Source organism: Aedes albopictus, chromosome 1 (genome assembly GCF_035046485.1).
Source record: "Aedes albopictus strain Foshan chromosome 1, AalbF5, whole genome shotgun sequence".
In the NCBI taxonomy this organism is placed as follows: Eukaryota; Metazoa; Arthropoda; class Insecta; order Diptera; family Culicidae; genus Aedes; species Aedes albopictus.
This window is the reverse complement of record NC_085136.1, coordinates 302,546,357-302,618,445: the sequence shown is the minus strand read 5'-3', so window position 1 is coordinate 302,618,445 and position 72,089 is coordinate 302,546,357. Positions and strand designations below refer to the sequence as shown.

At 41.7% G+C, this 72,089-nt stretch overlaps 1 protein-coding gene across 2 annotated transcripts; it reads left to right on the top strand.

The window, feature by feature from the left end:
- The first annotated feature begins 40,401 nt into the window (after window positions 1-40,401).
- LOC115253904 (glutamyl aminopeptidase) lies at window positions 40,402-71,689 on the top strand. 2 transcript variants are annotated; one of them, XM_029874353.2, is made up of 6 exons: window positions 40,402-40,594; window positions 64,008-65,289; window positions 69,137-70,267; window positions 70,335-70,758; window positions 70,830-70,906; window positions 70,971-71,689. In XM_029874353.2, the coding sequence occupies exons 2-6, from the start codon at window positions 64,370-64,372 to the stop codon at window positions 71,635-71,637; spliced, it is 3,219 nt and encodes a 1,072-aa protein (XP_029730213.2). In that variant the 5' UTR covers window positions 40,402-40,594; window positions 64,008-64,369; the 3' UTR covers window positions 71,638-71,689. The 2 variants fall into 2 exon arrangements, with proteins under 2 accessions (XP_029730213.2, XP_062703037.1); XM_062847053.1 differs by having other exon boundaries at window positions 40,402-40,820.
- The last annotated feature ends 400 nt before the right edge of the window (window positions 71,690-72,089 follow it).

Sequence of the window (72,089 nt, the reverse complement as noted above, 5' to 3'; positions counted from 1 at the left end):
CAACTGAATGATATGGCCAAGACTCAGGCAATTTTGCCGACAAAAAACCCGTCATGACAAAGAGAATAAACTGACGAAAATATTCAGTCTTTCTATATCAAATACTCACAACATTTCTTTCGGTGCCTACTGAATCGGTTGAATTGCTTAAACGCTACTTGTGACAACCGGTTCGAAAAACGCCTTTCGTTAGGCTACAGAAAATTGTATCGCAACATGCTTGACTCAATGCCTATACGATCGCGATATTTATGAACATCAGAGACGGTACCGCGGCAATGCCATGTGATAACTGATGGTCGTTATAATGTGGATTGATATGGTTTACTGGCGTTCCTGATAACTTCTAAATTACATAAATGTTTCGAAAGCCTTTCCACGATAATCTCCCATCTTATCGAAAAGTGACGATTTCGAAAATCAAACGATGTGTAATACCTATGCCGATGCAATTATCCACTAGCACACCGAAGCAACGACACACCGCGTTGTGGCCTCCGTTTATCAGCCTAGAAGCTAAGCTCGTAGCTTAAGTGGATTCTAAAACAGAAACCAACAGCGCACTCAAGGGCCGGTTGTCGGTCTTTGATTGAGATATTACTGTTCGGGCTTGTAAAAGTGCTGAATTATCTTCCCAACACCACCACCGGCTGGCCGGTCCGTCTATCCCGTCTATCCTGAGCGCGTGTGACGTTGCGCCCTATCAGCTTCAATTACGATTGTTCTCCATAAGCAATCTTCCGCTGCGCGCTGCTCTAGGTTTTGATAATGAATTATTTTGCACCAAATTGGGGAATATTGTCCGAAATAATCGGCCAGTTTAGTGGCGCGTCGCGAATCGAACGGATCGGTTTTTTGTCATTTAAGCAATTTATCGGGAACAATTTGGATGACAGTGGGTGATAAGTAATAAGTGCAGGAGAGTGAATCTAGAAGACCATCAGAATGGTGATGGGAATACTGAAGACCATCGGCGGTAGGTTGGATTACGATTGGATTAAGTTTTCAATCACGGGAATACCACAGGGTTTCAAGTGTCTGCGAAAGTTTCTGAAGAGGTGTAAAATAGGAAAAAAATAGTCAGTTCAGTTTAGTTCATCGTTGAGTGCCCATCATTGGTATCATGTAAACTAAGGCCAGGTGGTTTTACGAAGCAGTCAAATTATTTGTCATACAGATATAGTAGCATTTATATTGATTATCTCTGATAGTTGTAAAATCATTAAGATTATTGGTATGTATACAATAATGTGAATCATTTTTCTGAAACAAAATTTTAACCACACTTTAAGAATTTTCTCGAAGAATAATGTGTTATATTTATTTTTGTTTGAAAACAAGACTTGCTTTTCTTACTTAGACTGTGCCTTGCTTTACAATTTGAGAATAGTTTCTAAGCCTAAAGAGTTGACATATGTACTGTGAAACCTAGTAACTCCTCCAGCTGCCACCTCGCTCGCTGCGCACCACTTCTTCGGGTATCGGTCGTATTGCTCTCGAGAACCATTTTAGTCGGGTTACTATCCGACATATTGCCTGATGACTGCGAGATTTGAAGGGACTCGAGAGTCTCCCTGATACTCCATCCATCGTCGCCTTGATCAATCGTATCAGTTTATCCAGGAATCCGTATTCGTGCACAATCTGCCAAAGCTGATGTGTGGACACGTTGTATTCGCGGCATTTCTGCAACACCTGGCGGATGGCGAACATCTGATCCGTTGTAGCGCGTTCACCCACGAATTCAGCCTGATATTGTCCCACGAACTCGCTTGCAATCGGTGATAGACGGTGGCATAAAATTTGAGAGAGTATCTTGTATGCAACTTGTCGCCCTTTTTGTACTGAACCTAATGCTGCAGCCTCACGTGCAGCCTAGATAAGATATCCCTTCAGCCAAGCTGCTCTTGCGTTCGTATGGCCACTGCACTGTTAACTGCTGCGAGCAGTCTTGCTTGAGCCACTTCTACGCTCCGAACCCCACAGCCTTTCGATGTTAAGCAGCGGCATTCAACTTCTACGCGCGGTTATAACCGTGTAAAGTTTTAGGCGCATGCATACCATGACTAGATAATGATCCGAATTTATATTTGCACTGCAGTATGTGAGTGTCGAGTCGCTCCAGATTACGTGCAGTTTCGGATGTTTATATACTCTACAGTGAGGACATTGTTTATATCCGTGAATTTATTGTCGATAAGAACGTGGTCGATTTCGTGGCTTTTTGGATATCGTTGCGGGAGAAAAAAATGCATCCTCTGCTCCGTCCTCAGGTCCATCAAGCTCGAGTTTCGTCCCCTCTTCAATAAAGAAACTTGGAATTACCATTATTTCTTTTCTGCGTAGATTTGTAGACGCTCTAGCAATCCCCGGAAGTATCTCGATCTTCAGCTCGTACAAATCGCAAATGGAGGTACTACAGTAGACGTTCGATAACTGCAACATGTTTACGTTTCACTTAGCGAACGAAAATCCGATAACTGCAACGCCTGACACTGTCAATAAGCCATCAATTGACGTAAAATGAGCGAAAAATTCATCCGACTGTTCATTGGGGCTAACATGGTGCACCATTTTGACGTTTGGCGGTGCGATAACTGCAAATTTGTTGCATTTAACGGACTTGCAGTTAAAAAACGTTGCAGTCAAACCGTTTGCGCCGACCGAACGTCTACTGTATGCCGATGCAATCAATTGTCCATCCTTTTTCAACGTTGCTACCTGTTTTCCGAACGAGACTTCTACGCCTGCTTTGGTTAGCTTGCTTACCGATATGAGCTTTTCCATTAGAATAATTAACTACAAAGGTCAAATTTCGCGACCGTTCGTGTGACTAACATCTACTTTGCCACGCCCTAACAGCGTCGGTAGCGGTAGTAGAAGTGTCAAATAAATTAACAATAAAAAAAACAACAGTTTCTCTACAAGATGTCAGTGTCCATATTGTAGAGAAAACAATCAATTATTATAATTAAGGTCATTAGTATAACTAAACAGGAAAAGTGACTACAGCGCCAGTTCTAGTGCTTTTCTCTAAATCCTTCAACAACCTTTACGTCTTATGCTTGCAGAGCCACTCCTTGCTTACTCATCTCTTCGACGACTCCAGCTTGATACGCGAGCAATGATTGACCTTCCTTGGCAACGTAGGCAACTACAGGCTTAACACTTACCCCTGAACTTCATGTCGTCTTTGTTCACAACAAACGCCACCGGTTTCTCCTGTTGATCTGGTATCGTTCTATACGCTTCGATTCCTCACTCAACAACCTGGATTTCATCAAGATGTTACAATGCCGTAACCAGAGGGTCAAATGATTCCAGCAACGTGAGCATGAATGCCGAACACACATGATCTTCTTCCTTGCCTTCTTCGAGCTTTGAACCAGCCATACGGAGTTGACGCACCAAATCTTTAAACCGCAACAGATGACCTTGATCCGATTCACCGGGTTTCAACTGAAGTCTTGCAATCTGCTTCCTGATGGGCGTTCGCCTTCCCGCCGACTTTTTCATAAAAGCGTCTTCTACACTCTTCCACATCGCCCTAGCCGGTTCCTTTCCTCTCACGCATACATACATACATTTATTTGTTCAACCTCACATTTAAGACAAGACCTAATCGCCACTTCGCCAAGCCACGCTCCACCTGGTCCACCCATCGTTCTCTCTGCGCTCGACGCCTTCTTGTGCCAACCGGGTCAGTAGCAAACACCAGCTTTGCAGCATTGTTGTGCGGCATTCTTGCAACGTGCCCTGCCCTCCATATCCTTCCGGCTTTGGCCACCTTCTGGATACTGGGTTCGCCGTAAAGTGCAGCGAGCTCGTGGTTCATCCTTCTCTGCCACATACCGTTCTCCTGCACACCACCGAAGATCGTCCTTAGCACGCGTCACTCGAAAACTCCGAGTGCTTGCAGGTCCTCCTCGAGCATGGTCCATGTCTCGTGTTCGTAGAGGACCACCGGTCTTATTAGTGTTTTGTACATGGTGCATTTGGTGTGGAGCCCGTACTAGGCCCGACTTTCAATGATGATGCGCCTCAGAATTTCACGGCTCACTTTGTTGTCAGCCGTTAGTAAGGATCCGAGGTAGACGAATTCCTCCACACACCTCGAAAGTATCCCCGTCTATCGTAACATTACTACCCAGACGGATCCGATCGTGTTCGGTTCCGCCAACCAACATGTACTTTGTTTTTGAGGCATTCACCACCAGTCCGACCTTTGCTGCTTTGCGTTTCAGGCGGGTATACAGCTCTACCACCGTTCCAAATGTTCTGGCAATAATGTCCATGTCGTCCGCAAAGCACACAAATTGACCGGATCTTGTGAAAATCGTTCCCCGGCTGTTGAGCTCGGCTTGTCGCATCACACCTTCCAGAGCGATGTTGAAGAGTAGGCATGAGAGTCCATCACCTTGTCGCAGTCTCTGGCGAGATTCGAATGAACTGGATAGTTCATCCGAAACCCTTACGCCATTTTGCACACCGTCCATCGTTACTTTAATCAGTCTAGTCAGCTTCCCAGGAAAGCCGTTTTCGTCCATAATTCTCTATAGCTCTGCGCGGTCGATAATGTCGTATGCCGCTTTGAAGTCGATGAACAGGTGATGCGTTGGGACCTGGATTTCACGGCGTACGGTAAAGATCTAGTCCGTTGTCGACCGCCGTCGATGAAGCCAGCCTGATAACTTCCCACGAACTCATTCGTTTTAGGTAAAAGACGACGGAAGATGATCTGGGATAGCACTTTGTAGGCAGCATTCAAAATAGTGATCGCCCTGAAGTTCTCACATTCCAAATGGTCGCCTTTCTTGTGAATGGGGCAGATTACCCCTTCCTTCCACTCCTCCGGTAGCTTTTCGGTTTCCCAGATCCTGACTATCAGCCGATGCAGACTAGAGTCCCTATAATTAGAGTCTGGCGGACTGTCACTTTCGACCGGAGCCAATCGAGCATGACGTCATAGTGTCCTCATCGATGAATGCTACACCGTGACGTCATGCTCGATTGGCTCCGATCGAAAGTGACAGTCCGCCAGACTCTAACTAGACTGACTCTAATGCAGACAGGTGGCCAACTTTTCTGGGCCCATCTTGATGAGTTCAGCTGCGATACCATCCTTACCAGCTGCTTTGTTGGTTTTGAGCTGGTGAATGGCATTCTCAACTTCCCTCAGCGTGGGAGTTGGTTCATTTCCGTCCTCCGCTGCACTGGCGTCGTCGTTTCCTCCGTTGCCGTGGTCTCCCGTGCCTACGTTCTTCACGCCATTCAGGTGCTGATCGAAGTGCTGCTTCCACATTTCGATTACCTCACGTCCGTCCGTCAAGAGGCCTCCGTCTTTATCCCTGCACATTTAAGCTCGCGGCACGCAGCCGTTGCGGGATGCGTTGAGCTTCTGATAGAACTTTCGTGTTTCTTGGGAACGGCACAGCAGTTCCATTTCTTCGAACTCCACTTCTTTCGGGCGGCGCTTTTTCTCCCGAAAGAGGCGGGTCTGCTGTTTCCGCTTCTGTTTGTAACGTTCCACTTCTGTCGGGTCCTTTGCTGCAGCATTACCGTCCTAGCTGCGTTCTTTTCCTCCAAAACCGTTCTGCACTCTTCGTCAAACCATTCGTTCCGTCGATTCCGTTCCACGTACCCGATGGTGCTCTCTGCTGCGTCGTTGATGACTGCTTTCACTGAACTCCAGCAGTCCTCTAGAGGGGCCTCATCGAGCTCGCCCTCGTCTGGCAACGCGGCTGCGAGATTCTGCGCGTATGCTGAGGCGACATCCGATTGCTTCAGTCGCTCTAGGTTGTACCGTGGCAGTCGCCGGTACCGTACATTGTTGATGACTGCGCCCAAAACAGTTTGACCATCACCAGATAGTGATCGGAGTCGATGTTGGCGCCACGATAGGTCCTGACGTCGATAATGTCGGAGAAGTGCCGTCCGTCAATCAGAACGTGGTCGATTTGAGATTCCGTCTGCTGTGGTGATCTCCAGGTGTAACGATAAGGGAGGCTGTGTTGGAAAAAGGTGCTACGTATAGCCATATTTTTGGAGGCGGTGAAATCAATGAGTCGTAGGCCGTTTTCGTTCGTCGGCTGGTGGGAGCTGAACTTACTAATCGTCGGTCTGAATTCCACTTCCTGGTCTACCTGAGCGTTCAAATCTCCTATGATGATCTTGACGTCGTGGCTTGGACAGCGATCGTACTCGCGTTCGAGCTGCGCGTGGAATGCGTCCTTGTCATCATCAGTGCTTCCGGAGTGTGGGCTGTGCACGTTTATTATGCTGAAGTTGAAGAATCGGCCCTTGATCCTCAACCTGCACATTCTTTCGTCGATCGGCCACCAACCGATCACGTGCCTTTGCATATCACTCATCACGATGAAAGCTGTTCCCAGATCGCGTGTATTGCCGCCGCTCTGGTAGATGGTATGATTACCTCTAAACGTTCGCACCATGGATCCTGTCCAACACACCTCCTGCAGCGCTACGATGCCGAACCCGTAGTCCGTCAGTAGATCGCTGAGTCTTCGGGTGCTCCCAATGAAGTTGAGAGATCGGCAGTCCTACGTTCCGAGTTTCCAATTGCAAGTCTTTTTTGTTCGCTGGGGTCGTTGCCGTTGGTCTCGGTTCGAATTATTCTGTTGCTGATTTTCCGTTACAATGGTTTTTTTTACGGCTGGCTCGTAGGGCCTGACACCAACCTCCTACTTTCCGGAGGACCATAGTGCACAGTTGAGCTTAGAGTCCTTCCCTGGCACTCGGACGTTGATCAGTCGCCCCTAACATGGGGAAAAGACGCTGTTGTGAGCCGCTCCTCCTGGAGAACAGACGCTCAGGTTTGCCGAAGCAAACCCCCCCTTCCCTGTCAACCTACGACCAAAGTTCCACCGGGGTTGGTTACCCGATCTTCCCTAAGGTTGCTCATAGTTTCCGGCCGGTACCGCGTGGAGGTAGGGATAGGAGTTGCTGGGCAGAGGCTAGTGGATCACAATGGGATCTCAATTGCGCAGCATACCCAGCCTTTACCGTGCCTTTTCCGGTCATATCCACCATAATTCACTACGGCAAATCAATAAAAAAAATATGCATTTTTAGTAAAAAGAACATCAGCAGCTTCAAATTTTTGGAGTGTAGAATTAGCATCTAAGTTAAAATACACAAAAATAAAAACTAAAAAAAAAATTAAATTTTCGGACGACATTGATATAACGGGATGCCGAACTGAATCTCTTCGCTGGCATCAAACTTTTTCCACCGTTTTTCACTTCAGCAAAAATAGATATTTGCACTACTAAATCACTTCTTTACTGGATTATGGTAGTTCACTGCACCTTTCAGTTATTATACAGGGGGTGGCCAAAATGTTTGGGATAGGCAATTTTTTTTTTCTCTCACAAAAAAGTTCAACATGGTGTAACTTTTCATAGAGTGCATCAAATATTCTAAAATTTTGACCGTTTGACAACCTTTTATATGTGCATCAGTGGTACAAATTTGAGCTTGATTGGTTAATCTTTCACGCAGTTTGAACCGTCCTGGTAAAACTCTATTTTTAAGACTATCAGTTTTTAAACTGTCTTATCTCGGAGACCAATGAACCGAATTGAATTAAATTTTGAGCGATTATCGACAATATAGGTAGAAATGCTTGAAAATCCATCAAAACATAGGTACATATTAAACGTTGAAAAAAGTTGATGGTTTGACATTTTTACCCATATAGAGCAAAATGAGTAAAATTTACAATACTGCACAAAAATTACTAAACATGTTCTTCCTTTAAGGTGAAATGGGAGAGCGTCCAGGTGCATTTTTGACTCGCATTTTTGAGAGCACCGATCTCGTCATCCATAAAACGCCCGAAAACGAAAATGCTACTCAATTTTTATCACGAGTGAGCAAGGCTACTCATTGCTTTTTCAGCTCAGTTTGTTGTTTAGATGGCGAGATCCGTGCTTTCGGTATTTGCAAGGCAGTTATCTTTGGTATTTGCAAGGCAGGCCATCTTTGGATTCGCTCATATATGTCCTTAACCCAAATAGGCTCAAATATATCTTATTATACAAGAGATAGACAAAATGATCGGGACAGGCAAAATTTTCACCTCTCAAAAAAATTTCAGGTAGCTGTATCTTTTCCAAAAGTGCATCGAATATTCTAAAAAATTTACTGTCAGTTGATCATTTAGTTGTGTATTAGTGTTCCAATTTTGGAAAAGATCGGGCTATTCTGCACGAAGTTATAAAGATTCAAAGAAAAAGGTATATTTATCCGATAGCCAACTTTGAGCTGTTATATCTCCGGGTTCAATGAACCGAATGAAATGAAATTTTGACCTATTATGACTTACATAATGAGGTATAAAAAACTTTTGACTTAACTTAAAATTCTTAACACGAAAGAAACTTATAACGGTTAGATTATTTTTCTAATAAAACACCAAATTATCGAAAACTTCAACATCGTTTCAAAATTTAAGATGCAAATTATAGTTCATTTAAATTCCCTCTAAATGACTTATATATAAATGTGTTTTGAAGGAAAGTAACAACATAGCCGACAATAAATTGAGAAAGTAATGGGATGCATATTAAAAATAGATCATTTTACTAAAAAATCGTGAAAAAAATAAATTTGCTATAACTTTTCCTCTTGTTAAAAATTTCAAGTTAAGTCACACGTTTTTTAGAGGTGTTGTTCGGGGTGACATTGGGCCTAGGGGGTAACATTGGTCCATCGATCCCACGGATTCAATATAAGTCAGAGAATCCAACGGTGGATGCAAAGTATCTTAGAAATATGTATTCTAGCAGCTAAGCACACAATATGCATTCCCTTCGTATTCTAAACGTGCGAAATAGTGGCCCAATGTCACCCCACTTTGGTCCAATGACACCCCGCACGACGGTATTATATAAGTCATGAAAAGTCAAAATTTCATTGAAATCAGTTCATTGAACTCGGAGATATAACAGCTCAAAGTTGACTATCGGATAATTTTACCTTTTTCAAGAATCTTTTTAACTTCGTGGAGAATAGCCCGATCTTTTCAAATTTGGACCACTGATACACAACTAGTTGATGAACTTACAGTAAAAATTTGAGAATATTCGATGCACTTTTCGAAAAGTTACAGCTAGTTGAACATTTTTTTAAAAGTAAAAATTTTGCCTGTCCCGATCATTTTGTCTATCCCCTGTAGATATCTTCTGAACAGAAGTAGAAAATCTTTGGAAATCAAAAATAAAATTTAATGACATTGATGTAAAAAAATACATTTTTTTCGAAAAAGATTCAAATTTGTCAATCCATCATAACTTTTTTCAACGTTTAAAATGTACCTATGTTTTGATGAATTTTCAAGCATTATTATATTGTTGATAATTGCTCAAAATTTCATTCAATTCAGTTCTCTGGTCTCCGAGATATGAGCGTTCAAAAATTGATAGTCTTAAAAATAGTGTTTTACCAGAACGGTTATAACTTTGCGAAAGATTAACCAATCGAGCTTGTACCACTGATGCACATATAATAGGTTGATAAACGGTCAAAATTTGAGAATATTTGATGCACTCTATGAAAAGTTACAGCATGTTGAACTTTTTTGTGAAAGAAAAAAAGTTGCCTATCCCAAACATTTTGGCCATCCCCTGTAGTTTCTCATAATACCCGTTAGAAAACTTGAAACTTGACGAGAAATTATAATAAATTGATCAAAAACTTTCTCAAAAACATAAAGCACAAATCATTTCGGCTCCATCGTGTTTATTGAAATCGTGTTGCCAAATTCACAGATAGAAAAAAAATACATTTGAATTTCGAACCAACTTTTCAATGCTAAAGAAAGAATGGATAATAATTGTTGTACTTCTTCACAAAATGATGTACAAATATGTTTTGCATGGTTTCCACTATTGAAAGCTATAAATTTATTTGTAATTATACTATTTTCTAGCACCTTGGAAAAATGTTAAGTCGAGTAGACCATGAACGTAAATGGCAACTCTGTTTTGTGTGCCATGTTTGGACTCCGGTCATCTTCTCCATACCAAATATACCCATATTGCATATCTCCTCCATACCTTATATACCTATATTGCATGGTTTCGGGCCTAAAACTCCATTAAAGAGTCGTAATCTTGAATTTGGAGCCACCATCTCGGAGTTTAGTCCGCCATCTTGGATATTCTGGCCGTTATTTTGGGACTCCGGACATCTTCTCTATATGACCGCCATCTTGGATATTCTGATGACCATTTTTGAGTTCCAGGCATCTTCTTCATAGCAAATATACCCATATTGCATGGTTTTAGGACCAAAATTTTCAACCGTTATCTTGGATTTTAGACCGCCATATTGGATATTCAGGTCGCCATCTTTAATATTGGGCTGATATTAGGGATTTTCTGGTCTCCAGTATAAATTTCCGCACAAAATTCGTCAACCATGCTAAAGATTACAAAAATCGGCGCGCTTGATGTGTCGCCGGTGCTGGTGCGGATCACTAAAATGGCCATAACTCCGGAACGCTTTGACCAATCCTAACCATTTTCAATAACAAATAATGCGGTAAAATTTCGGTTCGATTCGTGCTAAAATCCGTGAAATCGGTCAATGGGAAGTGCCTTAAAAGTGAGTGACCTTTTTTTGTACACAGACATACATACACACATACACACATACAGACATCATCTCAATTCGTCGAACTGAGTTGATTGGTATATGTGACTTGACCTCGGAAGGCTCGGACTTCTATCGAAAATTCGTTTTTTGAGTGAACATAAAGCCTTTCAGTACACTTTGGTGTACGAGAAAGGCAAAAAATGAAAGAAAGAGGCGATTCGGTTATTATCGAAGAAAAAAAAATGCTGTTGCCATTTGGAGATAAGCATTTAGGTAGTCAAATCTCGTTTAAGTCATTTATAACATGACAACGAGAATCAAAGGTGTTTTCATTGAAACTTAATCAAGTTAATGGCTTTACATAATTCTTCTCAGTTTTACCTATTACTGCTATCTTATCAATGTGTCTTTTAAACTGCAGACTATGTTTAGTGGCTCCATGCTTTGATATCGTGTGATTCACGAACCAAGTTATTTTGAGTTATCTTCATCCCAAGGTTCAAATGATTGACTTCTTCGATTGTTTATGCGACAGAAATCAGTTGTCATAGACTTATCAGTCTGAACATCCTCCTTCAAAGGCCATTCATCTTTTATTCTCTTTCTGTGGCTCACCCAAAACAATCACACCAAAGCCAACAAACGTCCTCGCCATCTCATCCAACCTCCCCCTTATTTGCAGATGTCATAATGGCCAACAAGGTCATCACGATCCTCAGCGTGGTCCTGTTTGCGTTCGTCATTTCCACAACCGTGCTGGCCGTGCAGAAAAATGACCTAGAGGCCGAAAATGAGGAACTTCGGGTTCAACTGGACTCGGCACCGACGGAGTTCTCCTCCACAACGACCGACACCGAGGAAACCACCTTGGAACCGCCAGCCCCGACGACCACCATATCGATGGAGACTTCACCGGCCCCTACAACTGTGACGACGGTGGCTCCGACAACTGAACCTCCTGTGGACCCGGTAAACTTTTGAAAATTTGTTTACTTATTTTCGGTGATTGAATGAGAAATGAAAAAAAAAATGCACTTTGCAATGAATAGCAGAAAATAATTCGCCAGACTGAATTTCGTTCTTTGCAATTTCAGAACTTTTACCGCTTGCCGGGTACCGTCGTTCCAGTACACTATGACTTATGGTTACATCCGAATCTGGAAGATGGCACATTTTCAGGAAAAGTTGCGATCGATGTAACCGTACTGAGCAGAACCAGACAATTTGTCCTGCATAGTAGCGGTCTCACCATTAATGGTTATCCTACATTCACGCCAGAAACAACAAGTTCTATGTTAACTGTATGCCAAATTTTATAACCGGCAATTGTAGCTCGTATTCACGTTTCCTTTTATCACCATACAGACCTACAACTTCGACTTGGAACGAGAATTCCTCACAATAACGATCAACAACAACCAAGACATACTTCCGGAAACGAATGGCACTCTGACGATAGAATTTTCCGGAACAATGTCGGGCAAAATCGTAGGATTGTACTCCAGCAGTTACCCCGGGGATAATGGCGAAACCATGTGAGTACTTATCTATTGAAAAAAAACTGTAACACCTCATACGATAGTGCACGACGTCGTCGGTCGCTGCGGTGCAAAGAATTCCAACACTTCGAATATTGCATAATTCTGGTGCAGTAGGTAGGTACCTATGTCATTAACTTATGGGGACCGTCAGTCGCCACTATCGCGATAGTAACCGCACACAGATCTAATCACACAACATTCCGAAAAGCGCCATATCATGGATTCAATCAAAAAAGCGCGCGCGCTTGGGGTAAAACATCTCATGCTCAAATGAACCACCTCGTTACGATGCAGGTAAGTGTCCATCCGCGTTCACTATAGGCTAGCAAATCACCTAGCCGGTTTGTTGAAAGGCTGACAAATCTTCTCACTTTCAATCGAGTCATCGAGTGCTAGTGAAAATGCAGTGGCATTGCTAGGGATGTGAATCTCTTTGATGACTTTTTTTTCACACGCATACAGCCCAAGCAACATTTTTTTAGTCAAATGAACTAGAAGAGGTTCTTAGAACCATCATAAAACTAGAATAAAAGGTATGGGGTTTTATGACGGTTCTTAAAAGCTCTACAAGACTAATTGATCAACAAAATCAGTGCTGAAAAATTCATTTCGTCATATTAAAATTCAATCACCTACAGCTCATTTTGGAGGCTGAACCTGAGAATATGGTATATGAAAGACTTGTGCAGCTAGACCAGTTCTGGTAGAAAGTCACGAAAAAACCGCTATTTTTCGAATATTTAACGTAAATGTCACGGGCTTTCTTTAAAAATGCCAAATGATATTCACGGTGAATATCATTTAGCATTTTTCAAAGGTGGTCCGTGACATTTACCTTAAATATTCGAAAAATAGTGGTTTTTCCGTGACTTTCTAGCAGAACTGGTCTAGCCGCACAAGTTTTTCATATACCATATTCTCAGGTTCAGCTTCTAAAATTAGCTGTAGGCGATTGAATTTAGATATGACGAAATGAAATTTTCAACACTGATCAAAATGTTATTTGGGAACATAGAATTGCCGCTGCCTATTGCCAGTTGTCAATTTTTGATCCACTCTAGCACACGTATTGGAGGTACGCTTTTTTAAGTATGAGCATGAGGCATCTGTACAGTTTGTAATTGCTACAATGCGATTGACCAAAACAATTGAAATTCCACAATGAACCAACACATGGGGCTAGGGAGTAACTAATCGTCCTCAATATTAACCTTCGCTGCCGTGTGCAGCATAGATGTTCCATATTCTATGAGAATTCCTTATAACATGGGACAACTACCCGAGCAAAGTGTGATAGCAAATTGAAAACTACTTTTGTTGTTGTGATAATGCAAACTTTGATAACTCAGGTTGTTGTCGTTTTGGTCGTTTTAACGGTTTAAATATCAAAAATGAGAGCTGAAAAATGTTCCTGTGACAGCAAATTGAAAACAATTCTTGCTATCGATGATAGCAAATTGATAACTGTTTTTGTTATCTGCGCAAGAAAAATGAAAAGTCGTTTAATGTAGAGATTTTTTGATTAATATCGAATCATAAATGAAATCATATAATTGCACTAATGATATATCCCTTGAATTACTTTACAGGGTTTACTAAAAGATTTAAAACTATTCTAACACTAAATATTTATATTGATTTAAAATAACAGCAAACCGAAAACAAAATTTGAAATCAAATTAAGTAAAGATAAACTGATATCAAAATGTGACATTAATTTGTTGCTGAATACAAATCATGTTTTCGATTTGCTGTGATTTTGTTGTTGAACTTTGCTCGGGTATGCTGCACACGGCAGCATCGATAATTCCAAACGTTGTTGAGTCTATAACGGCGCCGGTCCTTACGGTCATCGAGGAAGAGAAGGAACGTTAGTATGACTTGTACTGTAGTATGCTTTTACTAGAGATCGAGATCCCCTCTGCTTCTCCACGACTGTCACGGAAAGGTGTTTTTGTTACTTTGATAAGTGTTGTGATGCATGCTACCTCTATTTTCCTTTTATTAATACAGGAGTTTTCAGATCGTGCCCTGCGAAGCCTGGCCAAGTTTTTTAAAGCACAATTTAGCACTGATTTCGAAACCGTGCTTCAAAAAATTTTAAGTAGAACAGTTTTTGAGTTTTAGATCATTATCGAGTTTTACATTTTTTTTAAATATGGAACTTACTAAAATTCAAATATCTTGCTTTTTGTTCAACCAATTATTAAACTTTATCCATAAATTGAAAGCTGAATATATTACCTTTCAATTTTCTGTACACAGGTTTTGTGTCAGATTGATGAAGTTTAAGGGATTGGCGAGTTTAAGGGACGATCTCTTTAAATTTTAGCAAAATTTCCAAAAATATATGAAGAAATGTATTTTTTTTTCAATAAGAAAAAAATAAAAATTCTTTGTCAACGTTCCTTTGACATATCTTATGTGGGCGAGATACAATAAAAAATTCAGCTCAATCGAAGCGTTGATTACGGAGAATGAGATGTCAGAAGTGAGCGACTTTGCTCAAAAATAGAACAAAAATCGATTTCAAATCATCAACCTTGTATGTAATTTTATTCCTTCCCGGTCCCGAACTCAGGACATGATTCCACACTAAAAATGATAATCAGCTTACCGACTTTAAAAATGCTGTAAACTAGTGATATCTTATGAAATCTTGCGAGAACTCCGCAAAGCTTATTTGAGGAGAAATCTTGAGAGGAAATCTAGAAAAATAACTGACACATCTCAGAAAAAAAGGACTGGATGATCGCCCTGGAGAACATATTATGAGAATTGAAGAAGCAACTCTGAAAATCACTAAGAAAAATCATGGGAGGAGCCACGATTAGAATCTCGCGAGGAAATCCAAAAGAAACTTCCAAAATCTCCCTGGTACAGGTTTCAGCAGGAATTTCGCAAAATTCCAAAGAGAAACTGTTGTAAATCTATCCCGGAAAATCACTTAAGGAAATTTTTGAAGGAAAAAAAACACTGAAAAAATCTGGAAAGGAATTATTCATGGAAGCAAATACGTTAAAAAACCTTGGATAAACTGGGAGAACTGAATAAAGCCAGAAAAAAAACCGGAAAACCTCCAGGAAAAAGTAACATTGAGAAATTCGAGGAACAACTCGCGGGAAAAATTCTGTGAGAAACTGCGAAAGAGTTACGAGTATGAATTGCGGTAGAAATTCAAGAAGGAAATTGAGAAATAATCCAAAAAAAATATGGAGAGAATTTAAAAAAAAGGAATTTTGAAACGAATTGTTGATAAATACTGATCTTAATATGATTTATAAACTAGATCCTGACAAAATTTCATATCTGTGTAAAGGATTTCCCAGTCATATACACATTGAGAATGGTTAGCTAGTCCCAAGCACCATTCAATGGTTCTCTGTGCAACTTCGATTGTTCTAGTCAATCATGGAGTAGCAACTACGATGTGTACGATTATCTTTGCTTGCTTGCTTGTTTGTGCAAAGGATTTACCAGTCATATACTCTGTGGGTTTACTGATTATACCCCTGAATGTTTTTTTTTTCTAGTTTCTTCGTGCATGTTATTTTTTTTTAAAGAAATTTTCAGTGAAGGTTGTTTTAAAAAACTTATTAACTTATTAGCAAATTGTTCCTCAAAAACTAAGTCCAAGCTATACGGTATTCTTAACAAAGTTATTTGAAATTACAATTTCCACAACTTTGCTCAAGACACCTAGAGTAGAAGTACCAGTTTTGGCCAGTCGGGTGGTTTAGCCATAGTGCGTTATTCAGCCTGTTGTGATCTGAACCAGCAAAAATATTTTTTTACTACTAGATCCTAATACATATAATATGATGATTAAAGCTGTGAAAGCATAGAATTTCATTGAATACAGCAAGAGAAAAATATTTTCCTTCAAAAAATCTGCATCCATATTTATGTCTATTTTGATTCCTCAAATAAGAAATACACGTGATTCGTCAAAATAGAAATCAAAGTAGAGAATATGGCCAAAACTGACGCAGTGCTTCTATTTTGTCCTGTGTCACTTTTAATATAAACATTAAGTATTAGTTTTATTTCTGCGTTTTTCTTATTAAGTATAGATTGAAAGCTTTCATTGATAGCTTTCATAGGATTTTTGGATATTTTTATAAAAATGATTTCCTTTAGACTGGACAAACCGGTTCTATAAAAAAATATTTTAAAACCATATGTTATTGCTTGGGTCTACTTTACAATTTAACCATGGACATGCCACGATGGCGTGATTCAAAAAATCTTTTTTGCTCCACACCACTCATTCGGTTTGTAACCAAATTCTATGCCTTCTCTTAAAGTTTGAGCTCATTTGGTTGAAAATTGAGACTGCACAAGCCCTTCACAGTTTGTGAGAATCTGATTACGTATCGAATAAGCGGTGTTAAGCAAAAAACGATTTTTTTAACCTCGCTAATGCTAAGCGGCCAGACGTACCACAGAGAACAGACATCCAAGTCCAGTTCCGAAACTGTGTAAGGAATTTAACGGCCATTTGAAATCAGCAACACAAGTGGCAATAGCGTGGCGCTGCAATCGGTTAATTTCCCATACTAATTTAATTCACCACTTGAAATGTTTCAATTCACCACTGACTGTGGCAATATGGTGTTTGGTGGTGTTAGTGTTGTCATCGTGTATTGGTTTGCAACCTTACTCAAGTAAAGATTCAAATCCTTACACAACCTTCCGAATGAAATTTGTTCAAGCCTGGATGTCTGTTCTCTGTGGACGTACTACGCAGTATTTACTGCAAACATGATTCATGGAAATGCCTCAACTTATATATGTTACATTAAACGTCAAAATAATTCTAGAAACGACAGGGGTCGAAGGCTGCGTTGACATACCCCTACCAAACGCTTCATATTGTATGCAGTTGAATATAGATGGAAAATAAACATAATTTAAAGCACAATCGAGATTAATAGTAATGCCATCTAATGATAGAAAGATATCACCCATTTGTAGTGTAAGGCTTGATGTCCATAAGCATATCATCTTCAGGTTTTTTCATTATCAGCCATTTTCTATATTTGGTATTATCTTCATTATTGCCAGCAAAATTTCGAAATCATGCGAACAGTATTCTAAACTTCTCCATGACAATAATACCACAGAGAACAGACGTTTAAGTTCGAAGAAAAATACGTCGAAATCGTATGTAAAGGATTTATGTGAACCTCAACGCCACCAACGGAGACTGCCCCACATATAAAGTCGATTTGACCACACGATGGCAGTGTTCGTCGTTAAAATACACTAACCCACAAAGCGATACGAGCGCCAAACGGCAAAAACCGGCGAGCACTGGAAACAAAAATGACAACACGACAATGAAAGAGGTGAGATGCTAGCGCCACGCAACGGGAGGATAACCACATACTTTAAAATGACCGTTACAAAGTTTTACACAAGGCAGAAAGCAAAGATAGACGTCTGTTCTCTGTGATAATACCACCTCTTCCTAGCCAAGACTTCACGCAGGTCGGGCTCTTCTATTTCCATAATTACGATCAATCCTATCCGGAAAATTTTAAACTTGCGAAGAGAGCCACCAATTGCATCGACTAGAATTGCATGGATAAATTTCTTTCACAATATTTCCGCATCAGAAGTTTAATGGTCGGCGAATCGCCACGAGTCGAAGAATCAATAGAATATCAGGAAACCATTTTTCGATTCAGGTTTTAGTCAGTTTGGATCGAAAAAAAACGAAATTTAATTAAATATTTGTGGGTTTGACCCACAGTACGTCTGAGCCTGTTTTCTTGCTAACCGTTCATCAGGCCACAGAGATCTGTGATCAGGCTATAAAAAGCCGCGGATTGATGTGTCGCATGCACGGGTTCGATTCTCATTAACATATGACCACTTCCGTTTGAACACCCGGAACTGGTTCCGTAATACCACAGAGAACAGACGTCCAAGCTCATGTCGTGCAGTTGTGTAAAGCATTGCAACGGTTGTTTTGAAATAACTGGGAATGTGGCCATCGCGCGGCGCTGTCAAATTTCGAATCGGGGTACAAATTTGCCGTTGTTTTACCTTTTGGCGCTAGTGTCACCAAGTGTGCACCCTACTATAGTTCCACCAAGAGAATGTGTTGGTTTTACTTGGAAAACAATAATTGAATTTTTGTTCAACTTGTTTCTTATTGAAAAAGATGAAGCTAATTTTCAATGGGTTGCTCAAATTTTGTTGCTGGATTAGTGAAATAATCATAAACAGCTTGTTATTTAGGCAAATACAGCTCAGAATCTGAGTAGGAAAATTTAAAGGTGCGCTAGTGAAATATTTCTTCAGAAAGCGCCATCATGGTGTCGAAACAAGTTTTTGAGTGGGAAAGTCACCGTCGATGTCGCTACTGAGCTTGTTTTTTTCTTTACACAAGATTTTCAAGCAATTTTGTTCGAGCATGTTCGTCTGTTCTCTGTGGTAATACTACCGGTTGTCTCAAATACTCCTTTTGGGACGAACCAGCACAATTGTGTTATGTGTTGCATTAGTTTTACATATATTTCTCAACTATTTTTTCCTCAAAATATGTGATCTAATAATTTTTCATGATCGAATTATTACTTATACTCATATTTCCGAGCCTTACCTTTGATTAGAATTGTTTATAGAATACATCACAATAAGTTAAACAAATAGTGAACAATCAACCTAGAAGTTAAAAAAGTTTTATCTATCGTAATTTAATAAATATTTGTTTTATCTGGGTATGCGGAGAAAAGAAATCGATAGAAATTGAGTAGTTCTGCAAAACGGCGAAGAAAAATTATTGAAATCAATTGTAATTTCACTTGTAAGATTTGAAATATATGTTGCCTTGAGTTAAAATTATACGTCTATTTTTTTTTTTATAAATTAACACTTTGCAGTTTTTTAATACAGTCCGGATTCGCTGGTTGGGTCACGACTGCGCCCCGATTAGCGAATCGTGTTCGTTCGTTGGGGCAACTGACAACTGATCAAAATGCTCTAGACACACGCAAGTGACAAGAAATACGTCACGGAACACTCACATACTTGCGTAAACGTTCTGTATACAGGAGCTGTGATGCGACGGCGGTCAGACGTCAAACTCGTTTTGACATCTATTTTGACATTGACAGTGCTTTTTAGTTGGGTTTTGCCCCAACCAGTGAACATTCAACCATCGAGACAGCCCATCTAACGAGCTCTCAACGAACGAATCGTCACTGTAATTACAATCAATCTTCTATACCATAAAACGCCTAAAAGTAGGAAATTTTCCGCAATTTCTTATAGAACATCGACCGCTTTGAGGGCAGGCCAGCACAATTGTGCTGTTCGTCATTTGACCCCAAAAAGTGCATAGGTGGATAAAGTAGCCGAAGTAAAAAAAAATATTCTGGAAGATGTTTAGTTTATGAGAGAAAAATTGAAAAAATCTGTTTTTTATGGTCCGTTCCGAAAGAGATATGGTCTGAGACCATTTTCTATATTCTTATTTATTAGTTTATCAAAAACAGCTGCTATTTAATGTGCCGCATGTATAAGTTGGGTTCTCTTTTACAGTTCACCACTTCAGGTAGGACACCCGAAACCGGTAACACTACCAGTAGTAACTTGTGATCTGTGCCTATTTTCTTACTCTATAACTGTTCAGGTCATCAGAACCATTTTATCAAAAAACGCGCGATTTGATGTACCGCATGCATGGTTTTGGTTCAATACTACATTTAACCACTTCCGGCGTGACATCCGGAACCGTTTCCGGGATAGTACCGATTGTCCCAAACATGGTCTGAAACTAGTTTCTTGCTAACTGTTCATCATGTCCCGAATGGATGTGGCGCATGCATTAGTTTGGTTAATTTCTACATTTGACCAATTCCGGCAGGACATCCGAAACAGGTTCTAGAACACTATCAGTAGTTTTTTATGTGATCTGAGTTTATTTTTTTTTAACCATTTATTAGGTTATTGAAAAAGCACAAATTTGATGTGTCGCTTGCATCACTTTTATATTTTAACACTTCCGGCGGGACACCTGGCACTGGTGTTGGGACACAACTTGGAACCAAATATATTCTGAGATTGTTTTGTCTTATTAGCCGTTCATCAGGCTACCTAGCAAGCCATTTGAAGCGTCGCATGTATGGGTTTGGTTCTCTTTTATTTTTGTCTACATCCTGCAGGACATCGAGGATGTACACATAGGACGACACATTTGATGTGTCGCATGCATAGGTTTGGCTCACTTAGTTGAACACTTTCGGCGAGACACTTGGAACCGGTCCGGGACACTACCGGTTCAGATATGATCTGAGACTATTTTCATGCTTATCGTTCATTAGGTTATCGAAAATACCGCACATTAAGGCATGCATGGGTTTGTAGCATTTTAATATCTGATTCCTTCCTGGGGTACCGGTGCGGAACACCTAAATGGTCATAACTCCGGAACGGATGGACCGATTAAAACCATCATCAATAGGAAACAATGTGACCAGATTTTCCGTCGAATGAACCGTCGATCATTAAAATCGGTTGAGGTTTACTGCCAAAAAGTCATGTGAGTTTTTTTGTACACATACATACATACACATACATCACCCGTAACGTGGGTAGATCACCTTAGAATGGTGCGTTGCGGTGTAAGATCTACCAAATCAAATTTTGATCTTGATATTTACCGTATTTTTAAATATTCCAAGATCAAAGTTTGATGCTCTTTTCCTTGTGTTTTGTAGTATTTGTGTTTCAATGTACTGCTAATTAACATTTTATTTCAGCAGGATTCAGGTAAATGTATCGTACGATATAAATAATATTTTAAAAATATGTAACTGTGGCGAGCGTATCACTAATATGTACTTTATTTGACGTACGATGTTAATATTATTCTACACACTTAAAACAGATTTGCGGGCTCGGCAAAAACGCGCACAGCCGTCTGCTCAGTAAAACTATCAGCTGATATCCCAGCAAAAAGTGACATTTGTTAGCTGACTCTCAGCAAAACGATTGCCGAAGCTCAGCAATGAACTGTCAACATTGCTGAGATCTCAGCAAAATTGTTGTTTGCTGATTACTCGGCTGTGCAAATCTCGGCAAAAGAATGGAAAAATACTGATATCCCGGCAATCTGAATTAAGTGTGTATATTTCAGATTATCAACCGAAGAATCTAGTAATTCAACCAAATGCCAACCAGGATGAATTGGGCAGACAACTGATTTGAAGCAGTCTAACAATGGTTTGCCTGAACGTTAACCAAGCGTATCCTTTGGAGTTTACCCTTCCACTAACAACACCCAAATTCCCGTGACACCTAGGCCTGAGAGATCGTAGAGTTGTCTACATTTTTCATAGGTGTCCAAAACTAACCATCCTTTCCCATTCCTCAGCAGTCGCAAGGACGTGGCCAGGACAGTGCTCGACCATTGGAGGATTGCGTCAGTTTTGTCTAAGAGTCAGAGATTAGTCCCAAATCTTTGTGCTTTGGTTCGGACGGGAAGGAGGCAACCCTCATAACAGCGGTCTAGGACTGTACCATCTACGAATTTGTGCGACTCGCTTAATGCTAATGCTAATGCTAATGCTAATGCTACATACATACATACACATACATATACACAGACATCACCTCAATTCGTCGAACTATAGTTGATTGGTATATGTGACTCGACCCTCCGGGCGTTCTATCAAAAAGTCATTTTTCGAGTGAACATATAGCCTTTCCAGCATACTTAGTGTACGAGAAAGGTAAAAAAAAGTTCAGCTTCTTACAAGAAAAACGCATGATTTACCTATTGTTCATTCAAAACCCAACATAAATTTTATTTGCAATGTGTAAAACGTTGACAAAACCTGTCACACCCGAATTTTGCACTGTCGTTCAGGATCCTAAAGCGAACCAAAACAATATTGGTCTGAAAAAAAGATTAAAGTGACTCACTCTAATAACTACACGAATGTATTGTCAATCATTATCAGTTGACTCATGCACACCAGAACTAAGCTGAATACACGTTCTCAAAAAAGCTCATCATTATATGGTACTATTGTCCAATAATATCATTAAAGCATTACCCGATTACTGTTGATAAGCGGTAATCAATAAATTGAAATAGAGTGTGATAAAATCTTTCCGATAAAATAGATTCTAAACCCTTGCTTCGTCCATGACGGCGAGTCTCGAGCATAAACGCTATCATAAACACGCGACGGCCGCGTAACGTGTACGACCGTATCACCAAAGAAGGGGTTTACGCGCGGCGCTGGTTGTGACGGGCGACATGTCTGCAGCAAAGACGGACTGAGTCAAGTGCAGTGGTCCAGCATCAGCTGTTTGAGCATGATGACGACGATGACCAGCAGCATGTGAATGGAGTTTTGGATCAAGGTACTAACTTTGAGAGGAAATTGTGTGCAAAAATAGCCAAGCGCAGTACTAAAATAACTCCCCAAACGGGTATAAGCAAGCTTGTGAAGTAATAGGCTAGCAAGGCAGTGAAGAAACCGCCGAGGTAGAAGCTATTACGCCAAGTTTGGAGAGGCATGATGCACTCACCTAGCAGGGATATCGGAGACGGGGTCTTGGTACGTAGCACGTGATTGCATCGCGTTCCATCGGCAACGGCGGTGAATGAATAGTGATGACGATGTCTACGATGCAGTAGCAATTGAACGCCTCACTTTCATTCATCGGCGAGCAGCTTAGGATGGACGGCCCTCTCTTACTTCGCGCGCAAAGTCACGACACGACGGTAGATACTGCGATCATATACTGCGTTCCGAAATGATGTGACCGAAGATCATGTTGAGTGCCGGAATACTGCACAGATTTGATTTATAGAGGAATTCCACGGAGTCATGTCAGTCGATCCTGAGCGACCATTTCAAAAATATCTGAAACTTTGCACAGTTTTTCAATTTCATATAAATCGCCATTTTTTGATATTAAACCTTCATATTCACTCACGACTAACTTTTCAAAAGGGTGTATGCGAAAATAGTTCTAAAATATTCTAAAAGCTGTACAGCACAAACGGATTGTTCGATTGTTATAAATTTTTCAGCAAAGTTAGATAACTAAATGATGATTCCTTAGAAAATATACACTGTAAAAAATTTCTTTTTCTACTTTGAAAAAATATGATATTTGTCACAAAAACTCAAATATCTCAAAACCCTATCTTTTTACTTTTTTCAATTTTTTAGGGGAAATGACCCATTATATCAGCTATCTACCATAAAATTTTGGTGATGGTAAACTGATAAACAAAAAAGTTATGACATTTCAAACATTTCACAATTTTTACATTTAGTAACAAAAAAAAAATTTTTTCTGTGTAAATTATTTCGAGAATTATATTTTGATGCTGATTTTATTGTAAAGGCTAAAACCTGAATTAAACAAGTTGTTTTCATGATACTTTAGTTTGATTATTCGTAATTACTATAGTATCTATTTGAAACTTAGACGCGATCCAGTGTTGTGATCAAAAATATTGAGATTGTCATACTTTTTATTGTACGTGACTGGTGAAAAAATCCCTTGATAGTGTTGAAAAGCTGTTGATTATAAGAAAAATGGAATTGAATTTATTTTTAAGACAAAAGCTGTATAATAAAAGTTTTTTTTATACGCGTATACGTCTAGTTTATCCGCAAAAAAAATCCCTCTTAGAGAACAGACTTTATGATCGGAAGAATGCGAGTAACTTCAACAACAACAAATGCATAAGAGGTACATACCACAGACAAACAGACGAAACGCCTAGAACAATTTTAGTGAAAATTCATCGCCCAGTTCACACTATCACCACCTGGTGGAAATGTTTCACGAAACACTGCGTTGTGCAATATCGTCATCAGAAGGCGCTAGTGTGAAACGTCAAACGCAAAGAAAAACGATGGGCGCTCTTCTTGTTATGAAAGCCACAACCAAGATTCAAAATGATCGTTGAAGGCGTGGTCAATGAAAATTTCGCCAGTGTTACGTTTGTTTGTCTGTATACATACCTGACAATGCTCACGAAAAAAACAAAAAAATACTACCGCTATGAATATTAAAAATTGTATAGTATTTTTTTTTCTTCAGCCACCAACACCAAACAAGTAAGTTAAAATTAATAAGTGATTTTGTTTATTATAATCTAACGAACAAGATGAACAGTCGCTTTCTCAAAGGTCTTCAACTCAACGCTCTCTTGTAGACCGTTTGATGAAAAAAAATGTTCAAAAGAGTTACGAAATCTCACCGAAAGCACCATAGATAAACTGAAAGAGACTGGTTATGCCCAAATGTCCACATTGTGTACAAAATTACGCATTTGCACGTCCTGCCGTCTAGAATTTGACAAACGAGCCATCTTTATATCATCGGTAAAGCAGGGCGCAGGAAGTTCGAAAACGACAACAACTGAGAAATTGCCATCAGCGACATCTGTTTAAACAATTTAATTACGCCCCTTTTCAAAAATGCCCTGTAATATTCTTCAACATCTATACCCATTTCAATATTTTTAACGTTGCAAAACACGCTTTCAACATTCATCTTGAAGAAGAGGGAAAACACTTGTCCTCAAATGTAACAGCAAATTAATGAATAAACGACTAATGCGCGGAGGGCGTGATAAAATCGGAACATTACGGTACATAGTATATTATATTATATGTATATATAATATATAATAAAAACAACTTGTTTTACTCACGCAAGGCCATTAACAATAAAATCAGCATCAAACTTCAATTTCCGGCCGAAATAATTTACACTAAAAAAAATTATTACTAAATGTGAAAATTGTGAAATGTTTGAATTGTCATAACTTTTTTGTTTATTTTCATGGTAGATTGCTAATACAATGGACCGTTTTCTCTAAAAAATTACGTTGGTAAAAAGATAGGGTTTTGAGATATTTGAGTTTTTGTGACAAAAATGACATTTTTTAATGTTAAAAAAGATTTTTTTCACAGTGTATATTTTCTTAGGAATCGCCATTTAGTTATCTAACTTTGCTGAACAATAAAATCAGCATCAAATCGCGATTCCCGGCCGAAATAATTTACACAGAAAAATTTTTTTTACTAAATGTAAAAATTGTGAAATTTTTGAAATGTTATAACTTTTTTGTTTATTAGTTTACCATCACCAAATTTTTATGGTAGATTGCTAATACAATGGACCGTTTTCCCTAAAAAATTCAAGTTGGTAAAAAGATAGGGTTTTGAGATATTTGAGTTTTTGTGACAAAAATGATGTTTTTCAATGATAAAATAGATTTTTTTTCACAGTGTATATTTTCTTAGAAATCACCATTTAGCTATCTAACTTTGCTGAAAAATTCATAACAATCGAACAATCCGTTTTTGCTGTGCATATTTTTGAATATTTTTGAACCATTTTCACATACACCCTTTTGAAAAGTTAGTCGTGGCTCTAAATAAAAATTTGATATCGAAAAATGGCGATTTAGATGGAACTGAAAAACTGTGCAAAGTTTCAGTTCAATAGAAAATCATGAATTAAAAATTTTCCTTAATTTTGATGCTGTTGCTTGGAATCGCTCTATATTTTCTTGTAGATTAGAAGCTCTTTTTGTGTCTAATCTGTGAAGAAGATGGAAGGGGGAAAGAGGTTAAGTGTCCATGAAGAGTTCTTTAAGAAGTATTGAGAATTTAGTCAGCACTGCCTCCGATAATTCTATCAGGAATTCCTCATGGAGTTCTGGCAAAACTTAACTTAGAATTTCCTTTAGAAGTTCCTACATTGAAATACCCAGAGCTTCTTTAATAGTTTCTTTGAGATTCCTGTGGTATTTTTTCTGGACAATCCATCCAACTGTGAAATGCAGAGGTATTTTCGATCTCTATCGAATCTATACTAATAATAAACGTTAAACTAATTTTCATTTCTGACTGCTGCCATGACAGAAGAACTCAGTATTTCGTTTTCCTCATCAATCACAACGTAGGGCGAAACTGTGGGTTTTGTTCAACTTTTAGATTCAACAAAATCTACTGGAAATATGTTTTATTTTTGAATATATAGAAACTATCTAGGCTGTAATGGGCTCTGGTCAAAGTCTACGCTCCATACACATTTCAAAGGGGTTGGGGGTCTGAGATGGCCAAAAGTAAATCTACGTAGTTTATGGACAGTCGTAGCATTGGGCAAGTCTGGCTGAGACATCGATTTTTTGTGAATCGATTCGAATCGGATCTGCTGAATCGATTCACCGATTTAATCGAATGCTTAAAATCGATGTTTTCAAATCGTCGATTCGATATTATAAAATTATTACAAAATTATAAAATGATTCGTTTGCTGCATGAGTTCAAGTTCATGGCATGTTTTATTTATCTAAATAAATTCAATATCAAAATTTGAGATTGCACATCGAACATTTCGCGACTCTTATTCGAAAATTTACTATTTTGAGAAAAAAAAATGAAAATTAATATTTTTGCATCGAAACAAAAACCTTTGCTGAAAATGATTACACCAGAATCCTGAGCGACATTGTCTAGAAAAAAAAAGCAAGGCTCTCCCGGTATCCTGGTAGGAATTCTCTCTGAATCCAATTGAGGGTTTTCCCAAAAATCCTCAGAGAGATTACTCCATATCTATGAGACGGATTGTCTCAGAGACCCAAGAGGAACTCTCCCAGAATCATGTGATAGATTGTCTCAGAATCCTAAGAGAAGCTTCCACTTGGTATTCTCCCAAAAAGTTCCACAATACTAAGATGGATTATCCCAGAATCCTAAGATGAATTCTCCCAGAATCCTGAGAGGAATTCCAAGAGCGGTTCTTCCTTCTGAGATGAATTCCCCAAGAAACTTAAAAGAAATCACCCAGAATCCTGAAAAGGGTAGCTTAGAACCCTAAGAAGGATTACTCCAGAATCCTGAGAAAGGTTGCCTCAAAATACTGGGCGGGATTGCCAAAGAAACTTGAGATATATTCTCACAGATTTCTGGGAGATAGGATTACCCCAGAATACAGGGAAGAATTCCTCCAAAATCCTTTTAATTATCTCCCAGAGTTCCCCTAAAATCATGGGTAAAATCCTTTAGAATGTTGAGAATAATTCTGCCAGAATTCCGAAAAGTATTCCTTAGAATTCTACGAGTGATTCCCCCAGAATTCTTAGAGGGATCATATGAGGGGTTCTTCCAGATTCTTAAGAAAAATATGTATATCTAGAAACCTAAGAAGGATTTTTCCGAAAATCTGATAAGGATTCTGAATTCTTAAAGAAAGTGGCCTAGATTCTTGAAAAATATAGCTCCAGAATCCCAAGGAATACTCCAGAATCATGAGACAAATTCACCAGAATCTTGATAGAAATTCCCCCAGAATCCTGACGGGGATTACTCAGAAAGCCAAATATTCTGAGAATCTTGGGAAGAGTACTCGAATACTTAGTGATATTCTCCCAGAATCTTAAAAGGATCTTACGCAGAATCCTGAGAAGGATACCACTAGAATCCTGCGTTGAAGTTTACCAGAAACCTAAGAAATATTCCCCCAGAATGCTGAGAGGAATTTCGCCACAATTCTGAGAACGCTGAGAAGTCTGAGAGGAGTGCCTGAGAATGCTGAGAAATAATTTATCAGAATTCTGAGTGGGATCCTAAGTGAGGGTCTTCCAGAATACAGAGGAATCAACCCAGGTTACCAGAAATTTCTTAGAATCCTGAAAGGGATTTCACCCTTCGTAGGGAACCCTGGTAGGAAATACCCCAAAATCCAAAAATGAATTCCCTTAGAATCCAGAGATTCCCTAGAATTCTGATAGGTATTCCCATATAATATGGCTGAGAAAAATTTCTCCAGAATTTTTAAAGGGACTCTTTCATAACTTCCTTCAAAATGCTGAAAAATATCACACCAGCATCCTAAGGGACCTTATTCTAGAAAAAAAGAAAGATTCTTCCAATAGGAATTTTCCCTGAATTCTATTAGGATTTTCTTAGAATTCTGGGAGAGATTTCTCCAGTTTTCTGAGATGAATTCTCTCAGAAACTTTTAGGGTAAAAACACTAGACTTCGTCCCCCTAAAATTCTGCTCTAATCTTCGCCACTTCATACATAAAAAATGGTATTTGTATGGAGAGGGCGAAGACTAGAACAGTGGCGAAGTCTAGTGCTTTTACCCTATAGGAATTCTTCCAGAATCTTGAGGGATTTCCTCAGATTCCCGTGATATATTCTTCCTGAATCCTGTGACGGATTGCCTCAGAATCCAGAGAGAAGTTTTTCCTCGGGATTCTCCCAGAATGCTTAGATGGATATCTTCAGAACTCCCTGGCGGATTCTTGCAGAATCCTGAGATGGGTCTAGAATCCTGAGAGAAATTCTCCTGCAGTACTGAAAGACATCCCATTAAAATCCTGAAAGAAATTGCCCTAGAACCCTGAGAGGGATCCTACACATCATTAAGAGAAATTCATCTAGAATCCTGAGAGGGATTCTCAAAAAAAAGGTTTGGAATCCAGAGATAGACTGACCTAGAATCCTGAGAAGGATGCGCTAGAACCTTGAAAGGGACTCTCTAGACCATAAGGAGGATTCCTTTAGAATCATGAGAATGATTCACTTAGACTCCTGGCAGGGATTGCTCATGAAACCTGATAGACACAGGTATGCCTCGATTTAGTGGACCCTAGATTATATGTACTTCGATTTTATGTAAATTTTTTTAATGGCTAAATTCTACAGTGCATTCTAAAAAAAGGAATTTCATATTTTAAAATCGAAAAAAAATCGAATGTATAACATCGATTCGATCGATTTCGTGGGACTTCATCATCGATTCAAAAAATCGATTAATCGGAACAAAAACATCGATGTTGCGAACATCGATTCAAAATTGCCCAAAGCTAGGACAGTGACCATTTTACTTTGTATTTTAGTTCAAGTCTATAACAAACGATCAATTAGATTAAAAGGCCAAATCATTTCGAGAAGAAGTGTACCACCAGCCTGGTTCAAGTTGATGGCGTCACAGTAACGGCCGATTTCTTCACCTTGGCTTAACCGGTAAGCCAGGCTTACCCATACAGTTAAACCTGGCTTAACGCTTAAGCCAGGGTGAAGAAATCGCCCCTAAGAGTCGATGCAAAACCCCGCGTAAATGAAGGGGCTCGGAAGTAAGCTTGGCTCAGCTGCTGAATAGTTGAGGGCTGCCCCCATGCGTAATCGTAACGATGCTTGTCTCCCGCCATTCGATTGAAATCTGGACTCGGTTCCACCAAGTTGATTATCCTCTGCTGATTATACTGTGAGCGTTTGGATAAAAATAGTTGCGGTTCAATATTTTTAGCCTGTCGTTAATCAACCAAGTCAACGTCTTGACGCTCAAGTGTCGCTGCGGTTTATGGATCAACCACCACAGCGCAATCAATTTAGGTTAGTAGGCATTCACTGACGACGTTGACGACGCAGTTCAAAACAAAGCATAACTTTCAATTTGCATAAGCGGACTGTAAATCTTGTTGCGGTATGTCTTACTACGTATAGATATGTAGGATACGTGATGGCAACGAATTGGTCTTAGTGAATAAAAGTAGTAGTAGGGTATTTCTACCGGTCCGGATTATAATCACTTGTAAATTACCCAGCTACTACTATGTTACGCTCAAGTATCCATCTCAATTGGTTTGCCGGTTTGGACGCCAGGTTTATCTCAATGTTCTGTTGGTTACGACCACTACTGACAGGCAACCATTGCAACGCGCTGACGACATACTTTGTAGACAGGGGGAAAACGGACCATGTTAAGGGGTAAATGCCTATGTTGTTATTGCTACAAGTGTTACTAATTGAACTGCAAGTGCCACTCGAGTTTCAAATAAGAAGTTAGATAAGCTGCTTGAGCTGAGAGCAAAGTGTTTGGGATTTAACGATAAGTCATTTGGTTGGGCCGTTGAGATTGTAATGCTTACTTGACGGCCGTCGAGACCAACGCGTGGTTACTGAATCTTTAAACTGATATTATTGGCCATTGCAGACAAAAAAAAAACTCAGGTATGAAAATTGATTCGACTTCGCACAAAATGTAATTATCAGTGAAGCGTCTAATATTCACTTCCACGCGCTTTATTTTTTTACATTTCTGTGACATCAATTGAATCGGAGCATCGGTACTGTAGTCTCAGAGAATCAAAATGACTAAATGAGATGTGTTGGACGTTTCAACTCAACTTTAAATCTTCTTCTTCTGTTTAGAATAATGCCACAGCTGTGACAAAGCCTGCTCTCAGCTTAGTGTTCTATGAACATTTCTACAGTTATTAACCGAGACCTTCCTCTGCCAATAGGCTAATTCGGATGACCCCCAATTGTAGGGGCGCTTGGTGAGATACATAAAAAAGTCAATTTTTTGTCGTCAAATTTTACTCATTTTTTGCTATAGAAGTTGCGGAGTCACTCTTTTCATAGGGTTCTCGTTCCTGCCACCAGATGCGGAGAGATCGTTAGCTTCCGTTAGATTTGCCTATGGCCATTTTGTATGTGTATATAGCGTGGCAAGTACGAAGATACTCTATGCCGACAGGATTCTCTGCAGAATCCGGACAAGATTCTCTGCAGAATCCCTACAGGATTATCTGAAGAATCCCGACAGAATTATCTGCAGAATCCCGACAGGATTCGCCTCAGAATCTCGAGAGGATCCTCTGCAGAATCCCGAAAAGATACTCTGCAGTATCCTGAGAGGATTTTCTGCAGAAGACACTCTGCAGAATCCCGAGAGGATTCTCTTTACATACAATCCCGAGAGGATTCTCTGCACAATCCCGAGAGAATTCTCTGCATAATCCCGAGAAGATTCTCTACAGGATCCCGAGAAGATTTTCTACAAAATTCCGACAGGATTCTCTGCACAATCCCGAGAGAATTCTCTGCATAATCCCGAGAGGATTCTCTACAAAATTCCGAGAGGATTCACTGCAGAATCCCGAGAGGATTCTCTGCAGAATCCCGAGAGGATTCTCTGCAGAATCCCGAGAGGATTCTTTGCAGAATCCCGAGAGGATTCTCTGCAGAATCCCGAGAGGATTCTCTGCAGAATCCCGAGAGGATTCTCTGCAGAATCCCGAGAGGATTCTCTGCAAAATCCCGAAGAAAGGGTTATCTGCAGAATCCCGAGAGGATTCTCTGCAGAATCCCGGGAGGATTCTCTGTAGAATCCCAAGAAGATACTTTGCAGAATCCCGAGAGGATTCTCTGCAGAATCCCGAGGGGATTCTCTGCAGAATCCCGAGAGAATTCTCTGCAAAATCCCTAAAGGATTATCTGCAGAATCCCGAGAGGATTCTCTGCAGAATCCCGGGAGGATTCTCTGTAGAATCTCAAGAAGATACTTTGTAGAACCCCGGGAGAATTATCTCCAGAATACCGGGAGGATTTTCTGCAGAATCCCGAGAGGATTCTCTTGAGAATGCCGAGAGGATTCTCTGCAGAATCCCGAGAGGATCTCTGAGGTGCTCTCGTAGAGTCCGAAAGTACAACGGTCCGAGATTCGTTCACAAGTCTGCACGATTGTAGCTCCTTTTACATACCTTGATTGTAGCAATGCAGTCCGCATTCCAGGCCCGTTGCCATAGGCGAGGCCTCGTGGCTTACAATGGGAATTTTGTTGACGTAAGATCAAGCCACTACTGGTTCGAGGTACGCAAAACTACCGGTATCGTACCAGGTAGTTGGTTCCTTTCCAGGGCCCGCACGCCTCTCTCTCTCTTCTTGGCGTAACGTCCTCATTGGGACAATGCCTGCTTCTCAGCTTAGTGTTCTATGAGCACTTCCACAGTTATTAACTGAGAGCTTGCTCTGCCAATGACCATTTTGCATGCGTATATCGTGTGGCAGGCACGAAGATACTCTATGCCCAAGGAAGTCTAGCAAATTTCCTTTACAAAAAGATCCTGGACCAACCGGGAATCGAACCCGTCACCCTCAGCATGGTCATGCTGAATACCCGTGCGTTTACCGCCTCGGCTATATGGGCCCGCACGCCCTTACTATCAGAAGTACCAGTGGTTGCCTCCCATACTTCAGTAGTAGCGAAGCTACTGATGAAGTCTTGAAAGCGCTTGAGCTGATTATAAAATCCTCACTTTGGAGAGAATCTGTATGTGCTTAAATACTGAATTCTTTTCCATGAAAAACGGTATCGTCGAGACGAGACCCAGACCGCTGTGAAATACAGTGCTCAAACAACCTTGGGGTCCCAAGTAACACTTTTGTCACAGAAGAGTCACGGCAACGCAGATTTTGGTTACACAGAAGTTACTATGACTTACTTCTAGCAAGTATGTATTTCTCTAGTGTACACAGCATTTTCTTTTTTCTCACTCACTTTCGTAAACAAACACGAGAAAGAGAAAGACGAATGAGGGGGCACTTGCGGGTACCTCGCTCTTTCTTGTGTTTATCGAAGAGAATGAGCGTGAAAAAAGAAACGGCTGCGTACGCTAGTGATCACTCGCACGCGTTTATCACTCGAAAACTCACCCACTCGAATCCCACCCTTCAGGGTTGTCGGGCTAGGGAACCTGTAGGGTATCGCGCTACTTGGGCGGTGGTTTTCTTCGTCTGTTATTTTCGTCTGTTTTCCACTGTAACTCGGTCAATTTTGAACCGATTGACTTGAAATTTTGTACACGGGTAGATACTATACCTATCTCACCGCATTCCAAGAATTGTGTCAATTGGTTCAAGATTGACTGAGTTATAGTGGAAAACAGACGAATATAGAAGCCACCGCCCAAGTAGCGCGATTCCCTATATCATGTCGAAGGCATTGGATAGGTCTCATGAGATTCTATCTACACGTACTTTTCCCAAAACGATGATCAAGCCCGGAAAGGAACCTAACCGAACATTAGCCGCACCGGAATACATGTTGTTATGGGTGGATTCGTCCATACTTTTCCAGTTCTGTTGAACGGCGATAGTTAACCATCCCCTCGAATGTTTTCCCCATGAAAACAAATAAAGTTCTTTGTAGGGTATTGGTTCCCTTATTAAGCATGTGGCTCCCATTTTCATCCTACGAAAAACAAAGGATTGAAGCGCTGTTTGTTTTGTTTCTTATTTTTGTATTTTTTGTTAGGAGTGAGCACCCATGAAAACAAAAAGAACGGAATCAATCGGTGCCGTAATCGCTTGTTTTCGAATAGGATGAATATGGGAGCGTGAGATTACTGATGGCACATGTACCCTATATAACCTTCCATCGGCGTCTTATCCTTTCCCTGTTTGGGGATAGGCATAATTAACGCTTCTTTGCATTCATCAGGAATACCTGCAGTATGCCATACCCTGGTCATGGAATCAAAGAGTCGAAAAAAGGTTAATTTCCTAAAAATAGGATACCCGATATCATCATACCAGTGTCATAGCTGAGGGTCCTGTTGAGCAGTGCTGAAAATGTCATTTCTACATATCTAGAATCACCTACAGCTCTTTTTTTTTGTTTTTTTTACCCTTCTTACACCCATAAGAAGGGTATAAATATCGCTCGAAAAACCGACTTTCGATCCGAGGCCCGGAGGGCCGAGTCTCATATACCAATGAACTCAGCTCGACGAACTGAGCAAATGTCTGTATGTGTGTGTGTGTATGTGTGTATGTGCGTTACAAAAAAAAGTCACGCACGTTTCTCAGCCGTCTGTCAACCGATTTGAGTTCTCTTGGAAGCAAATGAAAGCTACTACATCCAAGTAGAACGCTATTGATTTTTTTTCGATTGGACGTTTGGTTACCGAGATATCTCTCGAAGAGTACTTATGAGTCATACATCTAAACTAAATAAGATTTTTGACCAAGTGTATCATAATAAATATTTCGGCCGTTTGTCAATCGATTTGGGTTCTCTTGGCACCAGATAAAAGCTACAGCATCCTAGTAGATCGCCCAGAAATTTTATTTCGATTGGACATTTGGTTATAGAGATATCTTTCGAAGAGTACTTAGGATTTATACTACTAAACCTTTTGAGATTTTTGACCAAGTGTATCATAATAAATATCTCAGCCGTCTGTCAACCGATTTCGGTTCTCCTGGCACCAAATGAAAGCTACAACATTCTAGTACATCCCTGTACAATTTCATTAGGATTGGACATAGGGTTACCGAGATATCTTTCAAAGAGTACTTGGGAGTAATACAGTTTAACTTTTTGAAAGATTTTTGACTAAGGGTACCATAATAAATATCTCAGCCGTCTGTCAATCGATTTGGGTTCTCTAAGCACCAAATGAAAGCTACAATATCTTTGTAAAAGGCCCTGAAATTTTATTTCGATTCGACATTTGATTACTGAGACATCTTTCGAAGAGTATTTCAAAAAATTCTTTTTTTATTATTATATTCACTTGGTATCTTGCATTAGTTTTTTACCAGTCTATGGGAACTTATTTATCAATAAATAATGCTGACCTCATACAAAGTGTATACTAGCAGGTTATTGTTTTCAACAAAATTATAAATAACAAATCATAAATACACAGGAATTCTATGAAAACTATCAATATGTTAAATGAAAGCTTTAAATTTATATATTGTGGGAAAAATGCAAGAACTGGACTGCCAAAATAACTAGCTAATGCCAAAACTGATTAACTTAGTAGATATATCATTTTTGTCCTTTCTACACCATAACCATGAATACCAAGTACCAATACCAAGAGCTAATTGATTCGACTGATTAGGAGATATTAGACAAAGTGTATCTCGCTGATTTTCTTACCCATTTGTTAATCGATTCAAGATCTTTTTGTAAGCTATTTTTTTTAAATTTCACACAAGATTCTAGAAGGTGTCCGGCATTTCTGGTAGTTTAGTCCATGGTATTTTGGAAACCAATCCACTAGATGCAGAATCCACAATATTTTCTAGAACTTTTGAAATAAATAAACTTACAAAATAAATATGTTAAATACAAATAATACAACAATAATTTTAATAAGTGTAAGAAGGGTTCTGTTCACCATAGGTGGATTAAATCGGGTTTTTTTTATTAAAGTGTATTTTAACTTAAAGCTAATTCTACACTTAAAAACCTACAGCTCCTTTCAGACGCTCCACCAGAACATATGGTATATGAGAAGCTTGTGCGGCTAGACCCGTTCCACAAGAAAGTCGCGAATCCGGTCTATGTGTATCTTCAATATTTAAGGTAAATGTCATCGACTAAATTCGAAAAATGTCAATTGATATTTATCATGAACTAGCTGTCCCCGGCAAACTTTGTCTTGCCTACTGCGTTTTTTGACGTTCAAGTCCAACTTCGTTCACATAATGATTTTGGAACCATCCCGGAAGGATTCAGGAATCGTTTGGAAGAATTATGGCACCATTCCAGAAGGATTCAGCAATTATCGCAAAAAAGACTTTGTAGCTAAGGTCTGTATCCGCAATAATCCGGACACAGAAACACGGCTGTCACTCTGCAATTGATCGATAAAATTGGCCAAAATTTTCACTGGAAACTCTTTGGTGTATGTTTATTATTTGAGCAAAATTTGATGTAAATCGGTGCTGTACTTTTTGTTGTAGTAATGTAACAGTAAACGTACGCAAATGAATGTTGTACAAGCACCTGGTTTAGCATATCAGCGCTGTAACTTTTGGAATTGGCAAAGAAAATGGTTAAAACTTTGAACACAAACCTTTCAATATACATCTACTGCATCGGCAAAATTTCCAAAAAAAAATCGATGCGCTATCAACAATTTTATAGTCAAAACACGTATTGGGACTAATTGTGGTTTTAGCCCTTTAGACAGCAATTAGTGAGCACCTCTTATTGTACTGTTGAAAGTACTATTCCAATAATCATGAAATTTTGCGGACATAATATATACATGATTAACTAACTTCTGTGAAAATTTCATTAAAATTGGCAGAGGTATTCGATAGTTATGAATAGGCATATATAGCATATGAAAAATACGGAAAATATTCGCAAATACTCACCCACATCAGCAGTGATAGCTTTCCAACTAGTTGATTAAAATTGATGAAATTTTGCAAGAAAGAGTATGAATGTATATCATAACTGCTCACGAAGCTTCATCATTATCCTATCTGTACTTTGGACTGCAGTGGAAAAGAACCATCAGTCATGCAGATGAAAATTGGTCATGATTGTACAAAATGCTTGAAAGCACCTATTTTTGTTTTTGAGCTAGAATTAAAAGTATCGCACCGATCTTCATCAAATTTTGCTCAAATAATAAACATACACCAAAAAGTTTCCAGTGAAAATTTTGGCCAATTTTATCGATCCATTGCAGAGTTACAGCCGTGTTTCTATGTCCGGATTATTGCGGATATAGACCTTATTCCAGTAGAATTCTGGAAATATCCCAGAAGGGTAGAGGAAGAAACACAAAAGTATTCTGGAGTCTTCCCAGAAAAAAAAAACATCTCAGAACGATCAAAAGGATTCAAAAACCATTTCAGAAAGATTCTGGGTCCTAGAACCATACCAGGAAGATTTTGGAACAATCCATGAATTCTTGAACTACCCCAAAGGATTCTGGAACTATCTCAGAAAAAACTAATAATCATCCCAGAAGGATTCTGGTACCATCGGCAATGGGATTCAGGATCCATTCAGAAAGCTTCACGAACCATTCCATAAGGATTCTGGAAAAATCCCAGGGGCATTCATAAACCAGAAGGCATCCGAAAACATCTCGGAAAGATGCTGGAAGTAATCAACATGGCTTTGGAACATACTAAGATGGAGTCTAATACCATCGCAAAAACATTTATTAGCGACTCCAGATGGATTGTGGCTTATCTTGGAAGGAAGAATCAATAATTCTTCAGCGAATTCTCTTAAGGATTTCTCCTAAGACTTTTTAGTGGATTCTTTCGGGGATTCCTCAATGGATTTCTCTCGCTTTTTACAGATGTTCATCATAAATTCATCCAAAAGTGCCTGGGGAACTCCTTCAAGCGTTCTTCGGAAATTAATCACAAATTCATGCAGAAGTTCCTCGGGAATCCCTCAATAAGTGCCTCAGGAATTCGACCAGAACTCCCACAGGAGTTCCTCGAAAATGCCTTCAGGAGTTCTTCATATTTTTTTTCTGGAGTTGCTCCGCAATTCCCCCAAAAGTTACTAGGGAATTCTTCCAGGTGTTCCTCAAGAATTGCTTAAGAATTCCTCCAGGAGTTCCTCGGAAATTTCTCCAGGAGTTCTTCAGAAATTCTTTCAGGAGTTGCTTTGGAATTCTTCCAGGAGTTATTCGGGAATTCTTCCAAGGAGTCCTAAGGAATTCACGCAGAAATCTACCGGGAGTCCATTAAGGCGTCTTTCTGAATTCCACACAAATTCATCCGTAAGTTTTCGGAAATTCCTCCAGGTGTTCCTCAGATATTGCACTAGCTGTTCACCGGGAATTCTTCAAGAAGTTCCTCGGAAAATCGTCCAGGAAATCCTCAAAAATCTGCCCAGAAGGTCTTCAATTTTTTTATCCTGAGGAACAGCTCTACGAATGCCTCACGAATTTATCCAAAAGTTCTCGGGAAATTTTCCAGGAGTTTGTCGGGAATTTCCCCAGAAGTTCCTCAAAAATTCGCCCAGAAATTCCTCAAGAATTCCTGCAGGAAATCCTCTCCAGGAGTTCCTAGGGAATTCCTACAGAAGTTTCTCAGGAATTCAACCAGAAGTTTCCCCCGAAATGCCTCCAGCAGTATTTTGGGAATTTCTCTAGGACTTTTTCGAGAATTCTTCGAAAAATCATACAGAAGTTATTAGGAAATTCCTCCAGAAATTCCTCTAGTACTGCTTCGGAAATTCCTCCAGGAGTTCTTCGGAAATTCCTCCAGAAGTTTCTCGAAAATTCTTCGAGTAATTCACGAACCATTCCTTCAGGAGTTCTTTAGGATTTTTTCTAAGAATTCTTTAGGAGTACATCAACAAGTTTCTCGGGAATCCCTCCAGGAGTTCCAAGGAAATTCCTCCGGGAGATCTTCGAGAATTCCACCAGGTGTTCCTCGGGAATTGCTCCAGTAGTTCCTCGGAAATTCTTCCAGAAGTTTTTCAAGAATCCTTCCAGAAGTTTATCGAAAATTTCTTAAGGATTTTCTGGGAAACTCCTCCAGGAGTTCCTCAGCAATTTATCTAAAGGTTCCTCGGGAATTCTTCCAATCATTCCACGGGAATTCCTTCAGAAGTTCCTCAAGAATTTCTCCAAGAATTTCTCGGTAATCTCTTCAAGAGTTCCTCAGAAATACCTTCAAGGTTCTTCGAGATTTTATCTTGGAGTTCATCGGAAATTTCTCCGGAAGTTTCTTAGGAATTTCCCCAGGTGTTCTTCGAGAATTTCTCCACAAACTCCTCGGGAATTCATCCAGGAACCCTTCTGAGATTACTCCAGCAGTATCTTCAGAGCTCTTCCGGGAAATTCTCGGAAATACCTCCAAGAGTTCCTAGAGGTTTCCCCTGGGAGTTTATCGAAAATTTCCTCAGGAGTTCCCCGGAAATTCCTCTAGGACTTACATAGGATTTTCACCAGGAGTTACTCCAGAACTTCCTCGTCAATTCCTCCAGGACTTCCACGTGAAGTCCTACAGGAGTTCCTCGGGAATACTTTCAGGACAACCTCAGGAAAATACCAAGGAAGAATTTACGAGGAACTCCTGGTGAAATTCGCGAAGAACTCCTGGAGAAACTCCTGGAGGAAGAATTTCAGAGGAGCTGCTGGAAGAATTCCTGAGTAACTCCTGGAAAAGTTTCTGAGAAACTCATGAAGGTGTTCCTGAACAACATCTTAAGGAAGTTCCGAGGAACTCCTGGAAGAATTTCTGAGAAACTCCAGGGATTCTTCCAGGGACTTCTCCAGGGATTCCTCCAGTGATTTATAAAGGAATTATTCCATCGACTCCTCCTGCAATTCGTCCAAGGATTTCTCCAGGAATTACTGTTGAAATTCGTCTAGGAATTCCTCCATGAATTCCTTCATGATTTTTTTTTGCTGTTGTCTCTGCCAGCGGCAACAATGTATGTTACCAGTCGGAAGAGCGGAAACCCATTATGCCAACCGCCAATATTCATGCTTCTTCATTCTAGCCCTGTTATCGTTTTGATGGTTAGAACGGTGAAACGAAAATGTTAAAAGAATGTCATTTGGTGATTTTCCAATTACACTGGCCCTAGTAAGAAATGCTTATCGACGATCTCGTTCTGTTTCCATAACTAACCAATATCTTGGAACTGAAAAGGTCATGACCATTTGTGACGTTTTCCAACCCTGGTTGTGATTAGAAAGGCTGGGATTGGAACCCATGATCATTTGCTGATATAGCGAAAGTGTAGCTAAATCCTGACATCAACTAAAACCGATAAAACTGTTCACATTTGCTATCAATACCGATATGGCCCACTCTATTATACTTCGGATACGCTAGAATGCACTGTTGTAGTTATTTTTCATTGCTTTGTGTAAATACGTATAACAAACATCGGTAGTTAACTTGTCTCGATTTGCTTGCCGTTCCACTTAGAAAGATCAAACTTCATTATCACTTATTTATCACACATGTGGAAGGCAAACAGTGCGGATCGAGATGACAAATCCGAAGGTGTGATACCTACGTGAAACCTATGGGAAATGAGAGTTCAGCAACAAAAATGATCTAACAAATTAAGTAATGAAATTCGCCAAAATGTGTCAACAACCGCCCCTTTGATATTGCTGTTTAGTTTGTCGGGCGTCTAGAAAGGATACAAAGGCGAAGTAATTGGTATTTCTAAGATATTGAATTGACAAAGTACTGAAATAGTTAGCGTGAAATTCAATTAATTCTTTTAACTAATTGATAAGCAGCCCATTTGTATGATTTTTCGTCATTCATGAATATATGCTAAATCTGTATAGAAATGATTAACCGCATTCTATCATGAATCGATCGCGACCTCTTGTGCCTCCATATTCACACTATCCAGCCATCGAACCGGTCAAAGTTTGCAGCACTAATTTCCCACCATCAAACGACGTATCAACGCGTCTGCCTCCAAAAATTCAGCCAACTCATCTCGCATCCGATTCTCAGCCGGAGAGAACTACTTCCAACCGCAGCACGATCAGCAAAAATCGGCGTCAATATTTGTTTGGTATCCACACCAACCAACATCCAACCAGCAGCAAAGAAGCGCACTACGACCCCATCAAATAGCAACTCAGTGGCAGTGGCAGTCACCGACTGAGCTGAGCGTCGATCGGTCGACGAGCCCTCACGGCCACGGACGGAGAGTTCAAATGTGGTGACGATCGACCGCCACAGCAGTATCGAACTGGACTCGAGCGCGATCGTATCGTTTTTTGGCGCGTTGTTTTACATATAGTGTATGGTGCGATTCGTCGTTGCACGTGTTACGACGACGACTGTTTTTTACATCCATCAACATCAACAAAGTAATGCGAGAAGAAGGCTATTCAATTTAGTGAATGTATCCTCTTTCGGTGATCCATGGATGCTTTGTGAGGAAATAATTAGGATTACACTGCTGATCGGAAGCAAATTTGGCGAAGAACACCAGAAAGCACTGTGAAGTGAGCGGAGTGAACGAATTGCTGAAAACCGCATCAGAAACCGCACCACAAAACAGTGGTGCAACATTGTGATAACGAAGAAGAGAAGGTTCAATTGTGATGGCAGAAAAAGTGGGCAGCAAGTTGGCAAGCTGTGTTTGTAGTTTGGACGAAGTTTTATTTTTCTCTGTTTTTGGGGGATTGGATGTGAAGAAGAGACCCCGGAACCGGTTTATTTTGCACATTTTAGGTGGCTTTTTTCTCTGTTTTTTTTTGTCTTCTTTCCTTTGCGCTGGATATGGCATTTCTCCGATCTACATTTGGGAGTCTTACACCGTGGGAAACAGGGAATGGGACAGGACTTTCGAAAATTCTATGCAAATTTTGTTATGGTAATGGTATTGACCCGAAGCAGATATTTTATTTCTGGCACATTCATAAATTGGACATAAAATGGTTCATTTCTCCAGAGACGGCTCAATTTTCGAATTTATTCATTGGCATGAACATTATTCCTCTTTCTTGTCTGGCTGCTGTTTTTATAGATTTGATAAGAAAGTTATGAGTTCGGAAAAGGAACAGGATATTTTTAAAACTTGTTTGGTTGCCATGAACGCAGTGCGTTTCAAAGGGCTTCTAGGGGAGTTTCAGAACAGATAGGGTAAGTGTGCCCATCGTTGTGGTATTAAGGTAAATTCATTTTAAAAACAATGATCGTACCATCTAATGAAGGGTTGCAAAACGTTAGTTGGTAGTTTTCTATCCAAATTTGCTTGAAAAAATATAAAAACTATCGTTTCTCTCTGTTTTCGATCATGAATCGCTTACCACAACATTAGGCACACTGTTCCTATTATGGAGGTAAAATTTAATTTTGGTTCCTATTGTTGCGGTATCCCATTGAAATCATATGGGATACCGCAACATTAGGAACACTACCGCAACAATAGGAACACAGCAGCAATAAATTTAAGGAAATTATTTTTTAAAATAGGTTTTTGGGCAAATATTAAGCACACAAATGGTGCAATCTCATAATTTAAGCATAATACATCTATTAAAAATGCCTTTTGGAAACATTTCAGTCGAAAAAGTGCTCAATTGCCACTACCGCAACATTAAGTACCACCACAACGAAGGGAACAATTACCCTACTGGGGATTCAACGAGGATCTATGAGGATTTCAAACACTTCAAACAAGGACTTTCAGGGTTATTTCAAGAGGTTTCATCGAGTTTCAGGAAGATCTTCAAGAACGTTTAAGGGCATTTTAAGGGGCGATTACGAAGGTTTCATAGAGTTTTACGGACATTTCGAGGGTTTTCATAAAGATCTTAGAGGACATTTCAAATGGTTTCAGAGGATCTCAGGGCGTTTCCAAGGGGCTTTGAGGTTTTAGACCGGTTTCAGGGTAGTTCTAAGAGGTTTTAAGGAAGTCTTGGGGAGTTTGAAGTTTCAAAAGTTTTTTTTATCATTATTAACGGGATTGTTAACGTGAGTTTAGTTCGTATCGGAACCCACGGCTTTACTTTCCTTTGAAGGAAGAAACCACATTCGGTGAATTTTTCAGGAGTGGGATTCGATCCCAGATCCTCGGCGTGTTCTAACCATCTCAATCACCAGGTCCACTCCCCATGTTTCAAAAGGCTTAAGGGGGTTTCAGATTGATTTAAGGAGATTTCAGGGATGTATCTGTGAGATTCAGGGGAGCTTCAGAGGTTTCAAGGAGATTCCATTTAAGGAGTTTTCAGAAATGTTTACATTTAGGGACGTATCAGTACGTGTCAGAGCGTTTCACGTAGGTTAAAAGAGTTTCAGAGTGTTTGAGTGCGTTCCAGGGGGTTTTAGAGGGGCCCAGGATCTGAAATCTCCAAAAAGTCCCCGAAACCTTTTGTCAGGGATGGGAACACTCACTTGGAAAGAGTTACACTCACTTGCCATTTTCTAATCTCAGAAGCATGCCATCAAAAAACAGTGTATGGAGCACTTTTATATTTTGGTTTTATCTAAAACTTTCCCGAATAAAGTATGGGTCGCACACGCATACCAAAGTCGTGACAGAACGTTGAAGGCGAGTCTCCACGAGGTGAGTGAATTTACATTCACCTCGTGGAGACTCGCCTTCAAAGCCCTCTCACGACTTTGGTATGCGTGTGCGACTCTTGCTTTATTCGGGAAAGTTTTAGATAAAACCAAAAGGTAAAAGTGCTCCATACACTGTTTTTTGATAGCATGATTCTGAGCTAAGAAAACATCAAGTGAGTGTAACTCTTTCCAAGTGAGTGTAACTCTTTCCAAGTGAGTGTTCCCATCCCTGTCTCTTGTAACCCTCTATAACGTCTCTAAAGTTTCTCTTGAAATAACCTAGAATCCTCTGGATGTTCCTAAAGCTCCCAGAAATGCCCATGAAACACCATGGAACATACCTGAATACACTTCTCACTCGCGGTAAGAAAAACATAATGGCTTTTGTTCGCTACCTAGCGAATTCTATCATATCTATCATTTCATTATCCACTTTGATCTCTACTCCCTTATACTATGAGTAGAAAGAGACCGATATAACCACAAAATCATCAAGGCTTACTTTTCTTCACTAAACAAAAGCTACCTAGACTAATTCAAACTCTCCATCTCCCGTCGTAGACTGTTGTCCAAAGACGATTTTCAAAATTGGTATGGATTGTAGACTTTGACCAGAGACCCCACCCCGACTTCGACGGGCTTTTCGGAGCCGTATAAAGTTGATCATCAATATTGCTTCTTTTTCCGATCAGCCTAGATAGCTGTGTAGCGGTTAGTCGTACTGGCTAAGAATAGCACTACGGGCCGTCTGTTCCAGTGGTTGGAGGTCAGGTGACCCCTAATGCATGGTGTTATGCTTACCGTGCCTAGGTATAAATCTAACCGCAAATGGAGCCTGTGGAGTACCAGGACGGCCTTCACAGTGTTTTGCCCTTACTGCTGTCCTGAGTGTAGAATTAGCAACTAGTTAAAATACACAAAATAAAAACCTTACTGCTGTTCTTTGTTGTGCTGTGATTGTCATTTCATTTTTTTTCTTTAGTACCGTCGTGCGGGGTGTCATTGGGCCAAAGTGGGGTGACATTGGGCCACTATTCCGTACATTTAGAGTACGACGGGAATGCATTTTGTGTGCTAAACTACAAGAATACATAATTCTAAGATATTTGACATCCACCGTCAAGTTCTCTGACTTATATTGAATCCGTAGGATCGATGGACCAATGTTACCCTCTAGGCCCAATGTCACCCCTAACGACGGTATTATATCAAATTCAAGATAAAACTGAATCAAAAATATTTCTCCATAAAAAAATACACGGACATCAGCCAGATGCTGTACAGACTGAACGAAACTTAACACTAGACAACGAACACGACATACATTACGAGCACCATTACGAGGAAGAAACATTACTTGCGAAAAGTTTCATCACTCGGAGCGGAAATCGAACCCTCACCCCATAGCATGGTACGGTTATACGCTTGGTGACGCTAACTACACGACTACGAGGCTCCCTACACGGTTCCTGGCTGCCGTCACTCGGTCACATCTGGTACTCTACAAGTCACGCTCCACCTGATCCGCCCATCGTGCTCTCTGCACTCCACGCCTTCTTGTGCCAACCGCATCTGTCGTGAACAAAAACTTTGCAGGGTTGTTGTCCGGAATTCTTGCAACATGCCCTACCCATCGTATCCTTCCGGCTTTGGCCACCTTCTGGATGCTAGGTTCGCCATACAGTGCAGCGAGCTCATGGTTCATCCTTCCCCGCCATACACCGATCTTCTGCATACCGCCGAAGATCATCCTAAGCACGAGCCACTCGAAAACTCCGAGTGCTTACAGGTCCTCCTCGAGCATAGCCCATGTCTCGTGTCCGTAGAGGACCACCGGTCTTATTAACGTTTAGTACATGGTGCATTTGGAGCGTGGGTGAATCTTTTTAGACCTCAGCTTCTTCTGGAGCCCGTAGTAGGCCCGACTTTAGCTGATGATGAGCCTTCGATTCTCACGACTCACGTTGTTGTCAGCTGTCAGTATGGATCCGAGGTAGACGAATTCCTGCACCACCTCGAAGGTATCCTCGTCTATGGTCCACTGCACGAATATATTCTGGCCTGCTTACTCTCACACGAAATTTGACGTTTGAGCGGTGTCGGCACCGCTCAAACATCAAATATCCCTTGAGAGTAAGCAGGCCAGCATAAATTCGTGCAGTGGACCATAGTAACATTACTACCTTGATGGACCCGATCGTGTTCGGTTCCGCCTGCCAGCATGTACTTTGTTTTTTAGGCATTTACCACCAATCTGACCTTTGCTGCTTCGCGTTTCAAGTACATAGGTGTACAGCTCTGCCACCGTTTCAAATGTTCTGGCGACAATGTCCATTTCATCCGTAAAGCATAGCATAGCATAGCATGAATACTTGCACAAATCTTGGGGGGAGTTGCAAAGTTGAATATATCCATTGACATTGCTGAATGTCCATTTCATCCGTAATTGTGTGCTTGACCGGATTTTGGGAAAATCGTTTCCCGGCTGTTGAGCCTGGCTAGTCGCATTACACTTTCCAGAGCGATGTTGAAGAGTAGGCATGAGAGTCCATCACCTTGTCGCAGTCCCCGGCGAGATTCGAATGAACCGGATAGTTCATCCGAAACCCTTACGCAGTTTTGCACACCGTCCATCGTTGCTTATTCAGTCTAGTCAGCTTCCCAGGAGAGCCGTTTTCGTCCATGATTTTCCATAGCTCTACGCGGTCGATACTGTCGTATGCCGCTTTGAAGTCGATGAACAGGTGATGCGTTGGGACCTGGTTTTCACGGCATTTCTGGAGGATTTGCCGTACGGTGAAGATCTGGTCCATTGTCGACCGGCCGTCGATAAAGCCGGCTTGATAACTTCCCACAAACTCATTCGTTTTAGGTGACAGACGACGGGAGATGATCTGGGATAGCTCTTTGTAGGCAGCATTCAAAATGGTGATCGTTCTGAAGTTCTCACATTCCAAATGGTCGCCTTTCTTGTGAATGGGGCAGATTACCCCTTCCTTCCACTCCTCCGGCAGCTGTTCAGTTTCCCAGATCCTGACTATCAGCCGATGCAGACAGGTGGCCAACTTTTCTGGGCCCATCTTGATGAGTTCAGCTGCGATACCATCCTTACCAGCTCCTATGTTGGTTTTAAGCTGGTAAATGACATGGTTAACTTCATTCGGCGTGGGAGTGGGTTCGTTTCCGTCCTCTGCTGCATTGGCGTAGTCGTTCCCGTGCCTACGTCTTCCACGCCATTGAGGTGCTCGTCGAAGTGCTGCTTCCTCCTTTTGATCACCGCACGCCCGTCCGTCAAAAGGCCTCCATCCTTTTTTTTTACTTATTCGTTTATTTGGGAGGCTCGGGCGCCACATGGGCATAACTGAGCCGAAATCTTTTGTTTTTACATTGATTTTACATTTTATAATTTATTACTGCCTTAATACTATGTTAGTTTGGGAAGCCGTTTCTACTCGTTTCTGAGTTATTGACATAAAAACAACCGAAAAATCAGCATTTTAGATCCCGAAGGAAACCTACCCTATTTTGTTCAATAACTCAAAAACGAGTAGAGATATCGCAATTCTAAGCACATTTTTGGCCCTTTAGGGTCCTAAAATCACCGGTTTTAGTAGAATAGCATTTTCGTCAAAAAAAAAATCATGTTTTTTTGGTCCCATACCATTTTTGACAACTTAAGGCCCCTTGAGGGACCACTTAGCCTTGAGATATGGACTTCAAATTTTGACACGATCATTTCTTAGCCAAAACGATCATTTTCCACTAACGAACTTATAACATTTCCAATTTTTGCAAAATAAGGGACGGCCTAATGGTCATGTTCTTGGAGGCGGCGAAATCGATGAGGCGTAGGCCATTTTCGTTCGTCAGCTGGTGGGCGCTAAATTTTCTAATCGTCGGTATGAATTCCTCCTCCTGGCCTACCTGAACGTTTAGATCCCCTATGATGATCTTGACGTCGTGGTTTGGGCAGCGGTCGTACTCGCGTTCGAGCTGCGCGTAAAATGCGTCCTTGTCATCATCAGTGCTTCCGGAGTGAGGGCTGGGCACGTTTATTATGCCAATGTTGAAGAATCGTCCCTTGATCCTCAACCTGCACAGCACATTCTTACGTCGATCGGCCACCAACCGATCACGCACCTCTCCATGTCGCCCATGTCGGCGAAGTGCCGTCCATCAATCAGAACGTGGTCGATTTGCGATTCCGTCTGCTGTGGTGATCTCCAGGTGTAACGATAAGGGAGGTTGTGTTGAAAAAAAAAGGAGATACGTAAGTTCATATTTTTGGAGGCGGTGAAATCAATAAGTCGTAGGCCGTTTTCGTTCGTCAGCTGGTGGTCGCAGAACTTTCCAATCGTCAGTCTGAATTCCTCCGCCTGGCCTTTCTGTGAAGTCATTGACTATGATGATCTTGACTTCGTGGCTTGGGCAGCGGTCGTACTCGCGTTCGAGCTACGTGTAGATTGTAATCTGTGCACGTTGGTTATGTTAAAGTTTAAGCATCAGTCCTTGATCGTCAACATGCATATTCTTTCGTAGATCGACCACCAACCAATTACGAGCCACTCACGATAAAACTGTTCCCATCTTGCGTGTGTTGCCTTAGCTCTGGTAGATGGTATGTTTACCTCTAAACGTTCGCACCATGGATCCTGGTCAGCGCTATGTTGCCGTACCTACTATCCTTCAGTAGATCGGCGATTATGTGAGCAGTGTAACTCACCGCCGAGAAAATCATGCATGAGTTGCCTCGCGATTTCACTCATTGTTTTTAGGATTATATGATAGAACAAAAGCAAATATAGCGTACAATAACACTGAATGCCGTTCAAATTGATTTGGATTCGTTTTACAAGCGAATGAGATTTCGGCGCTTGACTCGTGAGAGCGAGATTTTGCATGAAAATCTCGCGCGTGAGAAAATGATTCCGAATCGCGTGCGAGTTTGCTCACGCAGGAGCGGTTCATGAGTCTCCTTTGAGTGTGATTTTACCAACACTGTATGTGAGTGATCTTGTACCGACTTTTCGAACCCTCTAAGCAGAATACCCTCTTCGAATGAGTGTAATCAGTTTCGTTCCTTTTAATTCCGCCCTATATTGCTGATCCTTTGACAGATACGCGTATTTCGACTACCACTTGTAATCTTCCTCAGTGCCAGTTATCCACTGATTATGTGAGTGCTTCCAAGCTGAGAGATCGACAGTTCCATGTTGCTTGCATGTACTGAGTTTCCACTCGCCAGTCCTGTTTCGTTGCTGGGGTCGTTTCCGTTGGTCTCGGCTCGCAAGGTCAAACACCAACCCCCAATTTCCGGAAGACTATTGCACACTGTTGATCTTAAAGTGCTTCCCTGGCACTCGTATTTCGACCAGCCGCCCCTAAGAGCCGTTCCTCTAGGAAAACAGACGCTTAGACTACCAGGAAGCAAGCTTAGGTTACCTTCCGTGTCAGCCTACGACTAAAGTTCAAAGGTTGTTTACACGATCCTCCCTATGGTTGCTTGCAGTTTTCGGCCGAATACAAGTTGCTGGGCAGAGGCTATTGATATCAATGGGATCTGAATTATTGCTGGTTGCTTTCAAAGATGGATTTTTGATGCACTTCAGCTATCACACTATTTTTGTGCTCGGTCACGGTTGCCGACATCAACATGTTGAATTCCACATTTCACAAACTTCTTCCATGAGAAGAAACGCACAAATCTGCAAAACTGGCTGCCCGGCTCCGACTCTGGGTGAGAAAAAAGAGAGAAAGTCTAATCGGAGAGTTGTAACATGGATGAGAATCAAAACAAAAGCGGGGAAGAATCAGGCGAATCACACACCACGTGCTAATCTTTGACATTTGTCGACGTCAAACTGCTGTCAGACAGCCCGATTGCACTTATCGTCACACTTTCAACCATCACACTTTCATACTGTGCAGTCCAATTTGGTGCGAACTGTGCAATACGCAACTACTCAGCCTGTACCGTGCCAGGAGATCTGTAATAAGCTTCTTTAATAACCCCTACAGAAACTGAATTCGCAGAAACTATTCGTATTGGGAATTTCATTCAAGCTATTCTGCGAGTCGTGTTAGGTGAGACTGACGGTTTAATACCAATCAAATGGGAGCGAGTCGACTTTTGTCACCTCATTCGAGGCGTCTCACCTCACACGACTCGCAGAATAAGCCTGATTGGCGTCCTCGGGCTTGCTGCAGGATATATGAATGGTTATGGTCAATTACAAACAAAGTTCCCACATGATGAGTATGTGGGGGTTCTCTTGGCACACTAAGCTGAAGAGCTGGATTTGTCCCAGTTGGAGGATTACAACAAGAAGATGATGTTCTCTAGGATTAAATCTGTCACACGAGAGTTTAACAACATTGTAAAATGTTGTTGCTACATATGCATCAAATGACTTTCGATCTACAGAGCATTTAAATTCCATCGAAACCACAACCCAATTGATTTTATCGCCAATTTCACCAAATAAATCACGTCCCCTGTCGAAACAAAACAACCATTCCATTGTCTTTTGGGACACTCATCGGATCGTTAAGTAACCAAATTCAAGTTTCAAGTTGTGCACCCAGCCAGCGGCAGACTTGAATCAACTCTCCACTCGAAAAGAAGCTCGAGCGAGCAGTCATCTTGGCTGAATAAGAGTTGAATTACAGCAGCTCCCAACGAGGGACGCATACACGTGAGCTTATTTGCCAAACATTGCACCACAAGGTTAAACGACGCGCGTAGCGTGGTAGGCAAATGCGCCGCTATCGAAGCGCAAAATTTGCTATAGCATTATTACCTGAGTAGGGGAATGTGATTCAAAATGCCATTTGTCTTCATTTTCTATTATGAACGTTTATATTTTTGATACATTCAAAGCGATAACAATAACGAATATTTACTGAACATAACATGTAATGCATTTACATAGTTTTTAGAAGAAGTATGTAAATTGGACATACACATTCACTCGTCTTTATAACTTCGCCCAATCTTTAGAAACAAAGGGTTAATAACACAATAATAATCAGGAATCATTACGAGCAAGCTAAAAATCCGAGATTGTCAAATTATAAAATATAGTTCCCAATTTTCATAATTACAATAGTCTGGCTCTGACAAGGATTTCTTATGAAAACATATCTTGACACAATCAACCACTGATTATGATCACAGAGTACTTCTTTCGGAAATGATTTTAGGTGCTTTTACCCCATGTGTGCATTTTGAACTACGCCCCTATACTTAGGAGCACCTCTTTCGGAATCGAATTACTTCACCGTGATCGTCGCGCAATAAGTAAAACCTACGATCTTCTGAATTCTTGGAAAACGCAAAACGTGCGCAAAACTCGGTGCAAGGTCTCTGCCGTCGATCATCGCTCTGTCGATGTGCAATGCTTTAATTTAATTCTGATAAAGTCCGAGAGCTAATTGTCGATTCCTATCACGCTATCTCTAGGCGCGATACCAAAGTGCGTCGTCGTCATCACCTACTCGTATTCGATTCAGCAACGACGGCCTGCCCTCGGCCAGATTTGCGGTCTAATGTCGGTCAAATGGTAGGCCACGGGCGAACCGCGAACATTTTCAATGGCAAGAGTCGGTGTAGTTAGACCCACTGACTGGTGATAGGGAATGATCGTACTGATCGTACTGACTAAGAAGCAGAACAAAAGGAAAAGTGATCGTTTTGATTGTACGTGCAGCAACCTGCGTTCGATGACACGCGGGTTTTTGTCCGTCGTCGTTACTCGTTACCATTACCACCTGTCCGGTTCAGGGTATTTTTAGGCTAAGGTGGACGTGATTATTGGAAGCGGCAGCAGTGCGTGGGTGTTAGCACTTGGTGAAATTTCCTAAATTGGTTTCAATGGTGATGAGTCATTGCAGATACTGGACGAATTCAGGTGTCTCATCAACAATAATTGTGGTTTGTCAATCGGTCGTTACGCTAGCTTGGGTAATGATTTGCCGCTTTGAATTGATATTCCAAAGCTAGGTAAGCCGCGGAGATATCTATCGTTGCTTGTCAACCATATATGATCACCCTTATGGTATGACTGTTGTATGATCTAAGTACGTGTTCGCCATTCTAATAGTTTTCCGGAATCTACATTAACTCAGAAGACGCTGCAAAATATCTCAGCTGTTTAATGGAAAACATGAGAAGCCCAAGTCTTTCAAAATAAATTGTATTAAAGGCGAAACTGGAAGCATTTCCTCACTTTTTGGTTTTGATTTTTTATTAAACAACGAAACAATATTTTTAAAATCGAGTTTCGTACACAGTTAGAGGAAGGATCAAGGTATCTCCTGATTAATTTTCAGGAGGAAAATGTTTTTCATTTTTGAGGAAATCTGTTTTGAATAAAATTTCAAAAAAATATGGTTTTTGAAAAATTGGTAAAATTTTTACTCCTGAAAAAAATCCAGTAGATAGCTCGATCCTTCCTCTAATTGTGTATGAAAACCGATTTTGAAAATATAGCTTCGCAACTTAATAGAAAATCAAAAACCAAAAAAAATGAGGAAATGCGTCTAGTTTTGCCTTAAGACAACGTGATTTGACATGGCGGAACATTCCTAGCCCTACTAACAATCGCAAGCCACAAACAAGCATGCATGCTGAATTATTACTTTATAATAGTAATGATAGCTGAACTAAAATTATGCACAATACTGTACAAAAAAAAAATGCTTTTACTTATCTGTATTAACAATGATAAGGTACACCGAGGCAAGTTTGAAACGAGTGGGGTAAGATGAAATAGCGGGTTGTGGTGATGTTATTCCATCATGATAAACTGTTTGAATGTAATACCTAACACTAGACCTAACACATAGTTTTGAATCAAACGATCTTGCTCCATCACCCGTTTCAAGTCACCCCGGTGTACCTTAATTTAAAACACTGTTCAAGAGTTCAATTAGATTTCTATTGGACTTGCAGAAATCCTCTGAAAATAGTTTAACAAAAGCTTTTTCTGCTTCTTATTAAGCTTATGTAAAAACTAGCACATGTTACTGTATAATTTGTTTTTTTTTTAACAAGCCAGTCAAATAAGCGCTGTCGTTTCATCATACTTCGACTCAGAGTACAGGATGAAAAACACGTGTTTTTTTACAGAACAGCAGCTGAATTAATGTGTTGTTCAGTTGTTAACCATATTGTTCGGTGCTAATTCACCACTGCTGCATAGCAGTCAAAATGTGATCCTTATTCGATTCCTAAACCATCCAAATCTACATTTACGTTTGTTGTTTTCAAATGACATTCAACACGAGATAGGATACCCTTATTGACCCATAGGTCATCGAACACATCTCTAGAACATGTTGTTCTACTGTTTATATTTTCTGAATTTCTCGATGGATTGTCCGAATCAGTCCTTACAAAATACACCACGGATGATTTTCAATTGCTTTAATTTTTTTTTTATAAAAGTACGTTTATTGTCGAAATTGTTTAGTAAAAATTATACAAATAATCATTTAAACTACGACTTGGAAAGCAAAATTTAGTTCATCAGTATCTACTCTACCATTGCAATTATCAATGAAAGTGATATAAACAACTAAGTGCTTCAAAACAGTTGATTTCTTTCTCGCCGAAAGTCGCTCAAGCGCTGGTCGCATTAGTTCCCCACTGTCGAAAACACGCCGTCCTACTGGAAATATCGCCGCCAGTTTCTGCTGCAGCAGACGGGTCGCTTCATTCACTCTGGGGCAGTCGAAGAATTTGTGCTGTACGGTTTCTACTGCTGCCGCACAATGCGTACACTGATCTCCGTCGGTTCGTCGCATCCTAGACAAAAGCCGCCGGTGCGGTATCTTTTGGTTGACCCAAATGTAGAGTGTGCTCCTTTCCACGGATGAAAGAGCACGCGCCGAAATGTTCTTCCACACTTGCCTCCAGTTGGTGTTGGGGTTTTCTACTTCCACTTTCGGTCTGTCCGTTCTCTCGATCAAGAAGCGGTTTATTAGATCGGCGGAGGGGTGTTGGCGGATTTGGAAAGGGAGAGTGGGATAGTTGTTCAGGATAGTTTTTAAGCAAGGAAGATCGGCGATATCGTTTGCTCTAGGGGGATTGGCTTGGTGAAGTAGGGAGCTATAATGAGGAAGGGATTCGATCTCGTGCATATGACGGTTGACTAGTAAGGCCTGACATTTGAAGGCCGGCAGGTGCAGTTTTACTCCACCGTCCTCTCTGTTGCGTGCCAACTGCTGCATGGGGACAGTCGCAGCCATTCCTCGGAAAAGGTATCTCCGCATGGTTGCCGTTACTTTCGCAAGATGTGCTGCTGATGGTGCCAACTGAGCACCAATGTACCACATTTTAGAACATAGGAAGGTATTCAGCAAAGTAACTTTTTGTTGAAGCGTTAAGTTTCGCATGGAATGTAGCCAAACTTGCCGAGAAAAGTTGGTTACCAGGGTGTCCCAGTTTAGCGACACCATTTCTCGCACTGAGTTTGAGAATATTACTCCTAGGATTCTCATAGTAGCATCTGTCCGAAGCCATGGAACGACCAACGGATTGGTTTTTAATCGCTCTTAATTGTACCAATACTTGAAAATCTGTAAAATGTTTGTTATGTCAACGTACTGCAAACAATTTTGACGACCTCATTGAAGTCATGCCTTGACTTCAGAGAACCGTAGATTGATTACAATGAGAGTTATTTGCACGCGGAAAATAGCGGTTAGCTCCAGAAATCATTACTACACCGAACAGGAGTAAGTAAATTCCTCGAATACATTCCTGAGTAGCCGGTATGTATGAGCTGTAAATAAACTGTAATCATATGTTTTACCTATGTGGAACCTCTGTACACTACAAAAACACATATTCTATCATGCGTCAGTAAAAAGGTCTCTCGAAACTATTCCTAGGAAAATTTGATGATCTAATCGAAGTCATGCATTGACTTCAGAAAGCCATAAATGGACAATAATGAAAGTTATTTGCAAATGCTGGAGAATCTGCAGAAGGTGCTCAAGGAGATCTCATTCCTAATTCCAAAGAAGATTCTGGAGGAAGTTCAGCAGAAGTTCTTGCAGGAGTTCAAGAACGAGGTCATTCATGAATTCCAGAAGAAACGCCTGCAGGAATCCCTGGAAGAACTGCTGTTGGAATCCTAGGATAAACTCTGGAATTCCTGAAGAAATTCCAGGAGGAATTTCAAAAGGTTCTCTTGGGTATAAACCGAAATCAATTCCTTATGGAATTCAAATTCTTGGCGAAATTCTTGAAGGAATCCTCGTAGAAACTTCAAAAGGAATTTAAAAAGGCACTGCTGATTAAAGCACTGAAGGGGTTACGGCTTTATGGATGAAAAGGTCTGAGCCAGTAAAAAGAGAGAGAAGCAGTTACTTAGCAAATCCCTGAAGGTTTTTCAGATGATATCCAAGGGGTCAGTAACTCTTTTAAATATCATCGAATTGCAAGATTTAAACTGTACTAGAGAAATCTCAGAAGGAATATCTTGCAAAACTAAGTGGTGGAGCTTGTAATAAAAATCCCAAAAGAACTCCGAATGAATACCCGAAGCAACTCCTGCCTGATTTCCCGGATAAAATTTTGGAGTAATTTCAAGATGTAAAACCCAAGAAATATTGTTGGAGAAACTCCAGAAGGAATCTCTTAAGTAATCTCTTCAGAACTTTTGCATTACTATAAGGATTTCAGGAGATCCAAGAAGAAACTCTTACAGAAATCCATGTAGGAATCACTGAAGACACTCCAAGAAAAATGCCCGGAGATCTTCTTGGAGAAATTGCTCGGGGAGAAAATAATCATTTTTTGCTGGGATTCCTCCAGGAATTGCTTCTGTTAGCCTTCGTGGATTTCTACAGGAATATAATCTTCTTCTTCTTCTTTATGGCTCGACGTCCCCGCTGGGACTTGGCCTGCCTCGCTTCAACTTAGTGTTCTTTGAGCACTTCCACAGTTATGAATTGAAGGACGTTCTTTGCCTGCCATTGCATGATTTTCTATATATTGTGAGGCAAGTACAATGATACACTATGCCCAGGGAGTCGAGAAAATTTTCCCGACCAGAACGGGAATCGAACCCGCCATCTCCGGACTGGCGATCCATAGCCTTAACCACTAGGCTAACTGGAGATCCTAGGAATATAATCTGGAATCTAGAATTCTTGCACTAATTCTTCAATGAATTATTCCAGCATTCTTTTTACGAATTTCTTTAGGGATGCCTCTAGGGGTTTCTTCATATATTACTCAAGGGATTTATCCGGGAATCTCTTTAGAGGTTTCTACAGATATTACTTACGGGGTTCCTTCAGGAGTTCCTGTAGGGTTTCGTCCAGTGATTCCTCGGGTAATTTCTCCGTGAATTCTCCAAACTACTCCAAAATGTTCAACCAAGAATTTCTTCAATGATTCCTCCTTGAGATTTTTACTCGATAGAGTAACCTCTGTAAGGATTCTTCCACAGAGATACATAAAAAAAAAGAAATTTCTCTATGAATTTCATTAAGAATAGACCGTTTCGCTTCCTGCTAACAGCACAGTGTAAATCAATTTGTCGTTCAATACCGACAAGTTATGTTCTGCAACCAAACGAACTATGCCGCACCATCTTCAGAGTAATCAACACGTAATCTATCACGCCTGGCATCCACGTACCAATGTGTGAACCCTTTGCCAAAAGCTATGTCACAACAACACTCCGAAATTCACATGAACTTGTTGCAGATTCAGCGAATTTCACGATCTGTTGACAAGAAGCGATTGCAATCATCACTTCCCTCCCCATATCCCATAGGCGAAACTACCGGGGGTGCTAGGGGTGCCAGGAACCCCCTAGAATTTGTATGCATTGGTTTCTTAAGTCAGAGTAGCTGGTCGTGCAATACTGGAGTAGCATCTATACAGGTTGTCGATGATTCAATTTCAATTTCATTTCTTCATCCTCAACCTGCAAATTCTATCTTTGATCGGGCTAGATTTATAAAATTTACTATAGAAAGTTCAAAATGCATCGTTTTTAAGAAATGTTGTGAGACTCAACCTTCTTAATGGACAAGGATGGGAACTCACTTGCTGTTTTCTCAGTTCAGAAGCGTGCATTCAAGAAACGATATTTGCCTTGTGGTGTTGTCTATAAGTTTGCCGAATAGAGTAGGGGTCGCACACGCATACCAAAGTTGTGACGGAGCTGCAAAGGCAACTCTCCACGAGGTGGATGTGAAGTACACTCACCTCGTTGAGAGTCGCTTCCACAGCTCTGTCACGACTTTGGTATGCATGTGCGACCTCTACTCTATTCGGCAAAATTTTTGACAAAATCACAAGGTAAAAGTCGTCCATACATCGTTTCTTGATTGCACGCTTCTGAGCTGAGAAAATAGCAAGTGAGTGTAACTCTTTGCAAGTGAGTGTTCCCATCCCTGCTAATGGATCACGTTGAGAACAGCTCGCTGACGTAGTGTACGATTTGGGCCAAAAATGACCCTAAGGCACAAGGCGGCTTAAACTTGGTAAACCACAAAGAGTCTTAGAGGGGGAGGTATATTCTAGCCAAAGTCTACGCTTCATAAGAATTTCGAAAATTTTGTATGCACAACAGTCTACAAACGGGGAGGGGGAGGGTTTGAGATAGCCAAGAATAAATATACGTAGTTAACCCTTTGATAGCGATTTTTTTCCAAGCGTTATTAAAGAGTTTTCCTACATATTTCAGTGGTTTCAGTGCTCATCAGCATAAAAAGGGTAGAATATAGTGTACAACATTTTTTCTGGATATCCTAGGTCATCCAAACTGTTCGTGAGTATAGATCCTAAAGTCTACGGGTGTAACGGTAACTTATTTCATTATACAAAGCTACGATTTGTAACCTATCATGTCCAGTAAGTCTTCTGAAAGTTCAATAGACAGTATCAGATCAGTCGGGATATCCTAGATCATCCAAACCATTCTTGAGTTTAGATCCTAAAGTCTACGGGTGTAACGGTAGTTTCTTTTATTATACAAAGCTACTGTTCCGTACGGAACGAGTGTGATTAGCAAGTTTTTCGACCGCCCCGGCAACCACAAGGAGTCTACGAACCGTGTCCCACCCGACAGCATCAGCAATACCGCCGTCACCCAACCGAGCGATGCACTCACCCGAACGCAGCCCTCATATCGACCCACGCTTACTACGTCACTGGTAGGTAGAGTTCCGACACCGAGCGTGAGTGCTTCCAGTGAGTTCCCCGCAATCAGCATCATCGTCATTGTGGCACTCATCGCGTGGTTCATCCGCGAGTTCATCGCATAGCAGCGGTGACGACGGCAGCACACGCATCGCGAAGGTTCCACGTGCGTCTAGAACATTCCGCGCATTTCTAGAGCATGCGGCGCGGTGCTATAAATACGTGACTGGTGCGCAGAGGCGAGTTAGTATTATTTTATCCGCCGCGTAGTTAAAATCGTTCCGTGATCCAAAAGTGAAGTGAATGTGAACAGTAGTGTAGTGTAAAGTAAAAAGTGAACAAAATAAAGTACAGTGGTGATTAGCAGCAGAAAAACCCAGTGTCGATTTCTTTCATTCCGAATTCCGTGATACAGTCCACCCGATCCGACCGGAGTTGGCCCGGATACGCGCCAACATAGTGGTCCTTCGAACCGGATCCAGCGCCACCTGCCGCCGTAGGAAAGAAATCGATACATCCGCCGCTCGTTTCGAGATATTCCGGCACGTTTGTGTGGCTCTTGCCAGAACGTGTATTTCTGTGTGGTCTGCTAATCATAATCGAGGTCCGACACGTCTGTGCTGTACGAATATCAAGACGTGTTTTGCTGTTCACAACGTCGATCGATACGAACCGCACACGGTTCTAGTCCAGGACGTGTGTCACCAGGAGGAATTGCCGACCGAATAACCGACACGTCTGCATGGTGCCTACACGAGACGTGTATTCCAGAGGAGTGTATAACTGAGTGATCAATCAAACCGACGAATTAGTGTGAATCTAATACAAGTGTGACGCTGCCCTCCCAGGAATTCCTACGGATTACGGTTTCGTCCCGACATCCAATCGCTCCGTGAAGTTGAGTGTTCCAACAACGACAGACATGCAACAGGATCGCACACCGAAAACGAGGTCGGCTGCTAGCGCAGCAGCTGAACATGCCAAATCGAATGAACAGGGAGCAGCATTCCAAACAGCAGATTGGAGACTGACCGGTGATCCTGCAACACTTAAGGAGCTGTCGTCGCTTTCCCGCCAACGAGACCAGGTGAGTCTGAAACTGATACGAGTGCAACGGGCACTTGCCATCGCCCACATCCAAGTCAGTCTGCCACAGTTGAGGACTTACATGAAGAACGCCGATGACGCCTACGCCGAGTTCAGCGTCATACACAGCAAAGTAATTTCCATCATTCCTGACGAGGCTTTCCGAGAACAAGAGGAGTTCTACATCGCCTTTGAGGACCGCTACCGCCAGGTCCGGACGACGATCGACGAGTTGATGCTTGCATACGACGTGAATTCTGCAAGAACTCATCCCCCGCAACCACAAGTGATTGTCCAACAGCAACCATTGAAGGCTCCGATCCCTACCTTCGATGGATCCTACGCCAACTGGCCGAAGTTCAAGGCCATATTCCTGGACTTGATGGCCAACTCTGGAGATTCGGATGCCATCAAGTTATACCATCTCGACAAGGCACTTGTTGGTGAAGCAGCAGGAGTTCTGGACGCCAAAGTTATCAGCGAGGGAAATTACCGGCAAGCATGGGCTATCCTCACCGACCGCTTCGAGAATAAAAGAATCATCGTAGAGACGCACATCCGCGGTCTGTTTGACATACAGCAAATGTCATCTGGATCGTCCAAGGAAGTGCGACGCCTACTCGACGAATGTACCCGACACGTGGAGAGCCTGAAATACCTCAGCCAGGAGTTTCTAGGAGTATCCGACCTGTTTCTCGTCCACATCGTAACGTCCGCCATGGACAGCGCTACTAGGATGGCTTGGGAAGCGACGCAGAAAAGAGGCGAACTACCTCAGTATTCGCAAACGATCTCGTTCCTTCAAGCGAGGTGCCAAATGTTGGAGAACTGTGAAAACGCCTTCCAGCTTGGCTCACAGCTCTCATCTGACCCAAGTTCAAAGACAACTCGACCAGATACGAATGCTCCGAGCGTGAATGCCGCGACTACCGATCCGCCTTGGAAATACATTTGCGATTTTTGCCGAGGACCTCACCGTAATTTCCAATGCAGCGTTCTTGCAAAGCTACCGTTTGACCAGAGGATGAACAAGGTAAGGACGAGTGGAGCATGCTTTAACTGTCTCCGAAAGGGGCACACGTTCAGAGAGTGCTCATCAATGAAGGTGTGCCAGAAATGCCAAAAGCGACACCATACTCAGCTGCACAGAGAGGATGTGAACCGTGAACCAAAAACAAACCTGACCATCCCAAACCAACCAGTCAAAAACCAGAACACAGTGAGCAGTCAAGTCCATACAAACTCGGACAGCACTTACGCCAATCCTTCGAAGATCGTTTTCTTGCAAACCGCAGTTGTCAATGTATTTGATAAGGGAGGCCAACAACACCGATGCCGTCTTCTTCTGGACAGTGGCTCACAAGTAAACCTCATCTCTACCGATTTGGCCAACCAACTAGGAGTTCCCAGACAACGCATCAATGTTCCGATCAAGGGTATCAACGACATCAAAAGCACAGTCCAGGAGACAGTTTCAGTGAATTTTCGATCCCGAGTCACCGACTATCAAGCGAGTGTGGAATGTTTAGTAACGCCTACCGTAACGAGCAACATCCCGTCAGCAAGAGTTGATGTTTCTGCTTGGAGGTTACCAAATGGAATTTATCTTGCTGATCGAACCTTCCACAATCCAGGTAAGATAGACATGCTTCTAGGTGTCGAGCTATTCTTCGAACTTCTGCGACCCGGACACATCAAGATTGACGAAAATTACCCCGAGCTTCGAGAAACCCGTCTAGGATGGGTCGTAACAGGAGCTTTTCGCGACAAGTCCGTCATCGAAGAAGCCCAAAATTCGTTTACCGCCTATGTGGACAACCCCAACCAATCCCGTAACCGATGTGCACATTCCGAAGTAGCTCCGAATCCAAATCCATCGATCGTGAGGGAGCGTCAAGCTCATTCCTACCCACCACCGCAACGCTATGAAGTAAACGCAACCACCGAGCAGCAACCGACCCAAAACAACGTGTCCGAGAGAAGTGATTGCCGACCAGTAGCTGTGCTGAATTCGGCACAAGAGAGCCTACACGGAAGTAGCAAGGAGTGCATATCATGCAGCGATTCCGACCAAGGTTTCGTAGTGTACCAACAAATACACCCGTCAGAGTCAACAACATGGAAAGGTTTTGACATCTGTACATTGGCCCCAACGAGTATCCGCAGAGAAGAACTACTACCGAGTAATACGAACAGGTTGTTGAACTCTCGTGTCAACCGGGGGGAGTATGTTCCGTACGGAACGAGTGTGATTAGCAAGTTTTTCGACCGCCCCGGCAACCACAAGGAGTCTACGAACCGTGTCCCACCCGACAGCATCAGCAATACCGCCGTCACCCAACCGAGCGATGCACTCACCCGAACGCAGCCCTCATATCGACCCACGCTTACTACGTCACTGGTAGGTAGAGTTCCGACACCGAGCGTGAGTGCTTCCAGTGAGTTCCCCGCAATCAGCATCATCGTCATTGTGGCACTCATCGCGTGGTTCATCCGCGAGTTCATCGCATAGCAGCGGTGACGACGGCAGCACACGCATCGCGAAGGTTCCACGTGCGTCTAGAACATTCCGCGCATTTCTAGAGCATGCGGCGCGGTGCTATAAATACGTGACTGGTGCGCAGAGGCGAGTTAGTATTATTTTATCCGCCGCGTAGTTAAAATCGTTCCGTGATCCAAAAGTGAAGTGAATGTGAACAGTAGTGTAGTGTAAAGTAAAAAGTGAACAAAATAAAGTACAGTGGTGATTAGCAGCAGAAAAACCCAGTGTCGATTTCTTTCATTCCGAATTCCGTGATACAGTCCACCCGATCCGACCGGAGTTGGCCCGGATACGCGCCAACAGCTACGATTTGTATTCTATCATGTTCAGTAAGTCATCTGAAAGTTCAATAGACAGTATCAGATCAGTCGGGATATCCTAGGCCACCCAAACTATTCTTGAGTGTAGATCCTAAAGTCTACGGGCGTAACAGTAACTTTTTTCATAATACAAAGCTACGATTTGCATTCTATCATGTTCAGTAAGTCTTCTGGGTGTGGAGCGGATCTGGTTGGATGGTTAGAACACTTGACTATCACGCCGAGGACCTGGGATCGCATCCCACTCCCGACAAACTCACAAAATGTGAGTTCTTCCTTCGGAAGGGAAGTAAAACGTGGGTCCCGAGATGAACTAGCCCAGGGCTAAAAATCTCGTTAATACAGATAAAAAAAAAGTCTTCTGGAAGCCCAATAAACAGAATCAGGTCAGTCGAAATATCCTAGGTCATCCAAACTATTCTTGAGTTTAGATCCTAAAGTCTACGGGTGTAACGGTAACTTTTTTTTTATTATACAAAACTACGATATGTAATCTATCATGTCCAGCAAATCTTCTAAATGTTCAATGGGTATCGTCAGATCAGCTGGGGTCATTCAAATTATTATGACTATGACATAGCTTCGAGATATTCAGAATCATACACACAGCCCTGCAATATATTACATGGATTCTCTACAGCCAGATAAAAAACAATGCCTACTAGTCTTTGAAGAGTATTAGTAAATATGGTTCATTATGTGTATCATTTTTCAGTTGCAAGCTAGCATAGCAAATGTAGATGTGAAGTTGTGTACTCTATGAAAGATTAGAAGACCTAAATTATTACAAAACTATCATGAAGTGACCCTTGAGAGTTAAGAGGTTCATGGATCCTATTTGGGTGTGTAACGTTACTATCTGAAACGAATTCACCTCAAGTTATAGTGGTTGTTTTGCACAAGCTGTTTAACATTAAGAATGGCCCATAAATATCCCAAAAATATATAACAACTCTTATATATTTACAGTGGATTATGTTATACAACTTAACGAAGTGGCAAAAACTACAATCACAAGTAGAGACCAGTGATTATGGTCTACGAAGTATGTAGTTTGATTGATCTGCAATAACCAGTGCTGAAAATTTCATTTCGTCATATCTAAATTCAACCACCTACAGTTCATTTTAGAAGCTGAACCTGAGAATATGGTATATGAACAACTTGTGCGGCTAGACCAGTTCTGCAAGAAAGTCACGGAAAAACTACTATTTTTCGAATATTTAAGGTAAATGTCACGGACTACCTTTGAAAAATGCCAAATGATATTCACCGTGAATATCATTGGGATTTTTCGAAGGTAGCCCGTGACATTTACCTTAAATATTCGAAAGATAGCGGATTTTCCATGACTTTCTTGCAGAACTGAACTAGCTGCACAAGTTTTTCATATGCCATATTCTCAGGTTCAGCCTCTGAAATGAGCTGTAGGTGATTGAATTAAGATATGTCGAAATGAATTTTTCAACACTGGCAATAACTCAAAACTATCTTGGGATGATTCATGAAATGCCAGGGGGATTACAGATTACAGTTGGATGTGTAATGATTCAGTTCATTATGAGAATAACTACTGTTACTGTTACTGTCTAGAGTTCAAATTCAGGACGGTTTGGACGACCTTTAATGTCACAAAAATTTATAATAATACGGTAAGGACCCGATTTTGTCAGCCCCATTCTGCGACAATATTTTTGCTCTCGTTATCTTACGGTGAAACTTAAACAAATTAATTGATGTTTATCATCAAACTACAGCTTAAATGCAGAATATAAAGGGATAAAAAGTTTGAAAAACTGTTTAAATTTTTGAGGAGAGCGGAAAATGTGTTCCAAAAAGGGTGACAAAATCGGGTCACTTATGTATAATAGAGAGGAGCGGACCAGGTGTGATGGTTAGAACACTTGACTATCACGCCGAGGACCTGGGATCGAATCCCACTCCCGACAAACTCGCAAAAGCGTCGGTCCCGAGATAAACTAGCCTAGGGCTAAAAATCGCGTTTGATTACGCAACGTTACTCAGTTTAACAGATATGGCTGCTGTTACGAGTGTAGACCTGAATTTCTGAACTCCAAGATAGTTTGGCTGACCTGGAATATTCCTATAGTGTCTCTCAATGAGATTTGAGATTTCAAGAGCTTCACGGATCCAAGAAGATCATGCAATACTGTTATTTATGGCAAAAACACATAAAGTTATTCTTGTAGATCTGAAGGACTTCAATGTAGAGCAGTTTAGACAACCCTGAATGTCTCAAAAGTTTCTAATAGTATTTAGTAGACTTTAGATTGGCGCAGTAACCGCGGTTGATTGTGCAATGTTACTCAGTATATCAGATATGACTACTATTACGAGTGTAGATCTGAAGTTCTGATCTCCAAGGTAGTTTGGCTGACCTGGAATATCCCTATAGTGTCTATAAAGAATATTTGAGATTCAAGAGCATCACGGCTTCCAGTAGATTATGGAATGCTATTATTTATAACGAAAACGCATAAAATTGTTCTTGTAGATTTGAAGGACTTTACCACAAGACAGTTTAGAACACCTAGAACATCCCAGAATATAGAACACTATTTTAGAACAAGGTCAAATGAATACATATGAATGTGACCCATATCTGAATTCAGCTTTTAGAACAACTGGTGTTTTAATTATTTCGTTTCTCCAAACTTTATAATGGGGTCATATATGATAGCTGTCTCCAATTTGTTTCGTCATGACAAAAGCTCCGTGAGCTTTCGAAAATATAACTGATTCCATGGAAAAGGTACAAGAACGCCGTTCACATCCTACCTAAGGGACAATTGAAATCTAGTTTGTAAAATAACATTTAAACGGTCAAATGTCGCTTTAGCTCAGGTGGCAAATACACTGAATAGCCAATCCTCGCGCAAACACCCAGCAACAAATCAAACGTCTTTTCTTCACATCAGTTCCATTGCCACACTAATCGTTCAGCATGATTAGTTTTTACCTTCCACAAAGTCCAACTGGTTGCCCTTGAGCTGCATTTCATTTGAACCTCTTCTCACTCACCCAACTCTTTCCTACCCTTCCCTTAAAATCGCATCGCCGCCATCGATACACAGCTAATGTGCAATCCATTCAACAACGAAAGAACAAGTGCCACCAGTCAGCCAGCTAGTTGCCTATAGTGAGTGAGTACTTTCAGTTTCTAATCGCACTGAAAAGAATTCCCATCATCGAGCGAACGTGGAACTACTGACCACACTAGTCTATACGGTGCGAGCTTGTGTAACTCCGTCTAGTTCGTCTAACGTCTAGCTACCTCACCTTCACCAGCTACGAACCAAAATTGCGCCAATTTGAGCACTGCATAACAACAATGAGTTACCTCTGTGGACAAGACTGCTAGTAAAGGGTCAAGTGAACAAAATTGGGGCCTTTCTGAAAAATTAAAACACAGATTGACCATTCGACAAAACAAAAAATGACCGTTAAGCATCCCGCAGCCACCGGCGGCGGCAACAGTGGACCCCCGTCCATCCGGCCACCGTCGCATTTCTCCAGCCAGCGAAACTCGATGATGTCGTCAACGGCGTCGTTGGAAGCCGAGAGCGAGAGCAAACGACGCTCGATCGTGATTCTCTCGCTGCTCGCGGCCTGTGCATTTCTCTTTGTGCTGTGCCTCTGCCTGCTGAGTGCGCTGGTACTGGTCGGCAAAAGCCTGTCGGAACAGTCGACGCCGCCATTATTCTCGTCGTATCTCACGGCGATGACCAGCAGTCAAACGTCATCTTTGTCACCGAGTGGTGGTCACAAACAAGGCAAGAGCATCGATCATTTTAATCGTCCAAATCTCTTCGGCCCCGATAAGGGAACATTCGATAGAGCAGAGGAAGACGAAGACGGCCCGGACAGTACCGACGCCAGTAGCAACAAATCAGCCATATCCCTACCGAACTCAGTATACTCCGGAAAGCCGGGTGGAATGAATGTGCTGAAGATGGGTTCGAAAGTGCTCGAAAAGTTGAGTTTCCGGTTGCCGCGGCACATCAAGCCGCGTCACTACGACCTGCAGATGTTCCCGGACTTGGAGCAGCAAACGTTCTCCGGGCAGGTCGGAATCGATATCACCATTAGTGAACCGACTGATTACATTGTGCTGCATAGCAAGCAACTCGCAATCACCGAGACACTGGTGAAACGGAAGCATCCCGACAGGAGTGAGGAGTCGGTGAAAGTGAAGCAGGCGTACGAGTTCGAGCCCCATCAGTACTGGGTGATCGAAACGGAGGGCATCGGGTCGGGCGAGTACCGGTTGAGCATGAATTTCAGTGGCAGTCTGGCGAATCGGATCGTTGGATTCTACAGCAGCTCGTACAAGGACAAAGGCAGCAATTCGACCAGGTAGGATGGATGGGCCGGGCCGGGGTGGTGGGAGGAAGGGTTTGTTTTGCCGGCTTAATTTGGTCGATGAGTTACCGTGAGAGAGTTGCTCACTCTACTGAGCAAAACAAAAATGCGAATGCAACAGGTTGAGTGTATTTGCATATAGGGTTGTAAAATTTTGAAGATAACTGGTGTTTTTATTGTGGTATGATCGTTGAAATTATCTAAATAATTTAGATTTGTTTGGATTATGAAACAAAACATTGAACCAATCAAGAAAAAAAAGGTGAATATTCAACATGATGCTGTAGCTGGGACAATAATCATAGGATTCTGTGTGACAGTGGACCGCTCGGTCAGCAACGACTCACAACACATCAAGCAATCAAAGTAGGCATGTCACTTCGGCCACCCGTGTCGTGGTCATCAAAACAACAACGTCAAAAGTGCAAGGACAGAAAACATTCCCAAAAGCTCCCGTTAGCTCGCAACGAATCTAAAGCGCACATTTGGCGATCTTGCCGGATTAAATCATTAGTGAACCTAGTGTTGTTAGATATGGGCAAGCGGGGGCATTTGAAAAGAAGTGGATGTGTCGTGGGCAGTGTACGCAGAATATAGCACCGCAAGCGAAAAATAGGCAACAAAGAAGGCACAGCAACAACGCTTTGTTTTTTCGTTAGCAGATAATGACAAAATCGATCCCGAGTTTGTTCACAAGAAAAACGGTAGATATATTTTTCTCGTTCTATTCACATCGTGATTTTCGCATTGTTTTACTTACAACTAAAACTCGACTCTGAGGATGGCAAGAGTCTTAATTCGTCCAAATGCTCATGAATTCGATGATGTGGGTCGAAAATTTCAACAGAAAAGCCGAAATTTCGCACACACACGGCAAGCGATGTTTGTTTTACTGCTCTCATCGCTTGACATGCGTTTGTTGCGGAACGCCTTTGTTACCAGAACATGCACCGCTTAGGACAAAGCGTTTGTTTTTCGGCGTGATCCGTTTTTCGTACCCTGGTCGTGGGTCGTTGCTGATTTCAGAATCTTTAGGACAGGCTTTATGCTTACCGTGCCTAGGAATGAATGGCTAGGGGGGTCTAATAAAAACCTAACCGCTAACGGAGCCTGTGGAGTACCAGGGCGTCCTCCACAGTATGTTGCCCTTACTTCGCTAACCGGAACAATGGTGCAGTGGACCTTGTGCTTCTCCGAGACAATCAGCTGCCCTTCTTTAGTCTCACTTGAGGCTAAATAAGGGCGGGATTATGAAGATGTTGTTAATTAGTTTAAATTTTCACCTATATGGTTTCGCATTATGCGATTTACACAGTGTATTCTGTGTATCCTCGCCTTTGGCGATTTCCAATCGATATCGATCTGGTTTTATTGCTGCTGTTCTTTGTTGTGCTGTTATTGCGAAGAGTTCAATCCTACCTAGTTTGGGTAGCGGCTACGGTTGGGATAGCTCAGATCAATCATTAGCATAAAAGAACAGCAACGACTTATGCAAATTGGTGCAGCCCAAGTGGCCTTGGTACAAGAACCTTACTTCCGTAAGGGGAACTTCTATCTAGGAAACCTTGTGAACCCGGTGTTTGCTACTTTCAGTAAACATGAAATGGCAAACTCGCATGTCATGCCTCGAGCCTGTGTGCTTGTCAACAACGCAATAGTTGCTACACTCATCTCTGAACTAACCACCAGAGATGTATGTGCTATCAAACTTGATGTATCTGTTGGAAACCTCAACAGGAAATACGTCTATTGTTCGGTTTATTTACCGCATGATGAACCATCCCCTACGGATGCTTTCAAACAAGTCATCGCATACTGTAAAGCGCCTTCCGCTAATTGTTGGCAGTGATGCTAATGCTCACCATATCATCTGGGGCAGCTCAGACATTAACTTGAAAGGCTCCAATTTGATGGAGTACTTAAGTAGCACAGATCTTGCATTACTTAACATAGGCAACCGCCCAACCTTCATGGTATCTGCTAGATCTAGTAGAATCTGCTGATCTAGTAGAATTAATCACGAGCTGACCAATTGGCATGTGTCATATGAAAAATCTTTATCTGACCATCGCTATATCTTTTTTGAACATTTAAATGTTACTTCGCAAACATTGCGTTTCAGGAATCCCCGGTTAACAAACTGGGATCTTTTTACTGATTTGGTTGCGGCCAAATTTCATGGATATTCACCATCCTTTGACACTCCAAGTGATTTAGATGATGCCATTGATACTACAACGGACTTCATCATGGAAGCTTTTGAAGAAGCATGCCCTCTACGGTCTGTGAAGATCACAAGAGGAATCCCTTAGTGGAACTCTGATTTGGCGAAACACATGATACAATGTAGAAAGAGTTGGAACAGACGACGTTCGGCTGGTTCAGAGGCTTTCAGGTCGGCTCGCAAGGCCTACAGGAAAGCTCTCCGGTCTGCTGAACGATCCGGCTGGAAAAACCTTTGTACAAATGTTTCCAGCTTGAGTAAAGTCAGTCGGTTGAACAAAATCCTAGCGAAATCTAAGGATTTTCAAGTGAACGAACTTCGTTTGCCAAATGGTGATTTCACTTCCTCTGATGAGGAAGTTTTGGAATGTTTATGCAGTACACACTTCCCCGGATGTGTGGATATTATATTTTCGGATGAACCTGATGTCTTTTCTTGTAGTTATGATTCCCTGGCATCGGATCGGAGTATTGTAACTATATAATCGATTGAGTGGGTACTTAATAGCTTTGCTCCTTTCAAATCTCCTGGGATTTATCCTACTTGCTTCAGAAGGGATTTGATTATTTCAAACATGTTTTGAAAAAAAAAATACTTGTTTGCAGTTTTGCTACAGGGTATATTCCCAAATCTTGGCGGGATATTACGGTCAAGTTCATTCCAAAACTGGGTCGTGCATCGTATGAAGAAGCAAAGAGTTTCAGACCTATCAGTTTGACCTCATTTCTTCTGAAATGCTTTGAACACATTGTGGATCATCACATCCGTGATGTTCATCTGGCCAACGTGCCTCTTCATGTGAACCAACATGCCTACCAATCTGGTAAGTCTACTGTGACTCTTTTACACAAGGTTGTTTACGATATCGAGAAAGCATTCGCTCAACAGCAATCCTGCTTGGGTGTTCTCTTAGATATCGAGAGGAAATTTAGTGTTTGTGGATGCCCTCAAGGGGGAGCCTTGTCACCACTTTTGTGGAATTTCGTAGCAGATACGCTATTGAGGCAACTCAATAATAGCGGCTTTCCTACTTATGGTTTTGCCGACGACTACCTAACATTGTTAGTGAGTATGTTTATCAGCAACCTTTTCGACGTGATGCAAAGCGCTCTTCAGGTAGTTGAGGGTTAGTGTCGTCAAATATGGTCTTCCGATAAATTCACGTAAAACTTCTATAGATCTTTTCACGGAAAGACAAAACCTTAATGGCGTTCGACCTTTGCGTCTCTGATTCCTCAATTAGAGCGGGAGATCAGGTAAAGTACGATAGAGTCATTCTTGATTCCAATTAAGTATTCCTCGACACCTCATATTGAGTTCACAATCTAAGAGAATACCTCTTTACGCTTCTTGCGTTATTACAATGCCCTTTTCTGGCTCTACTTCGAGCGAATAAAGTAGACGAAGAAACTACAGGTTTATTCCGGAAGATCTTCGCTTTCTAAGAGAACAATCGAAATAATCAGTATTATGTGATCTTACCCGGTAATAATATAATATACCAATAAATAAACATCACCTAATTAAATTACCCTTGAACTTGGATTTTTTGTTCATCAAGTAATAACTAAACCAACGATTTTGTACTAAACAACATGTTTTTTGTCTCCCTTGCAGAAAAATCGCCACGTCCAAGTTCGAGCCGACCTTCGCACGTCAGGCCTTCCCATGTTTCGACGAACCGCACCTCAAGGCAACCTACGCCATCCAGGTGGTCCACCCTAGCACCAACAACTACCACGCTCTGTCCAACATGGATGCCAACCAAACTCTGACCAACACGCCTTCCACCGGTCTCAGCACCACCGTGTTCAACCCGAGTGTGCCGATGAGCACCTACCTGGTGGTATTTATCGTGAGCGATTTCGAGTATGACTCCGTCCGGATTACACCGTCGTTGGGAGAGAGATTCGAACTTCGGGTCTACACCACGCCATTCCAGATCCACAATGCCCGGTTCGCGCGTGATACGGCCGAAAAGGTCATCAACCACTACATCGATTACTTCAACATCGAGTATCCGCTGCCGAAGCTGGACATGGCGGCCATTCCGGACTTCGTTTCGGGGGCCATGGAAACCTGGGGCTTGGTGACGTACCGGGAGACCAGCATTCTGTACAACGAAGAAACCAGTTCGACGGCAAACAAACAGCGAGTGGCGGAGGTCATCGCCCACGAGCTGGCGCACATGTGGTTCGGCAATCTGGTGACCATGAAGTGGTGGAACGAACTGTGGCTGAACGAAGGCTTCGCCAGCTACATCGAGTACAAGGGAGTGGACCATGCCTATCCGGATTGGGGCATCATGGAGCAGTTTGCGTTGGATAATCTGCATGGAGTGCTGACCCTGGACGCTACGCTCGGTTCGCACCCGATCGTTGTCAAGGTGGAAAGCCCGAACCAGATTACGGAGATCTTCGATACGATCACCTACTCCAAGGGTGCCTCCGTTATTCGCATGTTGGAGGACTTCGTAAGCGAACCGATATTCAAGCAAGGTGTGACTAAATACCTGGAGAGGCTTCGGTACGGAAACGGCGAGTCCAAGGACCTTATGGACGAGCTGGATAAGTTGTTTAACGATCCATCGGAACCGGACCTTACGGTTACGGCAGTTATGGACACCTTTACGAAGCAGAAAGGTTTTCCAGTCATAACGGTGACACGGTCCGGTACTCAATTCCGGTTGAGGCAGTCGCGATTCTTGGCTGATCCGAATGCGACCGAAACGGAGGATTCTGAGTTTGGGTGTGTAATTCAGGTCATGTTATCAATAAAACTCCTATATTTCCTTCTTCTTTTTTCATCCCATCAGCTACAAATGGTATGTCCCGCTGACCTACACTACTTCCGGAAACCCTACCGAAGTCAAGCGCACTTGGATGCTTTGGGCCGATGACCAAATCAGCATCGATGTCCCCAGCGGTTCCGGCAGTTGGATCAAGTTTAACCACAACCAGGTCGGATACTATCGCGTCAACTATCCGGATGATGTGTGGAAACAGTTCGGGGATCTTCTTTCGGCCGATATCAATACGTTGAGTATTGGCGATCGGACCGGACTGCTGAACGATGCCTACGCTCTGGCTGACGCTTCGCACCTGAGCTACGATCTGGCCCTGGAACTTACCCGCTTCTTGGGGCAGGAAACGGAATACGTGCCCTGGGCAACGGTATCCAGCAAAATGAAGACGATTCGCAATCTGATCTATGATTATCCTTCCTACGATGATATCAATGTAAGTATCTTGAACGTAAATCACCTATCTACACATTGCAAGGCATTGATGATCTCAACTCTCATCCGCAGCTCTATGTTCGTCAACTTATCCAGCGAGCTTACGACTCTGTTGGATGGACTGTAGTAGGAGAGGATCACATGAAGAAGTAAGTTTTGCGCGTCGATGATTCCATCACACTTCCCATACAAACATGTTCTATTTTATTTCAGCCGCCTCCGTACGACCGTCCTGGACTTGGCGTGCTCTTTCGGGCACGAGGATTGCCTCCTGAAGGCGTACGAAATGTTCCGTGGCTGGTTGGACAGCGATGTGGCCGTTCATCCGGATCTGCGTACCGTCGTGTACTACTACGGCTTGCAGCGATCGGCTAACTACAGCGACTGGGAGCTGGTCAAGGAACGCTTCCGGACGGAAAACGACGCCAACGAAAAGGCCAAGCTGATGAGTGCGCTGGCTGGCTATCCGGATGCGAAGGTTCTGCGTCGCCTGCTGGATGACGCTTGGGATCCGCAGTTGGTGCGCGAACAGGATCATCTGACGTGCATTCAGAACGTGGCCGCCAACAAGCACGGCGAACAGGTTGCGTGGGATCACGTGCGACAGAACTGGGATCGATTGGTCGATCGGTACTCTCTGGGAGAGCGAAACCTGGGCCGGATGATCCCCTCCATCACTGGGCGCTTCTCGACACCGGTCAGGTTGATGGAACTGGAGGACTTCTTCCGCAGAAACCCGGACGCGGGCGCCGGGGCTGCCGCCAGAGTGCAAGCTTTGGAAAACATTGGGAACAACATCAAATGGCTGGAGCGCAACCAGGAGATTGTGGCGACGTGGTTGAACAGCGCGACCGGTGGCAGTGCTGCAATGAAGTCTTAGGCGCTTGTTTTAAGTTTTTCAAAGTAATACATTGTGATAGAGTCAGTTAGAAGGCGTGGTTGTTTTAGATGATCCGATTTTTTGCCTTTTAAATTTCTAGAAGCTAAAGACATCCTATGGAATAATTTATTCGCATCATGTAAAAGGTGATACCTACATGGATTTCTAACTCAGAATTGCAGAACCTGAATTGTGATTTGTCCGCTATGGAATTTCTGAAGGCCGGGCACCTTGCGCCATCCGTTGGGTGCCTATTGTTCAAGGATTTCCCGGAACAAATCAGACGCATGGTGGACTCGTGCAGTCTTGTGCCTTCGACGCCGCATCGCCTACACAGTTTGCTCCTGTCAGGGCTTTTACAATCCTATGACTTGTGTTCTGGTTCCAGATACCTGAAGCAAACCTCCGGTGGCTCATGAAAGGTCAGATGACGCAGCAGGTAGGATTCCCAT

Coding starts and splice junctions, on each gene's coding strand:
- LOC115253904 (XM_029874353.2), top strand. CDS start 64,370: ATGACCGTTAAGCATCCCGCAGCCACCGGCGGCGGCAACAGTGGACCC. Junction 70,268..70,334: donor ACGGAGGATTCTGAGTTTGG/GTGTGTAATTCA, acceptor TCATCCCATCAG/CTACAAATGGTATGTCCCGC. Junction 70,907..70,970: donor GGAGAGGATCACATGAAGAA/GTAAGTTTTGCG, acceptor ATTTTATTTCAG/CCGCCTCCGTACGACCGTCC.